This window comes from Triturus cristatus, chromosome 6, assembly GCF_964204655.1.
Source record: "Triturus cristatus chromosome 6, aTriCri1.1, whole genome shotgun sequence".
NCBI lineage: Eukaryota > Metazoa > Chordata > Amphibia > Caudata > Salamandridae > Triturus > Triturus cristatus.
Genome location: NC_140589.1, coordinates 1,009,729,123 through 1,009,801,211, shown reverse-complemented (window position 1 = coordinate 1,009,801,211; position 72,089 = coordinate 1,009,729,123).

Sequence of the window (72,089 nt, the reverse complement as noted above, 5' to 3'; positions counted from 1 at the left end):
AGTGAGTAGCAGAGAATGAGTAGTAGAGAGTAGTAGAGAGTGAGTAGTAGAGAGTGATTAGTGGAGAGTGAGTAGTAGAGAGTAGTAGAGAGTGAGTAATATAGAGTGAGTAGTAGAGAGTGAGTAGTAGAGTGAGTAGTAGAGAGGGAGTATTAGAGAGAGAGTAGTAGAGTAGTAGAGAGTGAGTAGTAGAGAGTGAGTAGTAGAGAGTAGTAATAGAAAGTAGTGGAGAGCAGTGGAGTAGTATAGAGTGAGTAGTAGAGAGTAGTAGAGAGTGAGTAGTAGAGTGAGTAGCAGAGAGTAGTAGAGGGAGTCCTAGAGAGTAGTATAGAGTGAGTAGTAGAGAGTAGTAGAGAGTGAGTAGTAGAGAGTGAGTAGTAGAGAGAGAGTAGTAGAGAGTAGTAGCGAGTGAGTAGTAGAGAGTGAGTAGTAGCGAGTGAGTAGTAGAGAGTGAGTAGTAGAGAGAGATTAGTAGAAAGTAGTAGAGAGTTAGTAGTAGAGAGTAGAAGAGAGTGAGTAGTAGAGTGAGTAGCAGAGAGTATTAGAGTGAGTACTAGAGAGTAGTAGAGTGAGTAGTAGAGAGCAAGTAGTAGAGAGTGTGTAGTAGGGAGTGAGTAGTAGAGAGTGAGTAGTAGAGAGAGTAGTAGAGAGTGAGTAGTAGAGAGAGTAGTAGAGTAGTAGAGAGTGAGCAGTAGAGAGTGTGTAGTAGAGAGTGAGTAGTAGAGAATAGGTGAGAGTGAGAAGTAGAGAGAGTAGTAGAGGTAGAGTAGTAGAGAGTGTGTAGTAGAGAGTAGTATAGAGCGAGTAGTAGAGAGTGAGTAGTGGAGAGTGAGTAGTAGAGAGTAGTAGAGAGTGAGTAGTAGAGAATGAGTAGTAGAGAGTAGTAGAGTGAGTAGTAGAGAGTGAGTAGTAGAGAGAGAGTAGTAGAGAGTGAGTAGTAGAGTAGTAGAGAGTGAGCGGTAGAGAGTAGTAGAGACTAGTAGACTGAGTAGTAGAGAGCAGTAGAGAGTGAGTAGTAGAGATAGTAGTAGAGTAGTAGAGAGTGAGTAGTAGATAGTGAGTAGTAGAAAGTGAGTAGTAGAGAGAGTAGTAGAGAGTAGTAGAGGAGTAGAGAGTGAGTCGTAGAGAGTGAGTAGTAGAGGGTGGTAGAGAGTGAGTAGTAGAGAGTGAGTAGTGGAGAGTGAGTAGTAGAGAGTAGTAGAGAGTACTAGAGAGTGAATAGTAGAGAGTGAGTAGTAGACAGTGAGTAGTTGAGTGAGTAGTAGAGAGGGAGTTGTAGAGAGAGAGTAGTAGAGAGTGAATAGTAGAGTGGTAGAGAGTAGTAGAGAGTAGTAGAGAGTGAGTAGTAGAGTGAGTAGTAGAGAGTAGTATAGAGTGAGTAGTAGAGAGTAGTAGAGAGTGAGTATTAGAAAGTGAGTAGTAGAGAGTAAGTAGTGGAGAGTGAGTAGCAGAGAGAGTAGTAGACAGTGGGTAGCAGAGTGAGTAGTAGAGAGTAGTGTAGAGAGAGTCGTAGAGAGTGAGTAGTAGAGAGTAGTAGAGAGTGAGAAGTAGAGAGTGAGTAGTAGAGTGAGTAGTAGAGAGTAGAAGAGATTAGTAGAGAGAAAGTAGTAGAGAGTGCATAGTAGAGAGTAGTAGAGAGTGAGTAGTAGAGAGTAGTAGAGAGTGAGTAGTAGAGAGTGAGTAGTAGAGAGAGAGTAGTAGGGAGTAGTAGAGTAGTAGAGAGTGAGTAGTAGAGTAATGGAGTAGTAGAGAGTGAGTAGTGGAGAGTAGTAGAGAGTGAGTAGTAGAGTGAGTAGTAGGGAGCAGTAGAGAGTAAGTAGTAGAGTGAGTATTAGAGTGAGTTGTAGAGAGCAAGTAGTAGAGAGTGTGTAGTAGAGAGTGAGTAGTAGAGAGTAGGAGAGAGTGAGTAGTAGAGAAAGTAGTAGAGAGTGAGTAGTAGAGAGAGTCGTAGAGTAGTAGATAGTGAGTAGTAGAGAGAGTAGTAGAGTAGTAGAGAGTGAGTAGTTGAGAATGTGTAGTAGAGAGTGAGTAGTAGAGAGTAGTAGAGAGTGAGTAGTAGAGAGAGTAGTAGAGAGTGAGTAGTAGAGAGAGTAGTAGAGAGTAGTAGAGTAGTAGAGAGTGAGTAGTAGAGTGAGTAGTAGAGAGCGAGTAGTAGAGAGTAAGTAGTGGAGAGTGATTAGTAGAGAGTAGTAGAGAGTGAGTAGTTGAGAATGTGTAGTAGAGAGTGAGTAGTAGAGAGTAGTAGAGAGTGAGTAGTAGAGAGAGTAGTAGAGAGAGAGTAGTAGAGAGAGTAGTAGAGAGTAGTAGAGTAGTAGAGAGTGAGTAGTAGAGTGAGTAGTAGAGAGAAGTAGAGAGTGAGTAATAGAGAGTGAGTAGTAGAGAGTGAGTAGTAGAGAGAGAGTAGTAGAGTGAGTAGTACAGTAGTAGATGGTGAGTGGTAGAGAGTAGTAGAGAGTGAGTAGTAGAGAGTGAGTAGTAGAGAGTAGTAATAGAAAGTAGTGGAGAGTAGTGGAGTAGTATAGAGTGAGTAGTAGAGAGTAGTAGAGAGTGAGTAGTGGAGTGAGTAGCAGAGAGTAGTAGAGGGAGTCCTAGAGAGTAGTAGAGAGTGAGTAGTAGAGAGTGAGTAGTAGAGAGTAGTAGAGAGTGAGTAGTAGAGAGTAGTAGAGAGTGAGTAGTAGAGAGAGTAGTAGTAGAGAGTAGTAGAGAGAGAGTAGTAGAGAGTGAGTAGTAGAGAGGAGTAGCGATTGAGTAGTAGAGAGTGAGTAGTAGAGAGAGAGTAGTAGAGAGTAGTAGAGAGTGAGTAGTGGAGAGTAGAAGAGAGTGAGTAGTAGAGTGAGTAGCAGAGAGTATTAGAGTGAGTACTAGAGAGTAGTAGAGTGAGTAGTAGAGAGCAAGTAGTAGAGAGTGTGTAGTAGGGAGTGAGTAGTACAGAGTAGTAGAGAGTGAGAAGTAGAGTGAGTAGTAGAGAGTGAGTAGTAGAGAGAGTAGTAGAGTAGTAGAGAGTGAGCAGTAGAGAGTGTGTAGTAGAGAGTGAGTAGTAGAGAGTAGTAGAGAGTGAGAAGTAGAGAGAGTATTAGAGAGTAGTAGAGGTAGAGTAGTAGAGAGTGTGTAGTAGAGAGTAGTATAGAGCGAGTAGTAGAGAGTGAGTAGTGGAGAGTGAGTAGTAGAGAGTAGTAGAGAGTGAGTAGTAGACAGAGAGTAGTAGAGAGTGAGTAGTAGAGAGTAGTAGAGTGAGTAGTAGAGAGTGAGTAGTAGAGAGAGAGTAGTAGAGAGTGAGTAGTAGAGTAGTAGAGAGTGAGCGGTAGAGAGTAGTAGAGACTACTAGAGTGAGTAGTAGAGAGCAGTAGAGAGTGAGTAGTAGAGATAGTAGTAGAGTAGTAGAGAGTGAGCAGTAGAGAGTGTGTAGTAGAGAGTGAGTAGTAGAGAGTAGTAGAGAGTGAGAAGTAGAGAGAGTATTAAAGAGTAGTAGAGGTAGAGTAGTAGAGAGTGTGTAGTAGAGAGTAGTATAGAGCGAGTAGTAGAGAGTGAGTAGTGGAGAGTGAGTAGTAGAGAGTAGTAGAGAGTGAGTAGTAGACAGAGAGTAGTAGAGAGTGAGTAGTAGAGAGTAGTAGAGTGAGTAGTAGAGAGTGAGTAGTAGAGAGAGAGTAGTAGAGAGTGAGTAGTAGAGTAGTAGAGAGTGAGCGGTAGAGAGTAGTAGAGACTACTAGAGTGAGTAGTAGAGAGCAGTAGAGAGTGAGTAGTAGAGATAGTAGTAGAGTAGTAGAGAGTGAGTAGTAGAGAGTGAGTAGTAGAGAGTGAGTAGTAGAGAGAGTAGTAGAGAGTAGTAGAGGAGTAGAGAGTGAGTCATAGAGAGTGAGTAGTAGAGAGTGGTAGAGAGTGAGTAGTAGAGAGTGAGTAGTGGAGAGTGAGTAGTAGAGAGTAGTAGAGAGTACTAGAGAGTGAGTAGTAGAGAGTGAGTAGTAGACAGTGAGTAGTTGAGTGAGTAGTAGAGAGGGAGTTGTAGAGAGAGAGTAGTAGAGAGTGAATAGTAGAGTAGTAGAGAGTGAGTGGTAGAGAGTAGTAGAGAGTAGTAGAGAGTGAGTAGTAGAGTGAGTAGTAGAGGGTAGTATAGAGTGAGTAGTAGAGAGTAGTAGAGAGTGAGTATTAGAAAGTGAGTAGTAGAGAGTAAGTAGTGGAGAGTGAGTAGCAGAGAGAGAGTAGTAGACAATGGGTAGCAGAGTGAGTAGTAGAGAGTAGTAGAGAGAGAGTAGTAGAGAGTGAGTAGTAGAGAGTAGTAGAGAGTGAGAAGTAAAGAGTGAGTAGTAGAGTGAGTAGTAGAGAGTAGAAGAGATTAGTAGAGAGAAAGTAGTAGAGAGTGCATAGTAGAGAGTAGTAGAGAGTGAGTAGTAGAGAGTAGTAGAGAATGAGTAGTAGAGAGTGAGTAGTAGAGAGAGAGTAGTAGGGAGTAGTAGAGTAGTAGAGAGTGAGTAGTAGAGTAATGGAGTAGTAGAGAGTGAGTAGTGGAGAGTAGTAGAGAGTGAGTAGTAGAGTGAGTAGTAGGGAGCAGTAGAGAGTAAGTAGTAGAGTGAGTATTAGAGTGAGTTGCAGAGAGCAAGTAGTAGAGAGTGTGTAGTAGAGAGTGAGTAGTAGAGAGTAGGAGAGAGTGAGTAGTAGAGAAAGTAGTAGAGAGTGAGTAGTAGAGAGAGTCGTAGAGTAGTAGATAGTGAGTAGTAGAGAGAGTAGTAGAGTAGTAGAGAGTGAGTAGTTGAGAATGTGTAGTAGAGAGTGAGTAGTAGAGAGTAGTAGAGTGAGTAGTAGAGAGAGTAGTAGAGAGTGAGTAGTAGAGAGAGTAGTAGAGAGTAGTAGAGTAGTAGAGAGTGAGTAGTAGAGTGAGTAGTAGAGAGTAGTAGAGAGCGAGAAGTAGAGAGTAAGTAGTGGAGAGTTGTTGGAGGGAGGACCACCGGGGAGTCGGGGGGACTACTCCGGGGCACCTTCCTACCGCAAAGTTATAGCCGAGCGCCGCTGAGAAGCCTCCTAGGAGAGGTCCTTCTCCTATGATCGTACTAGGCCCAGTAACACCACCACACAGGACTCTGTATCAGTTGCTTATCTTGGTTCTTTATATAAAAAGGAACACGTTCAATATTTACAGTGGGATCGAGTGATCCAGTAAGAGTCTCAATGTCCTTGGAGGGATAGGGTAGCGGGACAGTCTTAGTACCAGCAAGGTACGGGAAGGCTCTGCACCAGACCTTGGGTGCTGGTCTCAGAGCGGCTCGGACATGGAGAGCCGCGACGGCGTCAGCAGGGCTCGGGTGGTAGTTCCGCTAGGGTCGAGCCGCAGGAGAGGCGCCAGGCCCCAGAGAGCTGTGGGGCGATCGCATCTTGTTGTGGAAGGACGGTTGGGGGTCCCATCGATACTGTCCTCCGCCGGGAGTGGGAAGGGCTCACGTGGTATCCCCCGGGCCAGGGGTTGGCGCCTCGATGTCGGGCCTCGCTGGGACCGAGGCCGGGTAGAGCAGGGTCACGTAGGTGGTCACGTGGAGTGACGTATAATCCAAAATGGAGGAGCCCCGAGGTGCATGGGACCTCGTGCGGCTTAGCGAGGGGGAACAGGACCACGCCACGAGGCCGGCTCCAACAAGAGTGATTAGTAGAGAGTAGTAGAGAGCGAGTAGTAGAGGGAGAGTAGTAGAGAGTGAGTTGTAGAGAGTAGTAGAGTGAGTAGTAGAGAGTGAGTAGTAGAGAGAGTGTAGTAGAGACTAGGAGAGAGTGAGTAGTAGAGTAGTAGAGAGTGAGTGGTAGAGAGTAGTAGAGTGAGCAGTAGAGAGTAGTAGAGAGTGAGTAGTAGAGAGTGAGTAGTAGAGAGTGAGTAGTAGAGAGTGAGTAGTATAGAGAGTAGTAGAGAGTAGTAATCAGTGAGTAGTAGAGAGTGAGTAGTAGAGAGTGAGTAGTAGAGAGTAGTAGAGAGTGACTAGTAGAGAGTGAGTAGTAGAGAGCAGTAGTAGAGAGTAGTAGAGAGTGAGTAGTTTAATTTAAATGGAACACAATGAGGGGGTTCATTTTGCCATTGCAATTATGATTAGTACTGCAGAAAGAAAAATTAGGGCATATTTTAAGTGACTTCTCTAATGCTCTTCTATTTCATTAAAAAATTCTGACATGTAGACTCAAACATGCACTTTAAATACCAGCAGCAGACTTACCTGGTGAGCAGTAGCTTTACTACAGTGATCCAATGAGCAACTAGAGTGCTACCATTCAGAATTCATAGCAAATGTGTGACACATCTGAATGCCTTCTTGATGGAACCAAAGTAAACAAGCATTGAAAATGCAATAGGTCTCGCCCTCGTTTAAGTTAAAGCAATTCTGTTTGTAATTAGGTGGCTTTTTAGCTTTGCTGTTATTAGTGTTTTTCAAACTTTCACATACATAACATGCATAAATGTACGTGTATGCATGCATTTATATTTGTACTTATATAGATATGCAGATGATATATATGTTTATATATGTATGTATATATATACACATACATATATATAAATGCATATGCATATATATGCATATACATATATGCATATGTGTGCATATAGAGAGAGGTAGAGAGAGGTAGAAGTGTAGAGGTAGAGAGGTAGAGGTAGAGAGTACTAGAGAGAGGTAGATAGAGGTAGAGAGGTAGAAAGTAGTACAGAATAGTAGAGAGAGTAGAGAGAGTAGCAGAGAGTGAGTAGGAGAGAGTTGTAGAGTGAATAGTAGAGAGTGAGTAGTAGAGAGTATTAGAGAGTGAGTAGTAGAGAGTAGTAGAGAGTGGGTAATAGAGAGTGAGTAGCAGAGGGTAGTAGAGAGTGAGTAGTAGAGTGAGTAGTAGAGAGTAGTAGAGAGTGATTAGTAGAGAGTAGTAGAGAGTGAGTAGTAGAGAGTGAGTAGTAGAGAGAGAGTAGTAGGGAGTAGTAGAGTAGTAGAGAGTGAGTAGTAGAGTAATGGAGTAGTAGAGAGTGAGTAGTGGAGAGTAGTAGAGAGTGAGTAGTAGAGGGAGTAGTAGGGAGCAGTAGAGAGTAAGTAGTAGAGTGAGTATTAGAGTGAGTTGTAGAGAGCAAGTAGTAGAGAGTGTGTAGTAGAGAGTGAGTAGTAGAGAGTAGGAGAGAGTGAGTAGTAGAGAAAGTAGTAGAGAGTGAGTAGTAGAGAGAGTCGTAGAATAGTAGAGAGTGAGTAGTAGAGAAAGTAGTAGAGTAGTAGAGAGTGAGTAGTTGAGAATGTGTAGTAGAGAGTGAGTAGTAGAGAGTAGTAGAGAGTGAGAAGTAGAGAGAGTAGTAGAGAGTGAGTAGTAGAGAGAGTAGTAGAGAGTAGTAGAGTAGTAGAGAGTGAGTAGTAGAGTGAGTAGTAGAGAGTAGTAGAGAGCGAATAGTAGAGAGTAAGTAGTGGAGAGTGATTAGTAGAGAGTAGTAGAGAGCGAGTAGTAGAGGGAGAGTAGTAGAGAGTGAGTTGTAGAGAGTAGTAGAGTGAGTAGCAGAGAGTGAGTAGTAGAGAGAGAGTAGTGGAGACTAGGAGAGAGTGAGTAGTAGAGTAGTAGAGAGTGAGTGGTAGAGAGTAGTAGAGTGAGCAGTAGAGAGTAGTAGAGAATAAGTAGTAGAGAGTGAGTAGTAGAGAGTGAGTAGTATAGAGAGTAGTAGAGAGTAGTAATGAGTGAGTAGTAGAGAGTGAGTAGTAGAGAGTGAGTAGTAGAGAGTAGTAGAGAGTGAGTAGAAGAGAGTGAGTAGTAGAGAGTAGTAGTAGAGAGTAGTAGAGAGTGAGTAGTTTAATTTAAATGGAACACAATGAGGGGGTTCATTTTGCCATTGCAATTATGATTAGTGCTGCAGAAAGAAAAACTTAGGGCATATTTTGAGTGACTTCTCTAATCCTCTTCTATTTCATTAAAAAATTCTGACATGCAGACTGAAACATGTACTTTGAATACCAGCAGCAGACTTCCCTGGTGAGCAGTAGCTTTACTACAGTGATCTAATGAGCAACTAGAGTGCTACCATTCAGAATTCATCGCAAATGTGTGACACATATGAATGCCTTCTTGATGGAACCAAAGTAAACAAGCATTGAATATGCAATAGGTCTCCCCCTCGTTTAAGTTAAAGCAATTCTGTTTGTAATTAGGTGGCTTTTTAGCTTTGCTTTTATTAGTGTTTTTCAAACTTTCACATACATAACATGCATATTTGTATATGTATATGTATGCATGCATTTATATTTGTAGTTATCTAGATATGCAGATGATATATATATGTTTATATATGGTATGTATATATATATATAAATGCATATGCATATATATGCATATATGCATATATATATATATATATATATATATATATATATATATATATATATATGCATATGTGTGCATGTAGAGAGAGGTAGAGAGATAGAGGTGTAGAGGTAGAGAGGTAGAGGTAGAGAGTACTAGAGAGAGAGGTAGAGAGAGGTAGAGAGGTAGAGAGTAGAGGATGAGTAATAGAGAGAAGAGAGTGAGTAGTACAGAGTAGTAGAGAGTAGTAGTGAGAGTAGCAGAGAGTGAGGAGAGAGTTGTAGAATGAGTAGTAGAGAGTGAGTAGTAGAGAGTAGTAGAGAGTGAGTAGTAGAGAGTAGTAGAGAGTGGGTAATAGAGAGTGAGTAGCAGAGAGTAGTAGAGAGTGAGTAGTAGAGAGTAGTTGAGAGTGAGTAGTAGACAGTGAGTAGTAGACAGTGAGTAATAGAGAGTAGTAGAGAGTGAGTAGTGGAGAGTGAGTAGTAGAGAGAGAGAGAGTAGTAGAGTGAGTAGTAGAGAGTAGTAGAGAGAGAGTAGTAGAGAGTGAGTAGTAGAGAGAGTAGTAGAGAGTGAGTAGTAGAGAGAGCAGTAGAGTAGTAGAGAGTGCGTGGTAGAGAGTGTGTATTAGAGAGTGAGTAGTAGAGAGTAGTAGAGGGTGAGTAGTAGAGAGAGTAGTAGAGAGTGTGTAGAAGAGAGAGTAGTAGAGTAGTTGAGAGTGAGTAGTAGAGTGAGTAGTAGAGAGTTGTAGAGAGCGAGTGGTAGAGAGTGAGTAGTGGAGAGTGAGTAGTAGAGAGTAGTAGAGAGTGAGTAGTAGAGAGAGAGTAGTAGAGAATGAGTAGTAGAGAGTAGTAGAGAGTGAGTAGTAGAGTAGTAGCGAGTGTGGTAGAGAGTAGTAGACAGTATTAGAGTGAGTAAGAGAGAGTGAGTAGTAGAGAGAGTAGTAGAGTAGTAGAGAGTGAGTAGTAGAGAGTGAGTAGTAGAGAGAGTTGTAGAGAGTAGTAGAGGGTGAGTAGTAGAGAGTAGTAGAGAGTGAATAGTAGATAGTGAGTAGTGGAGAGTGAGTAGTAGAGAGTAGTAGAGAGTTAGTAATAGAGAGTGAGTAGTAGAGAGTGAGTAGTAGAGCGAGTAGTAGATAGGGAGTAGTAGAGAGAGATTAGTAGAGAGTAGTAGAGAGTGAGTAGTAGAGTAGTAGAGAGTGAGTGGTAGAGAGTAGTAGAGAGTAGTAGAGTGAGTAGTAGAGAGTAGTAGAGAGTGAGTAGTAGAGAGTAGTAGTAGAGAGTAGTGGAGTAGTAGAGAGTGAGTAGTAGAGTGAGTACTAGAGAGTAGTAGAGAGCGAGTAGTACAGAACAAGTAGCAGAGAGTGTGTAGTAGAGAGTGAATAGTAGAGATTAGTAGAGAGTGAGTAGTAGTAGAGAGTAGTAGAGAGATAGTAGTAGAGAGTGATTAGTAGAGAGTAGTAGCGAGTGAGTAGTAGAGAGTGAGTAGTAGAGAGAGAGTAGTAGAGAGTAGTAGAGAGTGAGTAGTAGAAAGTAGTAGAGAGTGAGTAGTAGAGTGAGTAGCAGAGAGTAGTAGAGTGAGTACTAGAGAGTAGTGGAGTGAGTAGTAGAGAGCAAGTAGTAGAGAATGTGTAGTAGAGAGTGAGTAGTAGAGAGTAGTAGAGAGTGAGTAGTAGAGAGAGTAGTAGAGAGTGAGTAGTAGAGAGTTGTAGTAGAGAGTGAGTAGTAGAGAGTAGTAGAGAGTTAGTAGTAGAGAGAGTAGTAGAAAGTGAGTAGTAGAGGGAGTAGTAGAGAGTAGTAGAGTAGTAGAGAGTGAGTAGTAGACTGAGTAGTAGAGAGTAGTAGACAGTTAGTAGTAGAGTGAGTAGTAGAGAGTAGTAGAGAGTGAGCAGTGGAGAGTGAGTAGTAGAGAGTGAGTAGTAGAGAGTGAGTAGTAGAGAGAGAGTAGTAGAGAGTAGTAAAGAGTCTGTGGTAGAGTAGTAGAGAGTGAGTGGTAGAGAATAGTAGAGAGTAGTAGAGTGAGTAGTAGATAGTAGTAGAAAGTGAGTAGTAGAGCGAGTAGTAGAGTAGTAGAGAGTGAGTAGTATAGTAGCAGAGAGTGAGTAGTAGAGAGTGAATAGTAGAGATTAGTAGAGAGTGAGTAGTAGAGAGTGCGTCGTAGAGAGTGCGTAGTAGAGAGTAAGTTGTAGAGAGTGAGTAGTAGAGAGTGAGTAGTAGAGACTAGTAGAGTAGTAGAGAATGAGTAATAGAGAGTAGTAGAGAGTGAGTAGTAGAGATAGAGTAGTAGAGAGTAGTAGAGAGTGAGTAGTAGAGAGTGAGTAGTAGAGAGAGAGTAGTAGAGAGTAGTAGAGAGTGAGTAGTAGAGTAGTCAGTCAGTGTCAGTCAGTCAGTGTCAGTCAGTCAGTCAGTGTCAGTCAGATAGTGTCAGTCAATCAGTGTCAGTCAGTCAGTTTCAGTCAATCAGTGTCAGTCAATGTCAGTGTCAGTCAATCAGTGCCAGTCAGTGTCAGTCAATCAGTGTCAGTCAATCAGTGTCAGTCAGTGTCAGTCAGTCAGTCAGTGTCAGTCAGATAGTGTCAGTCAATCAGTGTCAGTCAGTCAGTTTCAGTCAATCAGTGTCAGTCAGTGTCAGTCAATCAGTGCCAGTCAGAGTCAATCAGTCAGTGTCAGTCAGCCATTGTCAGTCAGTCAGTGTCAGTCAGTCAGTGTCAGCTAGAGCAGCTCTGCTGACCTGGTTCTCCGGCTCTAAAGCAGCTCTGCTGACCTGGTTCTCTCTCTCTAAAGCAGCTCTGCCGACCTGGTCAATGTCAGTCAATGTCAGTCAGTCAGTGTCAGTCAGTCTGTCAGTGACAGTCAATCAGTGTCAGTCAGTGTCAGTCAATCAGTGTCAGTCAGTCAGTGTCAGTCAATCAGTGTCAGTCAGTCAGTGTCAGTCAGTGTCAATCAGTGTCAGTCAGTGTCAATCAGTCAGTGTCAGTCAGTCAGTGTCAGTCAGTCAGTGTCAGCTAGAGCAGCTCTGCTGACCTGGTTCTCTGGCTCTAAAGCAGCTCTGCTGACCTGGTTCTCTCTCTCTAAAGCAGCTCTGCTGACCTGGTTTCTCTGGCTCCACAGCAGGTCTGCTGATCTGGTTCTCTGGCTCTACAACAGCTCTGCTGACCTGCTTCTCTGGCTCTAAAGCAGCTCTACTGACCCGGTTCTATGGCTCTAAAGCAGTTCTGCTGACATGGTTCCCTGGCTCTAGAGCAGCTCTGCTGACCTGGTTCTCTCCCTCTAGAGCAGCTCTGCTGACCTGGTTCTCTCCCTCTAAAGCAGCTCTACTGACCTGGTTTCTCTGGCTCTACAGCAGCTCAGTGTCAATCAGTCAGTGTCAGTCAGCCATTGTCAGTCAGTCAGTGTCAGACAGTCAGTGTCAGCTAGAGCAGCTCTGCTGACCTGGTTCTCTGGCGCTAGAGCAGCTCTGCTGACCTGGTTCTTAGGCTCTAGAGCAGCTCTGCCGACCTGGTTTTCTGGCTCTAAAGCAGCTCAGCTGACCTGGTTCTATGGCTCTAAAGCAGCTCTGCTGGCTTGGTTCTCTGGCTGTAGAGCAGCTCTGCTCACCTGGTGTTCTGGCTCTAAAGCAGCTCTGCTGACCTGGTTCTCTGGCTCTAAAGCAGCTCTGCTGGCCTGGTTCTCTGGCTCTAAAGCAGCTCTGCTGACCTGATTCTCTCCTTCTAAAGCAGCTCTGCTGACCTGGTTTCTCTGGCTCTACAGCAGCTCTGCTGACCGGGCTCTGTGGCTCTAGAGCAGCTCTGCTGACCTAGTTCTTATGCTTTAGAGCAGCTCTGCTGACCTGGTTGTCTGGCTCTACAGCAACTCTGCTGACCTGGTTTTGTGCACTCACGATGCACGCACCCGACTTCGCGAAACTATATTTAAAAATAATATAAATGTATTATAAGTACAAATATATTATTTTTCTGAATAACTTACATAATCTCTTGCCCTAATATGTATATTAAAGACACATACATATTATTTTGGAACATAAACATTTTTTGCGGGAGTCGCGCACCTAGCGCGCGCCAGCATGTATATGACGTCACGCGGGACCCGCAACCGCACAAACATCTTGTACCATAATGCGCATGTGTCGCGAATGCGCAGGAGCAGGAGTCACGGATTGGTTGCATACCAATCGCGCACATCACGTGATATTAAATGTATATGATGTAACTGAAAAACACGCAGCCGTCGCACACCATACGCGGATCCTTCATGACTTTTCTAAAATGGCGGCTAGAATGCGTGCACCCACCGTGATGTGTACGCTTTGAGTTTTTTTTTTAAAGAAAATAATATAAATATATTAAAATAAAAAATGAAAACAAGAAAATTAATCAATATTTCAGTTTTAATAAAAAAAAAATTGTGTGCAATTTTCAGAAAACGATATCATGTTATTTAATGAATAAATTATTTATAAATAAACAGTTAAAAAACTGTAGAAAATCAGTGCAAAAAAATAGGTATAACTACTATCACACTTAAAAATTAGCATTTAAAAAACCTTTGAAATTCACTGAAAAAAACATAGGTTTCAAAGACGTTATAGTTAGTAATTAGCATTTAAAAAACCTTAGAAATTCACAGCAAAAACCATAGGTTTCAGGGGTGTTATAGTTAGCTGGCAATTTCACTCGTATAAAACGTTAGAAATTCCTCCGTTATAGTTAGTTCTGCTAACTATAACTCGCACGCCCGCAATGCACTGCTGATGATGTCACTTATTGCATCATTCATGACATGATCAGTGACATCACTGATGACATCACTGATGACATCTCAAATGACATCACTGATGACATCATCCACGTGACAATCTGATACACCACATCATACACTAGTATAACCTTTCAATACTCACTGTAAAATACAGAGTACCATATTTGAAACCATTGACACACCAATACCAGTTACTAAATACCCACTCATTGATTCCTAAGTCTACACACACAACTACCCATTCAACAACAGAATCATTTATATATGCAGTCACTAATTAATAGAACTATATCAAATGCACTTATACACATATATAGACATTGACACATCAGCAGTCATCTTAGTCGGTTATGCAGTCATCCTACTCACTCATGAAACAAAATTATCACACTTACATTTACTCACTTACACAATTATCCAACGACACCTCATTTATTCAAACACATAGTAACTCATAGTTAATATGTTAAAAAGGCACCATTACAATTATACACCTATTCATATAGTTACTCTCACAATCACTGACTCTTACAGATACTTATTTATATACACCAACTCTCACATACAATGCCTTTTATTTTTTTACTTTGTTGAAGATGTACAACTAAAACATATATTCGCACACCAACACACAAATAAATACTCTCAGTCACCCAAACAACTGTTTCCACATGCACTCTTGAACCTATACACCTAGTCAATCAACCATTCACACATCTACGCTTAGAGTTACACACACCCCATCCAACCACACACAAACTCAGTGTCCCATACAAATACTCACCCAACTAATGAATAACTAATATACACACTCATGTAGTTAGTGACCAACTGATGCAGCATGTTATACAACAACAGAGACAGTGCTGCACACATTCACATAGTTTAGTTACTAATCCATGTATTAAGTGAGACACTTTTAATTACTCAAACAGACAGTCAGACAGTCACTAAATCCTCCATCCAGACAGTTATATATTCACTCAATCTTCAATACAGATCGGTATATATATAATACATATTTAAATTTCAAACTAAACCACATTCACTGGATGATGTCATCAGTGATGTCATCAGTGATGTCATTTGAGATGTCATCAGTGATGTCATCTGTGATGTCACTGACCATGTCATGAATGATGCAATATCTGACATCATCAGCAGGGCATTGCGGGCGCACGAGTTATAGTTAGCAGAACTAACTATAACGGAGGAATATCTAAGGTTTTCTACGAGTGAAATTGCCAGCTAACTATAGCACCCCTGAAACCTATGTTTTTTTCTGTGAATATATATATATATATATATATATATATATATATATATATATATATATATATATATATATATATATATATATATATATATATATATATATATATATATATATATATATATGTTACCTCCTGGCGGTCGCCAGTAGGTAGTTATAGTTACAACCTAGTTTCCATAGGAAAGCATTTTTTAATTTGCAAATAACTTTGGCGTTGTTTAAAGAATCTTTATGAAATTTTCCAAAAAGTTGTACTTTTCAGGTCAGCTCCTATCGTAAAGGTTTGGTGGTGATTGGTCAAGCGTGGGCTGAGATAAAAGGGGGGTCCCAAAACTCGTTTTCCCCATGTTAATTTCCATAGGAAATTTTGCAACGAGCTACAGAATTACCCCAAATTTGGCAGAAAGGTAGACCTTGGTTCAGAAAGAAACCTTTTTTTTTAAATGGTGTAAATCTGTTTAGTAGTTTTTGAGAAATTCAAAAAATAAGAGTGAAAAAATCTATTTCCCATAGGAAACTTTGTGCAAGGCTACAGCTAAAACTACTGAACGGAATTACCCCACATTTGGCCCAAAGGTAGCACGTGGGTCAGAAAGCGACCTTTTTTCAATGGTGTAAATCCATTCAGTAGTTGCTGAAAAATTAGAAAAATAAAAGTTTCGATATCTGGGCGGAGCCTAAGTCCCGTGCATGAGCTTCACTGTGATTGGCTGCCAACACTCCAAACCAGGAAGTGTTGGCAGCAATCTTGTGGCTCGGTACCAGCGAGTCACTAGAAAACAGAGAAACAAAGGTAGAAAACAAGAGAAGGGGGCAGAGTAGAAACACCCTGACCCCCTATGCCTGGTCAGGGTGTCCCAGAAGGATCCCCAGGGCCCCCCAAATATATATATATTTTTTTTAAAAATCAGCGTAATTTGCGCTGGGGTCGCAGGTTCCCGTGTTTTATTTTAATGAAACCCCGGGGTGGGTAGGTCCCGGGGGCTCGCTGGAGCTGCGGGTGCCCACTGGGGTCCCCATAGACTCTGGGCTTCACTCATGTTGGGATGGGGGTTGCCCAGCCCCCCTCCTGGAGCTCTCCATCTGCTTATAACTTTGGCATCGTTTGACGATTCTTTACGATATTTTCCAAAAAGTTTCTCTTTTTTGATCAGCTTTTATCTTGAAAGTTTAGGGGTGATTGGATAAGGGGGGGCTGAGAAAAAAGGGGGTTGTGAAAACGTGTTTTCTCAATGGATTTTCCATAGGAAACTTTAGACAAGGTTACAGGTTAAACTGCTGAAAGGAATTACGCCAAATTTGGCAGGGAGAATGGTCTTGGTCCAGAAAGCACTGTTTTGTTGAAATGGTGTAAATCCGTTCAGTAGTTTTTGAGATATTAAAGGTAAAATAAATATATATATCTGGTCGGTGCCTTACTCCCAAGCACAAGCTTGCCTCTGATTGGCTGCTAACTCTTCAATGCAGGAAAAGTCCTCTGATTGGCTGCCTCGCATCGAGTGAAACTATAAAAGAAAGGTTCCAGGGCAATTTAATATAGCGGAGCTTTGTGTAATGATGATTTGGATGCAGTGAAGGTTTAAAATGTATTAACAATAAAGGAGAAACAGGTGAGCGCCAGGCAGCATGACTTCCACTCCAGGACACTAGTAGGAAGATAACCTTTTCACGCTCCCTGTGCCCAACATCACCACTTCGGAGGTATGCCTTTAGAAGCCAGTCCGTTGGCTCGCAGCTGTCTACCTTTGCGAGCTAGTACGCTGCTGTGCCTGTACGTCTGTGAGCTACTTCGCTGCTGTTCCTTTGGGAGCGGACGGCTCATAATTCTGCCTCTGTGAGTCGAGCGGACGGGCTGCAGTTGTCCCTCAGCGAGCCTGGGTACGAACTGTTCATAAGTCTTACTATATGAGGATTGAAAAGCCATTTTTTGATTCAGTCCATCAGCTGGCATCTGTCCGAGGCATTTCTGAAAACATACCAGAGCTCTGTTTGTGAGAGATACCCCTTTCACGCTGCCTCTCCATACATCAGCAGGTAATGCACCCTCTTTCCACATCACTAGCATACCGTCAACAACCTTTTTGGGCCTGCAGGTCTCCCTCTGCGAACCACTGGTGGGCTCGCAGCTCTTCCGGTGCGACTTCTTGGGCCCGCACTTTTACGAGCCAGGCCGCCGGTTTGCAGGTCAGACACCCAACAGTACTCCGACATCCCCCAGCAGCAGCAGCTTTTCCGCCATCCCCGCTCACCCCCCACAAACAAATGTGACAGAAACTTTTTTAAATGTGGAGCCTAACAAATCGGCTGGTGTTGCAGTTTTAATAAAAAAGATGCTTGTGAGGTTGGACAAATAAGAATCTTAGTCATGTATGGCTTTACATATAAAACATTTTATTAAAGCAAAACAACAACAAATAAAACTATGTGTGTAAAATATTTTATTAAAAGAAAACAACAACAAATAAAACTATGTACAGCAATGGCATGTCATCCCTCGACAATTTGTAAATCACAGCCTGCAAGACAAAAAGAAAAATAAGATGGTGCGTTATGCATCCAGCAAAGGGAAGAGAGGAAGAGTGAGATACAAGGAAGATCGAAAGAGAGAAACAGTGTGAGAGAGAGGAAGAGAGAGAAAGAGTGAGAGAGAGGAAGAGAGAGAGCGAAAGGGAAAGAGAGTGAGGAAGACAGAAAGAAAGAGGAAGACAGAGAGGAAGACAGAGAAAGAGAGAGAGTGAGAGAGAGAAAAAGAGAGATGCAAGGAGGAGAGAAAGAGAGAAACAGTGTGAGAGAGAAGAGAGAGAGGAAGACAGAGAGAGAAAGAGTCGAGAGAGAGAAAGAGTGAGAGAGAGGAAGAGAGAAAGAGTGAAACAGTGTGAGAGAGAGAAAAGAGAGAGAGGAAGAGAGAGGGAGAAAGAGTGAGAGAGAGGAAGAGAGAGATACAAAGAGTGAGAGAGAGGAAGAGAGAAATATTAAGAAAGAAAGAAAGAAAGAAAGAAAAAAGAAAGAAAGAAAGAAAGAAAGAAAGAAAGAAAGAAAGAAAGAAAGAAAGAAAGAAAGAAAGAAAGAGATACAAGGAAGAGAGAAAGAAACAGTGTGAGAGAGAGGAAAAGAGAGACAAACTGTGTGGGAGAGAGGAAGAGAGAGAGAGAGAGAGAGAGAGGAAGTGAAAGAAAGAAAGAATGAGAGAGAGGAAGAGACAGAGAAAGAGAGAACGTGTGTGAGAGAGAGAGAGAAAGGAAGAGATGGAGAGGGTGTTTTGACACAGGAGAAAATCTTTGCCTCTCACCTTTGTGTCACCGGTGTGTCTCCAACCACTTGCCGGGACATACTGCACCCTCAAGTTTAGTTATCTGAAAGATAGTATATAATTAGTGATTGCAGACTATATACAACTGCACACGCGTAATTCTCTGTTTCGGCTCTGCGCACCCAGGCTGCTGCATCTCATCCACTTCCACTGCCCAGAGGTGTCTAACTGCCGCTGCGCACCCAGGGCCATATTATCAAGAACAACAATAACATTATCGCCGCTTTAGCGGCAAGACACTGCCGCAAAAGCGGCAATAAGGGGCTTGATAATATGCCCTTGTAAATTTCCATAGAAGCCCAGGTTTGATGTCCTTCACACCAGAACCTGGGATCTATGGGAATTCTCAAGGGCATATTATCAAGCCACTTATCGCCGCTTTAGCGGCAGTTTCCTGTCGCTAAAGCGGTGATAATGTTATCGCCGTTCTTGATATTATGGTCCCCAGTCTGCTGTAGCCCATACACTTGCCATGCCCAGAGGTGTATAACAGTTGCTGCGCACCTAGGCTGCTCCACCCCATGCACTCCCACTATCCGGAGCTGACTGCCTGCTGCTGCACATCCAGGCTGCTGCACCCCATCCACTCCCACTGGCCAGAGGTGAGTGCCCGCTGCTGCGCAAACAAGCTTTTCTGCTCACCTTCCGCCACCGGCGTGTGTCGGAAGAGAGTCGACCACATGCCGAAGGAACCTCCTCAGCCTCAGTACAGGCGGTCAACGGAGCTCACAATTCAAAATGGGTGTTGCCAGGATGGCCACGCATCATCGCAGGTTCTACACGTGTTCAGCTCTGGTGGTGTTGGTGGGGGACACTTCAATTTGTGAATCAGAGTCTGTTAGATAAAAAGCAAGATAAGATTGTGCATTATGTGTCCATCAAGGGAGAGAGGAAGAGATAGAGAGAGAGGGAGAGAGAGAGAGAGAGAGAAAGAGTGAGAGAGTGACACTGGAGAAAATCTTCGCAGCTCACCTTTGTGTCACCAGTGTGTCTCCAACCCCGTGCCAGGACATAGTGCACCCTCAAGCTCCCACATCTGAAAGATAGTACAGAATTAGTAATTGTAGGAAATACCAGTATGCAGGAATGAAAAGACAGAGACGGTAATTCTCTTTATGTGGTTTAATCCTCAGAACATGTTTTGTAAGCAGCAAGTATAAAGCAAGAATGACTGAACCCCCGTTAACTTCTACCTCCCAACCTTCTCACATTCAAAACATAACATTCCCAAAGCGACGCGAGGCAGCCACGAGCTGTGAGAGGAATGTCACGCTTGTGTCTGCATGCTTCGATGCTCCCAACACACCTTACCTCTTTAAAAAAAAAAACAGAGAAAGGAAATTTCGTCAAAATTTGATGGTAAATATAAGGATACAAAGTATGAAAAAAGAAATACTCAACTACTTTGCTACAGATGTGGAAGCGACGGACATTTAGCCGACTGTAATAACTGTCCTGCTATTGGAAAACTTGTTCAAAATGCAATAAGAAAGGGTAATGGCAAGGTATATACGACTGCGTACGCCTAAATTGCTGTGCAGTCTTTGAAATGAAATGAAATGAAATGAAAACAATATTTAATAAAGCGCACTGCTGCCAAGCGGCTTCCTGGCGCTGGGGGACCTGGGTCAGAGCTCACAGAGGGAGACACAGGGGACCTAAGAGGGGAAAGCCAAAGAGAAAAGAAAAGTTTTTAAGGCTTTACGGAAATGGCTGAAAATAGGAATGGAGCGAAGATGAAGTGGGAGACTATTCCAGAACTGGGGAGCCAAGACGGAAAGACGAGTGCCCCCGGATCTGGATTTGCGGAAGCGGGGAATGTGAAGAAGAGAGAGAGAAGAAGAACGGAGAGTGCGACTGGGAACATAGGAAGAAATGAGGGAAGTGATATAGGCAGGGGCCGAACGGGAGTGGGCGCGAAAGGCAAAGCAAGCAAGTTTGAAAAGGGATCTGAAGCGGATGGGGAGCCAGTGAAGGGATTTCAAGACCGGGGTGATGTGAGAGGATTTGGGAAGCGAGAGAATGAGACGGGCAGCCTGGTTTTGAATGGTCTTTCTGCATCCAGGCTGCTGCACCCCATCCACTCCCGCCGCCCAGAGGTATCTGCCCGCCGCTGCGCACCCAGGCCTCACTGTTCACCTTTTCGTGGTCACGGTACCCTCCACATCATGCAGCTTTGTTCTGGAAGGTAATAGGTCTCACACTGGGTACTGAGTCTTGATATGGCCATGGCAGAGGACATACTAGTACATCTATCATCATCGCAGGTTGTACACCCGCTCAGTGCTTGCGGTGCTACTAACTCAGTGAGAAGTGAGGCCATGTACTCTAAACTCTAAAATGGCATAGTGCACGTGCACCTGGTCTTTTATATTAGCAGGGTCACGTGTCCTGTGACACCTGTGCTGGATGGGTGTGGTGTGGGTGTATATCAGCCGTGAGGGAGTGTCTTTGGCATCAGTGTTGCCAGATTGGGCTAGATCACGCACAATCGGGCTATATTTTTCTGGTTGTGTGGTAAAATTTTGGTTTGTGCTAGTTGCCAGATTATAAATATATATACAACGCTCCAGCAAAGTAGTATGTTAAAGCGTTTTATTAGATAAATATTTACTTGGCACGCTGCTGCAACATCAATTCCAATGCATTCACCACCTGATTGACGCTGTCCCTGCCCCTCCTTTCCCAAAGTTGCAATATTGGGCTAGTTTGGGCTACTTTTTAGTTGGCCTTGGGCATAGAAAGCTTAAAAAATCTGACAACACTGGATTTGGGTGTCTGCGTTGGAGTGCTAGTGTCACCCGGGTTGCAAAAGCCAAAGTGTCACTCTGTGAGCCAAGTCCCAAAATTTGGCCAACATGGAAGGTACATGGAATTACTGACCCTATATTCATCCATAGTTCCACACAAGAGAGATGGTGGACATGAGATATCTATGTAGATATGAATGTTTATTGCACATTCAGTGGAGTGTTGCAGCTGTAGCAATACAGGGCAATGGAAAGTTGAAGTTTCAGTTTTTGGCACATGGAGGGCAGCCAAATAGAGACAAGGTCGTTGTTGGAGTTAGGCTGCGCCAACATATGTACTTATACATTCACTCCGATGATCCTCACGCACTTATAAATTCAGTATACCCTCTCCTTGCAGTACTCTAATGATGCAGTCTCTATGTACGTACTTTTACAATGACCGAGACAAAGTTACATAACTAAAGTTTTCCCCCACTGTCAAAGGTAAGATGGTTGCATACGCTGTCCAGAGCACTATGTAATGTGGTAGGGCCTAGGGGCAGCATGTCGCATACATAATGAACACACGGACACAGATAGATAGTGGAACTGGGTACGGGCACGTGCGCTCGACTCCTTTTTATTAACAGGGTCACGTGTCCTGTGACGTCTGTGGTGGATGCGTGTGGGGTAATTGTAAGCCAACCCTCCGTGAATGGTTGGTGGTGGCAAGTGATGTAATTTGAGATGTCATCAGTGATGTCATCAGTGATGTCACTGACCATGTCATGAATGATGTAATATGTGACGTCAACAGCAGTAAATTGTGGGGGCGCAAGTTATAGTTAGCTCAACTAACTATAACGGCAGAATTTTTATGGTTTTGTATGAGTGAAATGTCCAGCTAACTATAACGTCTCTGAAACCTATGGTTTTTTCAGTTGATTTCAAAGGTTTTTTAAATGCTAATTTGCAACTATAAGGTCCCTTAAACCTATGGTTGCACGTCTCTTAGTGAATGCATGGGTGAATGACTAATATGTGTGAATGTCTGTATCAGTCTGTCAGTTGGTGTGTAAGTGGCTGCTTGGGTTGTTGAGTAGCTACATGAGTGTCTATATGGGTTAATGGTTGGTTGTCTGAGTACCTGTATGGATGGGTGGGGGGGTGTGACTCCCTGCATGGATATGTGAGTGGATGATTTACTGTGTGTATGGGTTCATGAGTGTGTTTGTTAGGGGCTGTATGGCTGAGTTAGTGGCATATAGCTGTGTTGGTGAGTGAATGGATGTCTCAGTGGTATATGTGTAAGTAACTACATATGTGAAAAGGCAGTATATGTGAGTGATGGACTAAATGTGAGAGTGAGTGATTGCCACAGTGGCTGCATGTGTGTGCTTATGTCAGTGATTGTAGAGGAGACTAAGTATATGGTACTTTCTGTATGAATAAATTAGGTGGTGTGTGTGTATAACTATAGGTGAGTAAAAGGCAATGTTATTGATTCTTTGGTTGACTGACTAGGTGGTTGAGTAACAATTTGGGTGAATGGCAGTGTGTGAGTGTCTATATGGGTGGATATATCAGTGGCTGTATTGATGAATGACTGCGTGTTTGAATGACTGTATGGGTTAGTGAATGGCTGTGTGTGTAGACCTATGAGTCAGTGAGCTCATATGTACTAACTGGTATTGATCTGTCTATGGTTTCTAGATTGGTAGTCTGTACTTTAGAGTGGGTGTATCAAAGGTTATATTAGGGTGTTAGGAGGTGCATCAGATGATCACGTGGATGATGTCATCATTGATGTCATTTGAGATGTCATCAGAGATGTCATCTGTGATGTAATATGTGACGTCATCAGCAGTGCATTGCGGGGGCGCGAGTTATAGTTAGCTCAGATAACTATACCGGCCCAATTTCTCTGTTTTTTTATGAGTGAAATGTCCAACTAACTATAACGTCTCGGAAACCTGTAATTTTTTCAGTAAATTTCTAAGGTTTTTTAAATGCTAATTACTAACTATAACGTCCCTGAAACCTATGTTTACTTTTTTTCTGTGAATTTCCAAGGTTTTTTAAATGCTAATTTCTAACTATGCCTACAGAGGTAGGACATGCACAGAAAGAGGAAGAAATACGCAGAAAGAAGCAAGTGAAATGCAGAAAGAGGCAACAGAAGTCCAGAAAGAGGAAGAAAGGTGCAGAAAGAAACAAGAGGTATGCAGAAAGAACCAACAGAGGTGGCGAAAGAGGCCTTGTTGCAAAGTTGTCCTGTGCCCTGGGCACTCTCTAACGTTTTGCTGACTGGTGCAGTTGGTAACTGACTCTGACTGACCCTGGGCTCTGCCTAACCAGGCCTGGAGCCAGTGCTATGCTGAAAGGCACTTAGAATACAGTGAATACACTTACATACACTAGGGTACACTATGGGTTGAGGTACCCCTGTGATTGGCATGACCTTCCCTGTATTGCTCTAGTACATAATAAGGCATGGGGATTAAAACTACCTCTAAGTCCCTAGCATATAATAGGGCATGGCTGTTTGGAGGCCAGCAGCCCTTTTCTGCACTTGCAGGTGTACATGAGCCTGAGGTCAGTTTAAAAGTAGCCCTGTGTGTGCAGAAAGTGGCAAGAGAGGTGCAGAAAGAGGCAAAATAGGTACAGAAAGAGGGAAGAAGGGTGCAGAAAGAGACAAGAGAGATGCAGAAAGAAGCAAGAGAGGTGTAGAAAGAAGCAAGAGAAGTACAGAAAGAAGCAACAGAGATGCAGAAAGAGTGAAGAGGGGTGTAGAAAGTGTCAAGAGAAGTGCAAAAAGAAGCAACAGAGGTGCAGAAAGAGGCAAGAGAAGTTCAGAAAGAGGCAGCAGAGGTGCAGAAACAGGCAGAAGATGTGCAGAAAGAGGGAACAGGGGTGCAGAAAGAGAGAAGAGAGGTACGGAAAGAGGCAAGAGGGGTGCAGAAATATGCTAGATAGAGGCAGAAAGAAGCAAGAGCAGAGTTGTAAGAAACAAAAGTGGTGTAGAAGGAGGCGAGTGGGGTACAGAAAGAGGCAAAAGAAGAGCAGCAACAAGCAAAAGAGATGCAGAAAAAGGTTAGAGAGGTGCAGAAAGAGGCAAGAGAGTTGCTGATTGAGATAAGAGGGGTGCACAAAAAGGTAAGAAGGGTGCAGAAAGAGGCAAGTGGGTTGCAGAAAGAAGCAAGACAGGTGCAGAAATAAGAAAGAGAAGTGCAGAAAGAATAAACAGAGGTGCAGAAAGAAGCAAGAGCAGTGCAGAAAGAGGCCAGAGCGGTGCAGAAAGAGGCAAGAACAGTGCAGAAAGAGGCAAGAACAGTGTAGAAAGAACCAAGAGATATGCAGGAAAAAGGAAGAGGGGTGCAAAAAGAGGCACAAGGGGTGCAGAAAGAAGCAACAGAGGAGTAGAAAGAGGCAAGAGGGGGGCAGAAAGAGGCAAAAGAGGTGCAAAAAGAGGGAACAGGGGTGCACACTGAGGCAAAAGATGTACAGAAAGAACCAACAGAGGTACAGGAAGATGCAAGAGGGGTGCAGAAATTTGCAAGAGAGTAGCAGATAGAAGCAAGAGCAGTGCAGAAAGAACCAACAGAGGTGCAGAATGAGGCATGAGGGGTGCAGAAATAGGCAAGAGATGTGCAGAAAAAATCAAAAGTGGTACAGAAAGAGGCAAGAGGGGGCAGAAATATAAAAGAGAGGTACGGAAAGAAGCAATAGTATTACAGAAAGAAGCAACAGCGGTGCAGAAAGAGGCAAGACAGGTGCAGAAAGAATCAAGAGCAGTACAGAAGCAACCAAGAGAGGTGCAGAAAGAGGCAAGATGGGTGCAGAAAGAGGCAAAAGAAGTGCAGAAAGAAGCAACAGAGGTGCAGAAAGAGACAAGAGAACTGTTAGAACCGGCGGTCTCTAGTTGGCAGAGGTATACACTTCTGACAAATAGGGACCCACCAACTCTAGTCAGGGCACGGGGATTACACACTCAGATAACCCCTGATACCCCCTTGGTAGCTTGGCAGAGCAGACAGGCTTATCTCAGAGGCAGTGTGTTAAGCATTTATGACCACATACAGTAATAAAGTGAATACACTACAAATGGACACAACACAGGAGTTATTATAAAAATAGTATTTTTATATAAGGCTTAGCACAAGACCAAATAACGACAAACATATACCACAATCTTAATAAATACTCTTTGGAAGGAAAAATAATAGTTCAGGTAAAGTTTCTTCTTAGGAAATAGTTCTTTAGCAACAAAAGTAAGTATTCTTCTGAAAACACAGTTCTTGGCAACAATGTGACCTCCACAGGAGTCACACGATGTCGAGTTTACGATATTCCCAAGGTTCGGCGTCGACCGCGAGGAGCTCTACGTCGAGCCTGGAGTTGCAACAGACCCCACAAACATAGTACCTTTGGAATGAAGAAAACGATGATCCACGGCGTCGAGGGGTCGGCGTTGAAGGTTCGGCGTCGATCGTGCCTCGGATTCGGGGTGATCCGCAGCAGCGTTGAGAGGTGTCGGGCCGGAGCAGCGCTCACGGCGTCGAGAAGGGCGTCGCGTCGATGCGATCAGCAGCGGCGTCGAGTCGGGGTCGCTTGGAGCAGGAGCCGAACTCACTACTCACTGGCGTCGATACCGGCGTCAAAACGGGGTCACTTGGAGCTGGAGCCGAACTCACTACTCACTGGCGTCGCTACTGGCGTCGATCGGGCCCGGCGGCCTGCGTCGAAGACTCGGAACACTGGAGCCGTTACTCACGATGTCGAGCTGGATTCGGCGGCGTCGGCGACGTCGAGTCTGCAGATTTCCCCTGTGCACTGGAAATAACACTTTCCAGCAACCAGCAATTCAGCAGAGGGTGAAGTCCTTTGGCCCTGTGACTTCAACAGGAGGCTGGCACTCTTCCAGCCCTTGGAGATTTTCTAGCAAGCTTTTGAGAGTACACACCAAGTTCCTCTCTCCTTCTTCCTTGGCAAAAATAAAGAAGCAGCTTCAGGTTCCCCCCAGCAAACAGCACACTGGCAGAAGGGGGAGGCAAGTCCTTAGATAAGCAGGCTTCTTGTCCTTGGTAGAGGTTTCCTTGTCAGAAGTGATCTGAGTTCTTGGTTCAGGGGTCCTTCTCTTATACCCCTTTTCTGCTTTGTTCCCTTTGTCCAAGCAGGGAAATTCCCCCCATCCTGGGTTTGTTGTGGGTGTTGCCAGGCAGAGGCACCTGGCCTATTCCCTGAGCAGGGCAGGGTCCTCAGCCGCCCAGCAGGAGGCGGAGCCAGTATTGTCACTGGCAGGAGCAGGGCTATCAGTCGCCCGGCAGGAGGTGGAGCCAGCATTGTGTCAGGCAGGGCAGGCTATCAGGGACTACTCTTCCCCCACTCTAATTGTAGATGCCTCATTCACCCCACACTGACTCATTCAGACCTCTGGAGCCACCCAGCCCCTGACACACACACCAAACCAGCAGAGACCGGTGGATAGTTGAACAAGAAAATAGCCACTTTCTAAAAGGGCTATTTTCAAACACAGAATTTAAAAACCATCCATCCTAAAGGGTGTGTTATTAAATTCTGAGTTCAGGGATACTACACTCGACCTGCTACCATGCTCCCTGAGTCATTTAGATTATAATGGAGTTAATAATCAGTCTGCCCAGTCTGGCCTATTGGAGGCAGGTAGCCCTTCAATAGTGAAAAACGAAAATGGCTGTAATTCACTATTAGGTCATGCCACACACATCAGGGCATGACCTACCTTTTACCCACAATGCACCCAACCCTAGGGCCTACCATAGAGGTGTCTGAAATGTGGAAAAGTGAAGGTTTTAGAGACTGGCAAGTAGGTTTCCTTGCCAAGTCGACATGGCAGTCAGGGACTGCACACAGGCTCTGCGATGGCAGGCCTGAGACACATTTTACACGCTGCTTCTGTGGGTGGCACAACCAGTGCTGCAAGCCCACCAGCAGCAGTTAACTTACACGCCCTTGGCACGCGCAGTGCACTAGACTAGGGTCTGAACAGTATGTCAACCAAGCCAATCATGGTAACATCAATCAATGTAATAATTTAACATAGGGAGCACTTGCACTGTGGCACTGATCCGCAGTGGCACAGTGCCCAAAGCAATATTCCAGAAAAAACATCATAAACAGAGGAGGCACACGGAAAAAATGGAGGAGAGACTCATGCCAATGATGCCAGGTCTAACAAGAACTGTAGAAAGAGACAAGAGAGTTGCAGAAACAGGCAAGAGATGTGCAGAAAGAGGGAACAGGGGTGCAGAAAGAGGCAAAAGAGGTGCAGAAAGAGGGAAGAGAGATATAGAAAGACGTAGAAGGAGTGCAGAAAGGCAAAAAAATGCAGAAGGAAGCAACACAGGTGCAGAAAGAGGCAAGAAGAGTACAGAAAGAGGCAACAGAGGTGCACAAATAGGGAAACGGGGTGCACACAGAGGCAAAAGAGCTACAGAAAAAAACAACAGAAGTGCGGAAAGAGGCAAGAGGGGTGCAGATATATGCTAGAGAGTAGCAGAAAGAAGCAAGAGCAGTGCTGAAAGAACCAACAGAGGTGTAGAAAGAAGCAAGAGGTGTGCAGAAATTTGCAAGAGAGGTGCAGAAAGAAGCAATAGAAGTGTAGAAAGAAGCGATAGTGGTGCAGAAAGAGGCAAGACAGGTGTAGGAAGAAACGAGAGCAGTACAGACACAACCAAGAGAGGTGCAGTAAGAGGCAAGAGGGGTGCAGAAACATGCAAGTGAAGTGCTGAAAGAAGCAACTGAGGTGCAGAAAGAGCCAAGAGAACTGTAGAAAGAGGGAAGAGAGGTGTAGAAAGAGGCAGGATGGGTGCAGAAAGAAGCAACAGAAGTGCAGAAAGAAGAAAGAGAAGTGCAGAAAGAAGCAACGGAGTTGCAAACAGAGACAAGAGAAGTGCAGAAAGAGAGAAGAGGGATGCATAAAGAGGCAAGAGGGGTGTAGAAATGTGCAAGAGATGTGCAGAAGGAAGCAAGAGAGGTGCAGAGAGAAGCAAGAGAGGTGAAGAAAGAGAAGTGCAGAAAGACCCAACAGAGGTGCAGAAAGAGGCAAGAGGGGTGAAGAAAGAGGCACAAGAAGTGCAGAAAGAAGTAAAAGAGGTGCAGAGAGGCAAGACGGGTGCAGAAAGAGGCAAGAGCAGTGCAGAAAGAAGAAAGAGACGTGCACGAAAAGGGAAGAAGGGTGCAGAAAGAGGCATGAGGGGTGCAGAAAGAAGCAAGAGAGGTGTCGAAAGAAGGAAGAGAAGTGCAGGAAGAAACAACAGAGGAGCATAAAGAGGCAGGAGTGGTGCAGAAAGAGACAAGAGAAGTGCAGAAGGAAGCATCAGAGGTGCAGAAAGAGGCAGGAAAAGTGCAGAAAGAGGCAAATGAGGTGCACAAAGAGGGAACAGGGGTGCACACAGAGGCAAAAGATGTACAGAAAGAACCAACAGAGGGGCCGAAAGAGGCAAGAGGGGTGCAGAACAATGCAAGAGAGTAGCAGATAGAAGCAAGGGCAGTGTAGAAAGAACCAACACAGGTGCAGAAAGAGGCAAGATGGGTGCAGAAAGAGGCAAGATGGGTGCAGAAAGAGGCAAGAGAAGTGCAGAAAATAGCAAAAGTGGTGTTGAAAGAGGCAAGAGGGGTGCAGAAAGAAACAAGAGCAGTACCGAAACAACCGAGAAAGGTGCAGAAAGAGGCATGAGGGGTACAGAAAGAGGCAAGAGAAGTGCTGAAAGAAGCAACAGAGGTGAGGAAAGAGACAAGAGAACTGTAGAGAGAGACAAGAGAGTTGCAGAAACAGGCAAGATATGTGCAGAAGGAGGGAACAAGGGTGCAGAAAGAGGCAACAAGGGTGCAGAAAGAAGCAAAAGGGGTGCAGAAAGAGGAAGAAAAGTACAAAAAATAAGCAACAGAGGGGTCAGAAGGAGGCAAGAGAAGTGCAGAAAGAGGCAAATGAGCTGCAGAAACAGGCAAAAGAGGTGCAGAAAGAAGCAAGAGCAGTAAAGAAAGAACCAACAGAGGTGCATAAGGAGGCAATAGCGGTGCAGAAAGAGGCAAGAGGGGTGCAGCAATTTACAAGAGAGGTGCAGAACAAAGCAAGAACAGTGCAGTAAGAAACAATAGAGGTACAGAACGAGGTAAGAGGGGTGCAGAAAGAGGCAAAAGCAGTGCAGAAAGAACCAAGAGATGTGCAGGAAAAGGGAAGAAGGGTGCAGAAAGAGGCCTGGCGGGTGCAGAAAGAAGGAAGAGAAGTGCAGAAAGCATGGGAAGTGCAGAATGAAGCAACAGGGGTGCAGAAAGAGGCAAGAGAAGTGCAGAAAATAGCAACAGAGTTGCAGAAGGAGGCAAGAGAACTGTAGAAAGAGTCAAGAGAGTTACAGAAACAGGCAAAAGAGGTACCGAAAGAGGGAACAGGGATGCATACAGAGGCAAGAGAGGTACAGAAACAGGTAAGAGGGGTGCAGAGAGAGGCAAGAGAGGTGCCAAAATTTGCAAGAGAGGTACAGTAAGAAGCAAGAGCAGTGCAAAAAAATCAGCAGAGGTGCAAACAGAGGCAAGTGAGGTGCAGAAGGAGGCAAGAGAACTGCAGAAAGAGGCAAGAGGGTTGCAATAACAAGGCAAAGGGGTGCAGAAAGAGGGAAAAGGTGGGTAGACTGAGGCAAGAGATGTGCCGAAAGAGGGAAGAGGGGTGCATAAAAAAGGCAAGAGGGATGCAGAAATTTGGAACAGAGGTGCAGAAAGAAGCAAGAACAGTGCAGAAAGAACCAACAGAGGTGCAGAAAGAGGCAGGAGGGATACAGAAAGAGGCAAGTAAGGTGCAGAACGAAACAAAAGAGGTGGAGAAAGAACGGACAGAGGTGCAAAAAGAAGCAAGAGGGGCCCAGAAAGGGTTAGGAGAGGTGCGCAAACAGGGAAGAAGAGTAGAGAAAGAGGCAGGGGTTGCAGAAAGAAGGAATAGAACTGCAGAAAGAAGCAACAGAGGTGCTGAAAGAGGCATGAAGGGTGCAGAAAGAGACAAGAAAGGTACACAACAAAGCAACAGAGGTACAGAAAGAGGCAATAGTGGTGCAGAAAGAGGGAAGAGAGGTATAGAAAGCAGCAAGAGAGTTGCACAAAGAGGGAAGAGGGGTGCAGAAACAGGTAAAAGGGGTGTAGAGAGATGCAAGAGAGGTGAAGAAAGAGGCAAGAGAGGTGCAGAAAGAGGCAAGAGAGGTGCAGAAACAGGCAAAAGAAGTGTTGAAATAGGCAATAGAGGTGCAGAAGGAGGCTAGATAACTGCAGAAAGAGGCAAGAGAGTTGCAGAAGGAGGCAAGTGAGGTGCAGAAGGAGGCAAGAGAACTGCAGAAAGAGGCAAGAGAGTTGCAGAAACAGGCAAAAGGGGTGCAGAAGGAAGGAACAGGTGGGCAGACTAATGCACGAGAGGTGCAGAAAGAGGGAAGAGGGTTGCAGAAAGAGGTAAGAGGGGTACAGAAAGAAGCAACAGAGGAGCAGAAAGAAGCAAGTGAAGTGCAGAAAGAAGCAATAGAGGAGCAGAAAGAGGCAAGAGAAGTGTAGAAAGAGGCAAGAGAGGTGCAAAGCAAGGCAAGAGATGAGCAGAAAGAGGCAAAAGAAGTGCATAAAAAAGAAAGTTGCAGAAAGAAGCAACAGAAATGCAGAAAGTGGCAAGAGAGGTGCAGAAAGAAGCAAGAGTGGTTTGCACACCATTAGTACCAATTTAACATCCACTTTTAGCAACAGGTGACCATTGTAGGTTTGCAAAGGGCCTCCCACTGTAACACTTGTTGCTGCATTTTTGTCAGCGTTTCAGCAGTTTGAGCTAGAAACAAGGTTATTTTGTTCAACTCTGCCGATTATGTAGCAGCTGATGGATTACGTGGCAAATGGGGAAAATGTATAACTGATGTAAAGTTGGTGCAGCCAAACAGTCGCATAATTCCAGTGGCCCTGCTCATACCTCTGATTAGGTCCAGAAGTGCTCCTCAGTGGTTCCTTCTTTTTTTGTCTCATTGAGTTTAAAGTTTAGCTTCTATTGAAACAAGGAAGACTAAACCAGGGGGACACAGACCAGCCCCTTTTTCCACCACTCTGCAAACGCGTCTCCTGGTGCACTCTTGGTCAGGGAATGAAGTCCCCTTGCCTCATGAGGGTCCCTGGGGCCAACTAGCCCACCAGGTACCTCTAGTAAGCCCCACACAGCTGGATTGCTAAAAGTGCGCAGAGGCCACACACCCTTTTTACACCACTCTGCAAACGCGCCTCCTGGCACACTGCTGCTTGGGGAATTTAATCCCCCAACCCACAATGAGCCAGGAGGCACGTTTGAAGAGTGCTGCAGGGAGGGGGCGGATCCTATGGCTAGATGCCAGTTTTCCCCCCCTTTTTTGGGGGGTTGGAAAGGAGGTTGTGTGGCCCCCCTTCTCTCAATATTTTTTGGGCCCTGAGGACTCCATTCCCCAGGGCCTGCCACTATTCATAAACAAAATGGGTAGGGGGCCATGCGGCCCCCCTCCCAAGGCTGATATCGGCCCGGGGACCCCATCCCTCGGGGCATGGCGATATATATATATATATTTTTATCTTATTTTTAAGGAGGGGGGCCGTGTGGTCCCCCTCCTGAGGCCAATATTGGGGACCCTATCCCCTGGGACCTTGCCTATTATTTTTTTTTTATTATTATGGGAGGCAGGGCTGCTTGACCTCCTTTCTCTTGGTCACTTCTGGACCTGGGGACCCCATGCTCCAGGGCCTGGCCCCAGCGTTGGGGACCGTGGGGGAAGACTCAAAGCCCGATGGTCCCTGCTGGCTCCCCGCCTACTGCGGGAGCCGGCATTGCTTCTGGATAAGGGGAGCTGCTAACATGCAGCTCCCCTTGTCCAAAAGCAATTCTGCTTTGCTTTGTGAATGCAAGAGCAGTTTTCCTGCTCTTACTTCCACAAAACAAAGCAGAAGTTTGCAATGACAGGGCAGGAGCAATGCTCCCCGGGGTGGGCACCCTGGACATTGCAGCAGTGGGCCCTGGGGGTGGTGGTCCCCAGGGCCATATAGGGCTCCAGGTGGGGGGGCTCGGCCACCCTCCCTTTGTATGAAAAGCACTGGGGAGGTGGTGGTCCCCATGGCTGGGGGTCTGCAACAGACCACCACCTGTAATTAAAGTTGGCCCCGGAAAGGTGGTGGTCCCCGTGGCAGTGTGGGGAGGGGCAGGATCCCCTCCCACCCTTTCTACATGTATATTTAAGATCTGGGAGGTTGGGCCTGCACATAATTACAGATGCCCCGGGGAGGTGGTGGTCCCCGGGGCAGTGTGGGGAGGGGCAGGAGCCCCCCCACACTTTCTTTATTACTATTTAAGCCCCGGGAGGTGGCGGACCCTGGGGCTTGGGGGGTCCCACAAGGCCCCCTGCACATAATTATGGATGCCCAGGGGAGGTGTCGGTCCCCAGGGCAGTGGGGGGATGCATGCTCCCATACATTATGAGCTAAGCCCCAGGGAGGTGATGGTCCCCTATCTATTGTGGAAGATCTCCTTCTGTATCTATTACCACCATTCATGTAGGTAACATGGCCACCTACCTAACTTCGTTCTCAATAACTTTAACACACCCACTAAATATCCCCCTTTTTACTTGTGCAGGCTGTCCTTGGTTCCTTTGTCCTGAGGAAGACCCACCGTTACCACCCTCCATTTACACACTCTTCTGGGTCAAAACGTCGACATGCTTGTCTAAATCCAAACCCTACTCTCTCCACTACATGTGAAAGGCGGACTGGAGATTCATCTACTTAGGGATGGATTACTTTTGAATAATCATTTTAAACCAGTTCAACAGAGCTGTATATATTGTACTCACATTCAGCACTTTTTTTCACTTCTGTCACTTATTCACCCTTGCGCCGTTTTAGGAATGTGCTTGTCTATTGCCTGTGACAGCCTTACTATGTCATTTCTATACCAAAAAAAATTTAAAAAGGAAAAAAATTATAAATTGTTTAATACATTCTTATGATTTATTCATGATTGATGTGTTTGTCATGTGTTTTCTTTTCTCTTTCGCATTGATTAAGTGTTTGGAGCAATCGATTTTTCTCTTCACTCTCTGTTATTTAATAAGTGGTAAAGCATTACTGTACCTGACAGATCCAACATTACTTTACATTTTGACATTTAATAGGCATTTCCAATTAATTTCCACATCAAATGTAAAACATTCCTTGTTTTAGACTTTTTTGGTCCACATTTCATTATGAATCCTGGATTTAGAGCAATTAACCTTTAGTCCCAAATCATTCCTAAAAACATTAAAGGAATCAAGCAACATTTGTAAGCCATTGGCTGTCCTCGCTATCAGGACAGCGTTGTCTGCATATAGTAGTACTGGGATTCTGCAGGAGTTAGACCTCTCGGTTTCCTGTCCCACCTTACATAATTGTTCTCCTAGCTCATTAATATATATGAGGAAAAGAAATGGGGTCAGAACACACCCCTGCCTGACCTCCATGTCAGAGGGGAATTCTTCTGTTAGATCCCCCTTACTATTATACCAAACTGAGGTTGATGTATATTCGTGGAGCCTACTAAGCAAGGTAATAATTGCTCCATCGATCCCTAACTGTGCAATTATGGACCATAATTTAGAACTCTCCACTATATGGAAGGCACATGTGAAGTCCATAAAGGCTAAGTGTACACAACTCTTCTATGCCTTTGTATATGTTTGAACAATTAGTGCCAGATTTAGTGTATGCTCTACGGTTCCAAGCCCTGGCAGAAACGCAAACTGATAGAGCGAGTGCGCTTGGGATTCAAGCGCCCATAGTGCTAATTTAGCCAGAATAACCCTACCCAAGATTTTAACTGAGCCATCCAGCAGTGAAATTGGGAGGTAACACATGGTTGACTTTTATCCCCTTTTTAAAGATCGGAACTATAATGTCTTTCTTCCATGTCTTAATTAAGGGTCCCAATATGACAGCTTTTAAATCCTTGGTTATGAACGGGACCCAAAAATCGTTTTTTTATTTTTTTAAGTGGCATTTTTAAACAAGATGACAAACAGTAGCATTTCTTATCAATGATGCGTTACACACAGATCTATTGGAGAGAATTTGGGAAGTGACAGCGTATGTGGCATATCAATAGTACACCTCTTTCAGGGTCGTTGAGCATTGTACAGTTCTAAAGTGGAGTTCGTTGGCAGCTCATTTATACATCTAGTTGTAACAAAACATGGAATAGTCTACAGGCATGGTCATCATGTGTACATCGTGATCAAAGGTTGCCCCATGCAACCCAGTTCAGTCTGGAGCATTCAGCACTGTTATGTGTTTGTGCTAGCTGTCGTCTATGTCTGCAGAGCTCAACCAGCTCACAAACGGGTCCCATATATCTCTAGGGTGCGACCTTACCGGCATTAGCTCCCAGTATTCTGCCAGCTGGGTCCTACAATAGGCCACATCTCGAACCCATTTTGTCACCCGTGGGGGGTGAGCATCTCCCCAATGAAGGGCCACCTGTCTCCTAGCCATCAGTAACAATATGGCTGGCAGTTTCCTCTACTTCGTTGGTATGTCGGGGAGGATTCCCAGTAATGCCACTAGTGGCGTGCAGGGCAAGGTTTGTCCCGTTATTTTTCCAACATAATGTAGGACTTTGGACCAGAAATTGGCTATTTTCCTGCACTGCCATGCTAAGTGTAGGAAGGATGCTGGGGATGCCCCGCACATCCAACAGCTATCGTTTGAGTGCAGTCCCATGTGCCACAGTTGCATGGGGGCTCTTTAGAGTCGGTGGACATACTTAAAATGCATTAGTCTGAGCCGGTAGTTGGGAGTCATCTGTTCCAATTGTCTACAGCTAAAGTCCCATTGCTCATCAGTTATGTACTAAACCAGATCCACGTCCCACTCCGCACGAGCTGTCGACACGGTAATCGGGTGATCTTTTTTTGTGGTGGTGTAAAGTCGTGTTATCAATTTGTGTCCAGTTTCTACGGTGAGTACAATTACAAGGGCAGACAGCAGCGGGGGGGGGGGGGGGCTTCGGAACTGTTCCAAATTTACCATTACAAGCCGCACGCAGTTGATAATAGAGCAGCATATCTAGCACTGATGGGGGTGTGGGCCAGCACATCTGTTGCACACTTTGTGTGAGAAAGTGATCCCCAGGGTATAAGTCCTGTCCAGTCAGTATATGGTGTACCTGGGCTCGCTCCTGCGCCTTCTTGTCCATTAATGGTGGAAGTGGCGGGTTATCTGCCAAGGGCATCAAGGGAGCATAGGGCATGTCTATATTGGCGCATTTGCAGAGGCCTCCCCAGGCCCATCGCAGCGCCTCCACAGTGTCCACTTCATTGCGTGGGTGCTTGAATGGTTTATAGATAGCGGTGCGAAGCGGGAGGGGGCAGCCCTGTCGAGTTTGACAGCGACATGGGGTTGAAATGGGGTGGGGTGTACCCAATGGTGCAACAAGTGAGCCTGCGCGCAATATGCATACAGGATGAAGTCTGGGGCTGCTAGCACACCCTGTGCCTGAGGCAGCGTGAGTACCTCCCATTAAATTCTTGGTTGTTTCCCCACCCAGACCAGCTCAATCATTAAGGAGCAGAGTTTTTTTTTAAAGTGCATTGTGAGGGGGATAGGGACATTTACAAATAAGTATAGCAGTTTTGGCAGGATAATCATTTTGGCCACCGCTATGCGACCTATGAGAGAAAGAAGCTTCCATCTGCGCACTCTGTCTTCCACCCAATTCATCACCCATCCATAATTTGTCATTCACAGCTCTTGCAAGTCATTGCTTATCCAGATATCTTGTTGGCCCAGTTGCCCAGTCTATGGGGTAATCTGTGTCAAAGGGCTGTGTCCCAGATGTCAGAGGGAGTATGACAGATTTGCTCCAATTCACCTCTATTTCCGACAGTCCCCGTAGCGCACCACCTCACGTGTCATGTGCGAGAAGTTGTCTTTTGGATTTACCATATACAGGGCGATATCATCTGCGTACATTGACACAGTGAATGCCTGCGTGGTGAACCCGATTCCTCTATTAGTGTGGTTCTGCCTGATTCTGGCCGCCAAGGATTCAGTGGCTATTGCAAACAATAATGGCGACAAGGGGCATCCTTGCCTGGTGCCCCTTGTAATTAATATTGCACTGGAGACCAGACCATTGACCCGCAAGCGCGCCGTAGACATGGTATAGAGCATCTGTATTTGTTTAATAAACAACAGACTCATGCCCAGTCTGTGTAGAAGTGGGAAGAGAAACCCCCATTCCAAGGAATCAAACCCCTTAGTGGTGTTCAAAAGCGCAGTGATCGCAGGCACATGGGGAGCGAGGTAGTGGAGAAGCGTGAACAGTGTTCTCAGATTGTGAGATGTGGATCTCCCCAGTATGAAACCGGACTGATCCGGTCTGACTATCAGGGGCAGCAGCAGCTGGAGCCGGACAGCCAGCAATTTAGCAAAAATCTTTGCAGTCAGGTTTATCAATGAAAGTGGGCGATAAGAGTCGCACTGAGCGGGGTTTTTATCGGGTTTTAATATGAAGATAATTATAGCCTCACACATGGAGCCAGGTAAAATGCCAGATTCTGCGGCTTCTTGGTAAACCTCCAAGAGTCAGGAGCCATGAGGTTGGAGTACTCTTTGTAGAATTTTGCCGTTAGGCCGTCTGCCCCGGGTGCTTTGTCTGTTGGCAGGCCACCTATAACTCGGTGCATGTCTTCAACAGTAAAGTGAACATCCATGTATTCCCGGATATTCTGCTAAACCAGAGTAGTTCCACCGAGTTGAAATAGCCCTGCAGGACCACGTTCAAAGGATTGGATTGGGAGGTATACACCTGTCCATAAAAGTCTTTTATTGTGGCAAGAATGTCGGGCGGGGAGTGCACTGTGGTTTCTTCCGGGGTTATCAGTTCAGTCATAAATGTGGACCCACGGGGGTTCCGGAGCATGTTGCGAGGGTCTTCCCCGGTCTGTCCCTCTTCCCATATCGAAGTGCCTGTGTATGTTTGTGCAGATATTTGGTCTCTTGGACCGCTTCCTCCTGAAACTCAGTCAGTTTGACGCAGATGTCAGCAAGGGTTATGGGAGTGGGCGAATTAAAGTACTGTGCCTCTAGTGTTCCTATCTCTGCTTCCAATCTACCCGAGTCCCCGAATGTCACGGGGTACTCCAGACTGTCCGGCTATGCAAAACCCCGGTATCACTACTTTGAACGCCTCCCACAATGTTCCCATTGTGTCTACCGAGCCCGTGTTGTGCTCTAAATTGTCTGTTATTTGTGTTCTGAGGTTCTCCCTAAATGCTGTGTCTGAGAGTGCAATGGGAGGGAGCTGCCACGGGAATGGCTGTATATAGGGTTGTGGTACCGAGAGAGTCAGCATCACCGGGGCGTGATCTGATAGTGTGCAGGCTTGTTGTTTTGCATGGATAACCCATGTGTGCAAGTCTTCAGTCGCTAACCAGAAGTCTAATCTGGACCACGCTTGGTGCTGCTGTGTTATGCACGTGCCTTCACGAGCCATGGGCGGAGCGTGAGCCACGAGTCAACCAAGTGATGATCTTGTAGTATTCCATGCAACACCGCAGTAGCCTGTGGGTGGTGAGTATGAGATGTACCCTCTCTGTCTCTTTAGAGTGACAGAACAATATTAAAGTCACCCCCCAACAGTAGTGCCGCGTTTCACCGGTGTTAGGCCCATATGTGTTAGCTATGATAACCGGTTGGTTGTATAACCGCCCCCATAGTATAAGGTATCGGCCTTCATTGAGTGTTTTGTTTGTCTGCCATGGTACACCTTTTCTGATCAGTATAGCCACCCCACGTGAATAGCGAAACATCGGTGACAGGTCAGTGTTGAACAGATCTTGCAGGAGGCCCTCCACATATTTTTCCATGTTGGTTATATTTTTGGACTCCGGTATTCCTGTAATTCCTGTAATTCGGACGTTGTTCCTTCTCGACCTGCCTTCAAGGTCTTCGTTGCGTGCCTTGATAACCTCTAGCACTTTATCTATGTGGAGCAGCTGCTCCTGTGTCTTCGCTTGGCGATCGTCCGAATCTGATACTCTGGTTTCCAAGGTGTCTATTCGGGCCTCGTGCTTGTCCACTCTTTGTGAGACCTGGTCCATTCGCAGCACCAGGGAGTGCAGTTTGGCGTTGATCGCTCTGAAGCTAACCTTCACCTCACGGAGCATAGTTTTTATATCATTCTCTTGCTCCGGTTCCAATTGCGTTTCAGGCACCACAGTTTTCTGCGTTGAGTCAATGTCGGGCATTCTAGAGGAACATTTCTTGAAGGTGATTTTAGCCTGTTTGTTATCCGATTTCTAGAAAAACAATGAGAGAGAAAGGGTGTTCTGCGTGGGAATACTCCTGGTCCCCTTAATCAATCTAATCAAACACTAGGAGGAGTACACCCTGGAGGTACCTCAGTGCCTCCGTAATGAAGAGAGGGGTACCGAAAGGACAGGATCGTCTTTTTTAGAAGACCCCTCACTCACCAACCTAGTTGGTGACATGCTTCATCATCGGGGTCCCACCCGGATAGCCGAATGCCATCCGGGTGTGCTGCGACACCTGGTTACAGTGGAGCTGGTATTTTCTTTTGTTGAGTGCAAGTGAAAAGAAGTGATTTAAAAATTGGCCAGTTTTGACTCTCTATGGATACAAACTCTTTATTCTGGAGCAACTGGACAAAGTCAAAAATTCAGGGGATACCATACGAGGTTAGATTGGCCTGAGGTATCTTAGAAGTGAAGTGAAAAAATAAAAGTGGTCTACATGTTTCAACCTCGTGGAGGAATCTCCAGGTTTTCGTCAGGACCAGTGTTAATAACCAGGGCGGTCTACACACGCTAAGGTGTACCCTACCCTTGGTTGATGTGAAACCCCATTATGTACTCACAGTGGGGATAGATCCTTACTTGAAATTCTAGAAAGGAAAAACGCTTGCGGCGCTAAGTTAGTGTGCCTCATGAGTGCCGGGGTCAAGGAGCTCGTTCCTACCACGATTGGAACAATATCCGCTGTTGTGCCTAATCCAGGACCCGCATCGGCGCCCCGAGGAAACCATCACTGCTCTTCTCCTGTATCACCTATCTACAGAGTGTAGAGACACGAAATCTAACCCTGTCATGGGGTCGCGCACCAGAGTTCTTCAGGGTAGTTATTCTACGCCTCCAGGGAGAGGCTCTGCACCTGCGGGTCAACTGTTTTTTTTTTTTACAAGCAGTGTCCTAATCGTACACCATAGAAGCACCGCATCACCCGGGGGATCAGACGCAGGCCACCGTGCTGCGCTATACTGGTGCGCGTCCAGGTTGGCCTATGTCTGCCCCCGTGCTCTACACCGCCACTGGTCTTCTCAACATGGGTAGGCTTTAAGGCCCTCTCCACGGGGTCACAGGTTCAAGTGAGCGGCGATAGTGCAGACTCTGCCCCCCATTGCCCCAACTTTGGGGGGTGTATGATTTATAGAGTTCAGCGCGCACGCAGTGCACAGGTGTTGTGTCGGGGGGGGGTGCTGTTGCTGCGATAACAGGAGGCCTTCTCCGCACAGCGTCACGCTGCTTACTGTGTCCCGACCATGAAGTCAGGAAGACTCCCTCGCTTGGTGGCCCTTCAATCAGTGCTTAGCGCGGTGCCAGGTTCATACTCCATCCCGGCGGGACTCTGCTACTGCCAGATCTTTGATAATGCATTTGTTCCCACTATGGTGTATAGCTATGGCCCATACAGTTCATTCCACACGTTGTCCGCATTCATACTATCTCATGGGCATCAGTCGCTAACTCTGCCCGCTGCTGCGCCCGCACTTGGGCACTGCCTGGCCCCCCACTGTCCCTCTTGTTCGTTGTGGTGCCCTGTTAGCGTTCCACTCATGCCTGCTTATCTCACCTCTGTGGGAGGTCTGCCTCACGGGCTCCTGCTGTTCGTTCTTCATTGCGGGTGTTATTGCTATTTGAGCCCGTCTCTCCCTCACTGTTTAGTGCTGCCGCAAGCCTCCTAGGCTCTCAGGCTTGGGGGAGGGGCAGAAGGGGGTCACTCACATCTCTGCTATGGGTGCTCATGTTTGCGCTCCACTGCGGGCCGCTGCAGCTGTCCCAATGATCGTCAGGGGGTCCAGGCAGGCCTCTCAGAAGACGCGCACTCACCCGATCCCAATCTGTAGGAGTTGTACACTGCTCCGGTCTCCAGCCGATCAGATAGGTGTTCTCGCCCGCTGTCGCCGGTGTGTGGAGTTTGCCCCGTGATCAGCGGGGGATGTCCGCCCCGCCAGTCACAGTGAGTACACTTATATTCTGCCTTTACGTAGACTGTGCCATTTTGACTGTACCGACCGGGGGCCCGCGTATCAGCTCCGTCTCAGTTTTCTCCGGGTGTCTTGGTTCCTCGCAGCTGAAATTCCAGCTGCCTGCTCCGCGTCTAGTTGTGCATTTATCAGGGTGCTTTTGAGCTGCAGGCGAGTGGATGAGTCCCAGATATTTGGCGGATATTTTGCATGGCGTGCAGAGCCACAGTATCGAGCGGCCATCTTGCAGCTCGGCCACGCCTCCAACGGGACCCAAAGATCTGGTAGATATTTATACATATCAACTGTAATTCTATCCGGTCCTGGGGCTTTCTCTGGACGACTATTCTCTATTGCTAGGAGTACATCACGTACTTCAACTGAGTTACTTAGGGCCTGGGCTGCTCTTATATCAAAGGGAGTTTTTGGGGCAGAAACCGTGTTTACTATCTGAGGTTTGCGAGAAAATAGTTTCGAAAAGCGTTCTACCCAGTTGTTAGCTAATACTGTGGTATCTAGTTTGGGCATTTCATCACTAAGCATGGGAGTAGAATTTACAACCTCACAGAAAGCATGTGAGTTTTATAGTATAAAGGCAGTTTTTAAATCTTCCCAGGCCTTGTTCTTCAAACATAATTTTCTTTTCCTAATTACCTCTTTATAGCCTTTTCTATCTTTTGCTATTACATCCTTATTCCTCTGGATATATTTCAAAGCACACCTTATTGTCCAATGGGCTTCTGAGCAGGCACTATCAAACCCTCTTGGGGTATCAGATGATCTGTTGCTACATTTACTTAATTTATCTGCCATAAAGCCATTAAGGGTTGTAAAGTAAAAGCCAGTATGACGTCCTCTGGGGTATCAGAATCTGAGAGGACTATCTCAATTTGTGCCTGATTGTTTGCCATAAAATATCTGAGGGAGGCCGCCATGTCGATTTTCATCCATTTAATATTCACACCCTTACTTTTATTATATGCAGTCCTGTGTTGAAATTTCCCATCCCTCCTATTATTCAGTAATACATTTAAAGTTAATATAATGGGATTGTGGTCGCGTATACAGCTGGCCATTACCACCTATCCTTTAAGAAACTGTGATAGATCTTCACTGATTAAAATATAGTCGATAGTTGAGTTAAATGTAGCACCCATATATGTTGGGATTTGGGGTAAGATGGTTGTGCCAGATCTTGAGTAAATATCAGGTTCTTAACAAAAACAACTCTATTCAGTGAGTCCTCATATGGTGTATGTTTAAAATGCATCAGAGGTTGATCCCTCTCATCACAGATACCACATAACGCCTGATCTCTAGGGTCAAAAATTCCTATATTAAAATCCCCGGCCCAGATTATTTGGAGATCCTTTGAGTTATCAAGGAGGGCTTGAGATATTTCATCCTCTAGGTCATCTATAATCCTGGACACGGTTTGATCAAAAACACTATAGTGATAGTTAATTAAAAGCAAATCAAATGACTTTTGCAAAGTGATTAGAAGCAACTGAAAATATGGGGACGTACAAACTTCTCTAACCATAATGTCTGTCAAAGTCACTGATATAAAAGTAGCCAGGCCTCCTTTAGCTCAGCCTGCTCTTGATGGAGTTGCTGGGACACAATAAGAGGCATATCCATCTATATAAGGTGAGTCTATTTGCCGGGTCTCTTGGCAGAAGATGACTGTGTGTTGCTCTACCAGCATTTTCCAGTCCCAGTTGTCAATCTTGGAGGGAAGACCCGCAATGTTCCATGAGATCATACTAAATCCCTTGTCCCGGGTGATAACCAGATTAGACACAGAGTGGAGTGACAAAGCAATATTACACAGTGTTCTTTTGTAATTATGCTCTCCGATACCAGTGACTGTCAATCTTGTAATTCCAGTGTAGGCAGAACCTCAAATCTATTTGACAGGGCAGCTCATTTTGTGATGTTGAAAAAATGGATTTATCTGTTTTGGGACTTGGCTATGGTGGTCTGTTTGAGCGTTCTATCGATGCACATACTCTCAGCTGAAAGAAATATCCTAGGGGTTGTGCTCTAACACCCTCAGTGAAAGAATGTTTATTTGAGAGACAATGTAAAAGAGTTTAAATCAAGCACGGATTCCTGAAGTTTACAATTATACAATCCCAAGGGGGTAACATTGGAGCTAGACCCACCCAGTTAACTCTTCTTGTGGTAATAATTTCCCTGGAGAGGTCACTTGGGAAGTTAGAGTTTCTCTTCCACCCCTACGAAAATGTATTCACTAGTTTAGCATGAGTTCCATACTCTGCCTTTCGGAGCAAGGGAACATTCTCCAATACTATTATATAGGGTGTACATGCCGGTGGAATATAGGGTTGTATGACCTGTGAGTCAGGTTGAACGACATTATCTAATACATGAGGCACCCTATGATCAGTGTCCCAAGATTCTCTTACCACTTATTTAAGTGAGGTCTGCACAGATAGCAATGGGGTTGCAGAGCTTGAGACTTGCATATGCCTTGGTTCTTCTCTTTTTCGAGTGACGTTCTTTATTTGTAGGCCCAATGATTCCCCTTCAAGTTCCTTGAGAGTTCACCTGCTCTTCCAGGGCAGCTACTCTACTTATTAGCCTTTCTTGAGCGAATATTACTTTCTCAATATTTCCCTCAAGGAGGGTTAATTTTTCAACTGTCCCAGAAAATAATTTGACTATAGAATTTAGCTGTTCACCCAGTTGATCAAAACAGACTGAATAATTAATGTCAGGCTTCTTTATATCAAAGTCTCCCTTGTATGTCTTTCTTGTGTGTTTTCCCCTGGATTTTTCTTTTACTTTGTCTCTTGTAAGAGCAGAGAGTTTCAATTAGGTTTAGGGTGGATGAGGTTTTGTGGTTCATCTTTATTCAGGTCTTGTCTACTTTTCTTGCATGAGGGACTGTCCAGCGGAGATGTGACTTCAAGTGCAGATAACGATTGCGTATCTGTGACCGCACAGGGATTAGGAGTCAGGCGAGGAGTGCGCTCGTGGATCTCTCAGAGAGATAGTGATTCCGCGGTCTTTATAGACTTGGACGTGGTCTGACTAGCAGAACCTTTCTGTGTGGATCCCATATGGTCGACCAGTGTAGTTTTGGAGATAATAGAACCAGACATAGTTATTGCTGAGTCCATCCTTGCTTTCAATGGCTCTCATAACAGAAGTCAAATAGCTTTTAATTGAATTGGATTGGGCCTCACCCTTTTCCCTTGTTGGGTCTAAGTGACTTCCCTTTCTATTTCCCATCTTGGGGTCACAACAGATTTACCTTTTAGAAACGTTTGCCGAGTCTTGGAGCACTTCTTCACAGATGATTGGACCAAGTCCAGTAGCAAGGATGTAGAAATGGGAAACCAAGAGACTGGACCCATCCCAGCCACCTCCAAATACTGACAGGCGCAGACGGGCACTCCCTTGGCCTGGGCATGGCCCGGCCATGCCCACTCCCCGTGCGTCCCGCACTGCAGGAGACCGGTGTCTGTTTTAAAGGGGAGTGAGGCTCCTCCCATTCGCAGAAGCCCAGGTGCAAGCTGGGGGACTGAGTTCCACCCCAGCAAAGGACTGCAGATTCGGTGTTGCAGGCTATACACAGCCCAATTTAGTCCACTTTAAAGAAACTTCATTAGAACTGAAGATGTGTATGGGAGTTTGATAAAAAAGAGAACCACAGTGATGTGAAAAAATATATAAGATGAATAGTATCTATTAGAGGGTTTGTGTTTAAGAGGTTAGTGGTGAATGTTTTTGGAAGTAAGAGAAAAATGAATTAGTGCCTCTTTATTAAATTGTGCACTTTATTGCAAACTAATAGCGTAGTCTTGTGGAAAGTTGGAATGAGGAACTAAGAATGTTTCAAATGTCTAAACATTATATGCATTCTGGAAGTTGCCGTACTTTTGGTAGCATTAATGAATGGGGTAGTGTAGTCATACACAAAAGGTGAGAAGATGTTGTCTTTCAGTATATGAATTGTACAGAAGTATTGTTTGTTAGGTATTTACTGGGAAATGTTTGTCAATGTGGTTTTTAACTTTTATGGCCACTTTGCATCTGCTTAGATGTTGAGATATGGTTCTTGTGCTTGCACATAGCAGTATATACGGTGGGAGTTTTGAGTTTACTTAAATATGCAGAGTGGTATACATTTTTAGAAAGATGGCTTCAAGGTATACATCTTTTAAGACATTTAATGTATGTTTACAAAGTGATCTATGTTCAGTAAGCTGATGAAAATGTCATGTATGTGGTGAGGGTGGTGTTTTTTCTTTAAACATTGTTTATTTAAAATTGAGGAGGATTAATAGTGCAGAATACCTTGAGAGTTCTTGTGCTAGCTTATTTTCGAGTATAACTTTTGTTTGAAATATGCTGAATGTATGTTTTAGAAGCAGAAGATGTATTTGAGAAATGATGTAAATATGCCATTCGCAACAAGTGTTGTGCTTTGAAAAATTACTGATGCATGTGCACTCTCAGTAACAAAGCAATGTATGTTTCTAGAGAGCCATGTGTGGAATTATATATTAAATGTGATACCTAGATTTCACTTACCCATAGCTCAGAAGAAAAGCATACACCCAGTAAAACAGGTAGTTTGATACTGACAGAGGGTGATAACCAATGAGTCAGAGATATAGGGCCATATGTAGGTAGCTAAATACCGGTCGGTAACGGCTGGAATTCGGTAAATATCCTGTTACCGACCGGTATTTAGGCATTTGAGATGTAGGAGGCATGATTTAAGGATTCGGTAATTTACCGAATCGGTAAGGGATCGGTAAAATACCGAATCGTTAAAATACAGATTCGGTAAATTACCAAATCCTTAAATCATATGTAGGGAGCACTGAAGTGAGTGAATTTCAGTAGTAAGGATTCGGTATTTAACACCAACTACAGGTTGATGTTAAATACCGAATACTTTTCAAAAAGCTAAATTTGGCTGCTTTAAAAGTGCCGTGTGGCAGACATACATGCCCTTAGGGCATGTATGTGCGCCACATGTGCACACATGCACGAATCAGGGGTGCAACAGGGTGTCAATGTGACACCCTGCCACCCATGATTATGCTTCCACTATTACCGATTCGGTATTTACCGAATCGGTAATAGTAAATGGCTTCCCATTCATTCCTATGGGCCTCCAGGCCCATAGGAATGAATGGGAAGGGATGCATTATTACCGATTCGGTAAATACCTATTCATAAATACCGATATTTACCGAATCGGTAATAATTACCCATTGTTTACCTACATACTATTTACCGATTCATAAATACCAAATCGGTAACATTCGGTATTTATGAATCAGTAAATATAATTTATCTACATATGGCCCATTGTGACAACAGTTATGAATCTAACAGAAAGAATGAAGGTACTTTCACAGTCAGTCAATCAGTATTCAGGCACACATGCAATCACCCAGCCACTACCTAGCCAGTCATTAAATCAGTCATTCACTATCCATGGATTTATTCAATTATCCAGACACTACACATGTACTCTTGCAATCAGGCAGGCAGAAATTATGTAGTTATTGAACTGTGAAGGCACTACCCATACATTCATCTAATCACCTAAGTCCTAATTATTGAGTTATGCAATTAACAAGGCTGTAACTATGCAATCATTATAACATTTGTGCAGAACCTATGCAGCCATCTAAGCACCCACTTACAACCCATGCAGTCATTGAAATACTGAGGCACACTCGTACACTACTCATGCAGTCATCTAATTACGTAGGGGCCGATTCACAGAACTGATCTGTGAAAAAATCCTAAATTTACTACTTTTGGTATTCACAGAAGGCACTTACGATTTATGGTATTTACAAAAATCACTTACGACTTCTTACTTTACGTCTGCACTCGGGCCAGAATTTCCGCACTCGGGCTGGAATATCTGCACCCAGAGTGGAATTTCCGCACCCGGTGCATAATTCCCGCTCTTGTGCCGGAAGTTCGGCATCCGGGCCGGAACCTCAGCTATCGGGTCGTAAAACCCGCATTTTGGTCGTTTGAGCATTACCCTCAATGCTAAACACCTGTCCAAGTGCCTACCATCCCCCACCATGCATCAGCTGACACATGGCAGACCAACAGCCAATCTCAGCCCTGCAGCACATATGAAAGCAGAGCAGACACACACAAACTCTTTTAACATGTCCCTGAACGTGTTTGTTGCTCTGCCCCTTGCCATGTGGCAAGAAGACTTGATGAGGAGGAGGAGGAGAGTAGAGAGGATCTTCAGACAAAGGATCAACCTATTTGGGATGTTCAGCCAAGATGTCAGGGCCAGATACCGTTTCTCTCCAGAAGTCATCTTGGAGATGGTATGTGATAGGGAGGAGGAACTTGACTCTATGACTTGCTACTCCCATGTCATTCCAGCCTATGTCATGGTCCTTTCTGCTCTCTATTTCTTTGCGACAGGGTCATTCCAAAGGGTTACTAGTGACGTTGTGGGCATCTCCCAGGCAAGCCAGTCACGGTGCTTGCATCAGGTACTGAGCTGCCTAAATTCCAGAGCCCACCTCCACATACGACTGCCCCATACACTGGCCAGCAAACAAAGGGCAGCTAGGGATTTTTATCTCATCTCTCGCTTCCCATGTGTGCTGGGTGCAATTGATTGTACCCATATGGCCCTTCAGCCACACAGCTGTATTGCACACATATTCTGCAACAGACACCGATGGTATTCCATCAATGTGCAGGCTGTCTGTGGTGCCAGTGGGAGATTCATAGATGTGCATGCATCGTTTCCAGGCAGTACCCATGACAGCTTCGTATTCGGCATGTCACCTCTTGCCCGGCGGATGGCTGCGGGAGAATTTGGAAACATGTGGCTACTGGGTAATGACCAAGCACTAAAAATGAATGATATGTGCAAATGAAAGGGCTTATTTACAAGTCTCTTGCACTGCCAGTACGTCCCTTTTTTCCCATATGAAAAGTGACGCACCGGCGGCTCAGTGGGCTTGTCAATAAGCCCCGAAATGTATGAATGCCACCTTAGATGAACAACCATTGTACAGTAAGAATCACCAAGCCACATACACAGTCTCAACAGACACTGCATGTACCAAAGTATAGATCATGTTCTGTTCAAATTTAAGATGGAAATGTAACCTATTGCCCTATCTTCCCTTTTCAGGCAATGCTGGGTATGCACTCTCCCCTCAATTCCTAACACCTTACAGACATCCAACCACTGTACCTCAGTGTAGGTACAAACGGGCACACATACGAACTTGGGCCATCATAGGGTGAACTTTTGGTCTGCTGAAGTCCCGTTTCAGATGTCTTGACCTTACAGGGGGTTTGCTGATGAGCTCCCCTGAGTTGTATCATATTAGCCTATTATGTTTTGCACAATATACCTTTAATGCATGGCTTACACACACCTCTTGTACCTCGGATACCTCTGAATCCGGTCAACCAGGCAATTGCATATAACAGAGGTCAGGGTATGCAAATCTGTGATCAGCTGGTTGCCATTTTTTCGCATGAGCAACCTGTTGTGTCATGGACAAATTGTGGTTTGCTGTCTATTGTCCAAAAATTCCATCCTGAGACTACTTTGCAAACCACACTAACTGTATGTAAACCACAGCTGTTGACAGGAGTCAAAAGATTGACCTGCATCAGGTCATGTACCGATGTCAGCAACCAGTGTAGTGGATGTCCTTAAGGAATCTATTGACTCAGAGGATGAGATGTATATGTTCTGAGAGACCCTCCCATACCTTTTGATAATGGGTGTCTGTATCAAAAAAAGTGCATAACTATAGCATTGTTGAGTTTTTGCCCTCAACTGATTTCAATCCACCCCAAATGTTGGGCCCACAACATGAGTGATGATGCTCTGGCTGAATCCCACTATGTGTCTGGGATACACAGCACTGCTTCCCCCTAATTTACTGTAACAACAGACAAATCTTGTGTTGAGCACTAAATATGGACTACATGTACCATAATTCAAAGGAGGAGAAAAGTAAACTGGAGTGTCATGTTTTGCCAGCCCCCCTTGTCCCAGCCCAAATCTCATTACATGGTCTGTTCTCCCTTTTTTTTCATGCCTATGATTTTCTCGTACACTGTCATTTCAGGTCTCTCCGCTACAGATTAACAGGATGGCAGTGGATTTGATCTGTGAACGTGGATGAATCAGAAGGAACAGAAAATGGCTGCCAACTACTCCCTGTGATGTATTTCCTGTCTCCCACTTCCTGTCTGTCATTTCCTCTATGAAAGAAAGGGTTCCGGCTCGATTTTGCATCTTCCGGCACAACTGCGCACTCTCCGTATGCAGAGCGTGCGCCGCGTATGCGGACCCTATGCTCTGGAACTGGAAATTACGTTTTTGGGCCGTATATTCTGAAATTAAACCGGAACCCATTATTTCATACAGGAAATGACATGCAGGAAGTGGGAGACAGGAAATACATCACAGGAAGTTGTTGACAGCTATTTTGTGTTCATTCTGAGTCATCCTCTCTCACAGATAGGATCCTCAGCCATCCTGCTGCTCTTTTCAACCTTATTTCCCCCAAAATGGCTGAAGGTTATGAAGAGAAAGCACTGAGGAGGTGATACTCAACTATCCTCAGCTATATGGGGGGCCAGCTGAGTAATGCAGCACGGGCCAGATTTTGGGCCGACATTGGTTAGCGCTGCAGTACAGTGTGCGTTCACACCTGGAAGGCGAGGGCATGACGCAAGCGTTGCGAGGACCTCAAACGCTAGGCGGGGCACAAGGCCGAGGAGCTCCTGGGCCAGTCTTCCCAGCACCATGTGCATTGTCCCCGCCTCTCGCCACTGTACAGGAGGGTCCTGCGTGCAGCTCATCTGACCCTCCATGCTCAGCTGGCGGAGCATGAGCAGCAGAGACCTGGTAAGTGTATTATATGCAATATGTGTCTAGAAGTATGATGTGAGTGAAGACAGAGATGTACCATCGTGTGTCCCATGCCTCCATTCACCTATTCTGGGTCTAGGTAGCAGTCATCATGAAGTAAAAGGCTCACTGTAGTGCATTGGCTGTACAGGGCAGAGTGCATTCTGGGAGTTGTAGTTTCATCATGACAACTGGGGAATTTAGCCACACAGTTGCATTTGTACAGAAATTTGCACTGCCAGCACCACTAACAGTGAACCAAGGGATTCGTAACAGATGCGTGCATTGGATGAGGAATGGTACAAACACTGTCCAGTGTGTTTATGAGAGACCAATGGGTATTGGATGCTGTGACTTGCATGCTTTTGGTGAGTTTGGATTCTGATTGAGACAGATCATCATGTGCCATGAAGTCAAGACAGACTTTGAGATCATTGCCTCACTCTTAAGTGTTTCCAATTTTGCCAAGTGTGTCCACAGACATATGTCTTACACCCAGTGGCTTGTACGTCATTTTTCATGTACAGGTAGCTGTAACAACGAGCCACTACTGTTCACTAGTGCATAGCACTACCTGATCAATGGCAGGGCATCACAGGCGTTCATTTTGTATACTTGTTCTTGTCATCCGATTTACCTGGTACCACTTTGCAAACATCACTCACAGGCAGCACATGGAGCATGTGGGGGTGGATTGTAGTGAGGATATCCTCCTCAAGTGGGGTGAGACGTAGGTGCGTTCCAGATTGTGGGACCTGGAGTACTTCTCCTTCACCCTCTTCTTTTTGTCCTGCCACTTCTTCTTGATATCCCGGACTGTGTGCCTATCCTCCCCAAATGCTGTGACAGCAGTGGCTAAATGCTGTCATAGAGCTGCCTTCTGTGTGCCAGTGGTGCAGTGAGGTGGGTGACCATATAGGCATTTGTGGTGCCTCACAATGAACTCCACAATTATGGTGCTGTCCTCAGTTGTGAAGTTCTTATCCCTCCTCATTTTGTACATTTTCCAGTAGAGATGAACAGCAAATGAAAACAGGAACTCTCTGTGGCCAAACTTGTTCCTTGAATGTGGTCTGCTTTTTATGTGGCTTGTGGTGCTGGTCTTGCAGTAAGTGTTAATTGAATTCAGCTGGAGCATGGTGGGGGATGGTAGGCACTTGAAATGATCATTAAACCCAAATGCCGGTATTTCGCATTCGGAGCAGAGATTCCGGCCCGGGTGCGGAAATTCCGTGACAAGTGCTGGAATTCTGGACCGGGTGTGGAAATTCCACTCAGGGTGTGGCAATTCCGGCCCGAGTGCAGAAATTTTGGTCCGAGTGCGGACGTAAAGTTAGTACTCGTAAGTGATTTCTGTGAATTCCATAAATTGTAAGTGCCTTTTGTGAATACCATAAGTAGTAAGTATAGGATTTTTTCTCAGATTAGTTCTGTGAATCGGCCCTGTAGAGAGTACCATTGTAATAAACCTATCACACATCCAGCACCTATTCACTCATTTAATTACTGAGGCAATAGTTTTGCACTAATACAATCACCTCAGCAGTACACTTATTTTCAATCAATCTCTCAAGCTTTAACAATGGACTCATGCAGGCACTCAGACACTAGTCATGCCCCCATCTAATTAGCCAGGCACTACTGATGCACTTATTCAATTATTCAGGCACTACCCATGTAGTATCGTCGAAACATCCACGCACTACCTGTTCACTTAACCAAAAACAAATGAACAGCATCCAATCGCTGAAACACTATTCATGCACTCATCCAATAGGTGCCAGCAAGGACCTAAACAATCATGTATGCACTATCCATGCACTCTGTAAATCACCTACATACTATGTATACACTCTTGCAATCATCCAGGCACTAGAGTTGCACTCATTTAATTATCCCACCAGGATCTATGCATGTATTGAATTATTGAAGCATTAATCGCGCACTTGTCTAATCATTCAGGCTCTACTCATGCACTTATCCAAACACCCAGATACAAGTGGTATACTCATGCAAACACGCAGGCAGTAAGTATGCAGATATGGAATGACCCATGGAGTTATGCCATAGTCATGGAATCATCTAGGCACTACTTGTGTCCTTAAGGAGGCACTACCTATGCACTCATTTATTCATCCAGGGAGTATTGATGTATTCAACCACAAACCCATGCATTTGCAAGTTTAACTGAGGAATATGTAGAATTTTAGAACCATGTGGGGAATTATATATGCAATCTGTCACACACTCTTTGCAAGTACTTGTAAGAATTAGGAAGCTATATGTTTGGATATAGATTAATGAGCAGATTTTTATATGCAGCATTTCCCAAACTTTAAGTCTGATACATTTAAGTAGAAATGTGCTGAGATTCTAAATGCACCAGTGACACAGTGGTAGAGGGGCACGCAAATAGCTTTTATGGTGTATTTTTGGATTTACAGTGTTGAAACACTGCATGTACTTCTACACAAAGGTAATGCGGCACAGAGCCACAAGCCATTTGGCTGCGCTGTGCTACATTACTTTCAAAGCACAGGGATGTGTGATATTTACAACAATTTGATGGATCCCATTGCTCTCCCCTGTGCTGGCGCATAACTGGCTGTAATGGAGGCACACTTGCACCATGGTGCAAGGGTGCCTGTGTTTCCGGGATGATTGTTTTTGTGCAGGAAGGCACACCTTCCTGCACAAAAACAATCACGAGAAGTGTTTTCTGATTTCTATGCAGCACCCATAGAAAGAGGAAAAAACGAGGAGAAATAAAAATATTTCCCCTTGTTGTGCCTCCCTACACCTCCACGGGGGAGGCGTGAAAGCTGACGCATTCCCAGGTTTACGAAACGTTGTAAATCTGGGTATGTGGCAAAATGCATGGGTGTTGGACATTTCTAGAGGGAAAACATGGCGGCCGCAGGTTAGGCGGCTCGCGCGTCAGATCTGACCTTCCTGAGCCTCCGTTGGGCGCCGCAATTACCGGCGTCTCTCTTGCGGAATGGAGGTGTTTGTGGTTTCGGAAATCTGTCCGTGCTGAGCCCGCGAGTGGTTTTGCTCTTCGTGCTGCCCAGTGTTTGGAATCGTCCGATGGTTTTTTGCTTCATATGGTAAGGAGGGGCGCACCGATGCAGTTCTGCGCGGAGCACCTTTGATATAATCGGAGCTGCAGTCCCGGGATCTCCGGAGTGGGGAAAGCACGGAGGCGGATACGTCTGGGTAAGACAAAGGCTGACTTTCTCGGGCTCTGAATGTGACAGTCTTTTGGCTCCTTTTCCTCGTGGATCAACCTGGTATTTTTTTTGAGCTGCGGGTAATTTAACAACTAAATCGCTGAGGGGAAGTATAGCCACTGCAGATTAAGCAGATTAAGCGGTTCTGTGTGTTAATTCCCTGTGTCTGCTTCGGCTTCTGAAAATTCTCCGCGTCACGGTGGAGTGAAGCCATAAGTATTGTATACTTGCGAACAACATGATTCGCTTGAATGCCATTTTCTTTATTCTATAATTTCCCCTATAGTACAATTTGATGGAAAAAAGATTATAAGGGGGAAACATGGCCTCTGAAGTTTTTCCGTGTTAAATTAAGCTCCAGTCTTTTGGTCTTTTGGACGGTGCTCTCTCTTCTTCAGTGTAAGGAGCAGTAACGCCAGCATCTGACTGGCGCTGATATTTGACAGTTCCAGCCTGAAGCTCTCCCCCGCCTCCTCCTTGCGGTGGAAGCAGGCAGCCGTGGAGCTCAGGCGGGGACGCAGGGCGGCGGCTCGCGGGCTCCTGAGGGGGAGTTGCCGGGGTCAGCAAAGGTGAAGGGCACCTTCGGGATCCGGAAGAAGAAGACACGGTGGGCACAGAAGCAAAGGCCGGAGAGTTGGATGGTGCTGCCGACGTCCCTTGTTTCCCCACGGACTACAAAGGAGTGAGCAGTAAGGAGGAGGGACGGGTGGTGGGAATGGGGACGCCAAGGCCCAAGAAACCTATTGGTGGTGTATCATCAACCAGGGGGTCAAAACCAGAAGGAGGGGGAGAGGCCCCACGTGTAGCGCCCTGGGGGGTAAGCAAGGCGGTATTCTTAAGACCCCCCCAACAAGCTACTTCTTCAGCTTCAAAGACATTAGAAGTACCCGTAGAAAAAAGAGGCAAAGCAACTATATTCCTTAAAATCAACACCACCTCCCAGTCAGTCGGAAGGGAAGGAAAAAGGGAGATACGTAAAAGTACCATCCGTATAACCCCTTCGCTGCTTTCATATTTCAGGGTGCGGCCTCAAATTTTGGACATTCAACTTGGCCCAGAGGCTGTCAGCGATATTGCGGGAAATTTGGAAGGACCCATGAGCGATAAAAATAAGGCAGATTTCTCTCACAGTGAAGATATATCTGGCTTGACCGAGCCTCTCGGGGCTAGACCAGCAATGGATGTTCTAGTTGAGGGCACGAAGTCCTTACCGGACCCCGGGAAATTTGGCCCCCCTGTGGTCCACAATGTGGAAGTTATGGGGACTACTAATGCCACCAACGGCGTCTCCTCTGTGGAGGGGGCCGAATGTGGTGGTGCTCTGGAGATGCTCTTGAACACTATGAGGGAGGAGATAAGGTGTGGATTTGCGGAATCAAAAAACAATCAAAATGAGATTAGGGACGTTTGTGAGACTCTCGAGAAGAAGGTTGACGGTCTCTCTGAAAGAACAGAGCATTTGGAAAACTCAGTAGTCAGCAGAATCAGCAGAATCTAAGATTCAATCTCTGTTAAAGGAAAGTGAGGTTATGAAGGAGAGAGTGGAGTCTCTAGAAAACTACTCTAGAAGGAATAACATCCGCCTATTAAAAGTACCAGAGGGGAAGGAGGGTAATGACATCAAGGCATTTGTGGTGACCCTAATAAAAAACTCATTCAACCTTGATGAAACGGCAGAGAGTCTCGGGAGGGACATTCAGAGGATCCACAGAGATCCTTTCCGCCTAAACCCCGGGGAGAGTGAAACCTAGAAAGATTCTGGTGAATTTCCTCACCTATTCCCTCAAGGAAAAAAATCTTAATTTAGCACTAAAAGCGAAGTCAGCGACGGCTTCTGGCTTCTCTTTTGAGATCCAGTCAGATCTGTCTAAAACCACCTTAGACAGACAGTGGGAGCTAGGCCAAAAAATGGATAAGTTTAGAGCAGTAGGGGCAACTGTGCAGATGAGATTTCCTGCCTTCCTGAGGGTGATGCATAACAACAAAATGTATAATATACGATGCCCTCAGGAGGCAGACGACCTAATAGCCTCCATAAGCCAGCACCCCTGAGAAGGGAAACTGATTGGGCTTCCAAGTTGAGTTGCTCTCTTTCTTTTTTTTCCTTTTCTCCTTTTCCTTTAATAGGCTCCCTCAGGTTTTGTCCTCGCGACAAAAACTCTTAAAATGTCCCAGTTGGACAGTGTCACCTAGTTAATTGTGGGTTTTGCTCTGGGGAATATAATAATTTGATTATGAGATATTCAAGAATAAAGGGTGTTGTGACCAGAGAAGATAACTTAAATAAGGGGTTGGGGAGAGATAGGGGGGAATGGATTACAGCAAGATAAGAAGGAGGTGAGAATAGGGGAGAAAAGATAAAAAGAATATTTATAAAAATTAACTGACAAAAAAATAAAAAATAAAAAATATATATTTCACAAAGGTTGGGATAAGAGGGAAAAGGGGATAATAAAGATGAAAAAAGGTTAAAAAAGAAGAGAATAAGGAGGGAGGGAAAAAAGAAAGAAGAAAAAAAAATATCGATATAAAAGGGGGTCATGAATATGACAAGTTCATTTGGGTAGCAATAGCTGAGGGGCCCCTTCCCTTTCTTCCGATTCCAGCTCGTCATTATGTCTTCCCCTGTGCCCTCCCCGCAAATATTTTTGCCTTGGTAGCCAATTAGATTTTGAGGTGGAGGTAAGCCGGTTCCTTTTCGTATTGGGTGCTGTGGGGGCTTAGGGAGGGTCTTTTTCTGACGTTAAACTGGCATTACATTACGCCAGTAGCAATAAGGGAGGGTTTTCCAGGGGGGGGGGGAGGGAGGGGGGGGAAGTTAAAAAGTCCTCATAAGTTTGTCTCATTTTTCCCTGTAGTCTATAATTCAGTTTTTGGTGAAGCTCTGGTCAGGAGTTGTCGTAGGGACCGTTTTAGAGAGATTGGTTCTATAGGTAGAGGGATAGGCGCGATGGGAAAGGCTAAGGCGCTATGACTGGGTTGTCATTTATATCTTGGAATGTGAACAGCCTGCGGGTGAAGGCTAGAAGACATAGAATCTTACAGTATCTGAAAGACTCCCCCGCACAGGTCATTGTCATCCAGGAGACACACTTACTAAAACACGAGGTCAGGGATATGCTAAAGAATTCGAAGTGGGTGGACAAATTTATATGCACGGACCACAATGCCAACATACGAGGGATCCTTATAATATTTAAAAAACAGATTAGCGTTCAGATTTTGGATCAAAAGGAAGATCTTAGTGGTAGATGGCTATTGATAAAAGTGCAGTTAGAAAGGTTAGTGTACACCCTAGTGGGTTATTATGGCCCGAATCAAGACAATCCGTCTTTTCTGAACAAAATTCAGAATTATCTGATTTCTTGCCAAGACCCCATTATTTGGGTGGGAGACTTTAATATAGTTTTAAACCCTAAGCTGGACAAATCATCTAACTCAAGAGCAATAACACTTTCTAAATCTAGGCAAACTCTTATAGGTATAATGTCGAATCTGGGGCTGGTGGATGAATGGAGGCAGAGATCGGGCAGTATACCAGGGGTTTCCTTTCATAACTACAAATATAAACACAAGTCAAGAATTGATTACGCCTTTTTCAGTCATAAGTTGACAGACGGCTTGAAAGAGATATCATATATCCCCTCCCACCTCTCCGACCATTCGGCCATTTTTTTCATCCTGCTACACCATCAGCAGACCAGGCAAACCTCTTGGTCCTTTGATCGGACGATTCTGCTTGAAGAGGACGAAATTTGCTTCCTCGTTGCTGAAGTAAGCATATTTCTGGACATTAATACAAATTCAGCCTCAATAGCTACTGTTTGGGAAGCACTGAAAGCTTTCATAAGAGGCTGTATAACAAACAGAGCCTCGTATAGACGCAAGGTCTATAGAATCGCAATCACTAATATAGAGCAGGAGCTTAGGCAGATAGAGCTGAAAAGCGCCCCACTCTTGGCAGAGGACCTGGAGAAGCGGGCTACGGTGAAAGCAAAGCTTCAAAATTTACTTCAGGAAAGGGTGGCCAAGAGATGGGAGGCAAGTAAGTTGTCACATTTTGAGTACCGAGAGTCGGCGGGTAAAATCCTGGCGTGGAAAATAAAAGCAGACCAGGCCAAAAAACATATTAAGGAAATAAAACGGGTAGGGGAAGCCAAGGCTAGATCTACTACTGCAGAAATAGGGACCACCTTTCAGGAGTTCTTTCAAAATATCTACAAGGAAGACATCGTAGATGACCTCTCGGCTAAGGAGGCCAGGGAGGCATGGTTAGAGGAGGCTCACCTCCTCACATTTTCATCAGACCAGCGCGAACATTTGGACGCCAAAATAACAGAGGGCGAAGTCAGCACTGCCATCAAGCAATTGAAGCGAGCCAAAGCCGCAGGTCCGGATGGCCTTCCAGGGGAAGTGTACAGTGCACTGGGTTCGGTAATAGTTCCATCTTTGACCGCCCTTTTTAATGCCATATTCATGGAAGGCATGGCCCCGCCAGACTCGTGGAATGAGGCAACTATTGTGCTGATCCCTAAATCTGGCAAGGACCCGGCTGACTGCGGGTCTTATAGACCAATCTCACTCCTAAACAATGACTATAAGATCTTTGCGGCCATTCTCGCAAGAAGGTTAGGGAGTGAGATTGGGTCAATAATCCATCATGACCAGAAGGGATTTATAAGAGGGCGACAGCTGACAGATCTCACTCATGATTTGGCTGGAGCAATTGATATTGCTACATCATTTTGTCTCCAATTGGCTACCTTTACCCTGGACGCCACCAAAGCCTTTGATAGGGTCAACTGGCCCTCTCAGGCCGCGGTTCTGAAAAGGGTTAACTTAGGAGAAAATTTCCGTCGAGCTATCGTACTCCTTTATAAGGACCCAAGGGCTAGACTTCTGGTTAATGGGGCCCTTACTGAGCATTTTAAAATCACGAGGGGTACCAGGCAGGGTTGCCTGCTTTCTCCCCTCCTATTCAATTTATACATTGAACCCTTTGCTCAAATTCTGAGAGACGATGCCAGTATCCCCTCTTTTGAGTTTGGAGGATGGGTTAAGCGGATAGGACTGTATGCGGACGATATAATTGTTTATACAAACAACCCTGTGCAGGCTTTCCCCGTTGTTACCAATAGAGCGAAGGAATTTGGGCGGATTTCTGGGTATGAAATCAACGAAGGAAAGATGGAGGTGATGACCTGGAATATTCCAAATCCGAATTCGGTCGTCGTTCCATCCATGCGCTATTTGGGAATTAAGATTACTCAGGAGATTGGTAAAATGGCATAAATTAATCTGGATCAGGTTTTTCGAGAATATCGGGCACTATTAAATCCTGGGCCTTTCTTCCACTGACAATACTTGGGAGAGTCAGTTTAGTAAAAATGTCCATCCTCCCCAAGTATACGTTTATTTTTAACACCATCCCTCTAGCCTTTGACCATAAGCAAATTAAAAAATGTCAGCAAGACATAAACTCATTTGTTTGGAATTACAAAACAACGAGACTGACCTGGAAAAAACTGAGAAGGAGGAGGGAGAAGGGGGGGCTTACACTCCCGGACCTACAATATTATGCCTGGGCGTTTCAGTTATCATACTCCAGGATGCTGCTGAAATCTCCATCAAGCGCACCAATTGGTAGAATGTTTAAGGCTATGTTGAATGGGGCAGATTTGCCTCTTGATGGTTTTCTTTTTAAATTCGGAGACCGGAAGTTCTTCAAGAAGGTGAGGTTAGAGACCTTACTATCATTGGCTAAAGCTTGGAAATTGATTAGAGAAAGGGTGGGGTTGTCATACGTTTCTAGGCTTGCCTCGATTTGGGACTCCCTGGGGCTCCATCCATGTTTAAGGGATAGTCTTGCAACACCTATCAGGGAGGCAGGGATAGTAAGTTGGGGACAGCTGCTAGTGGATGGGGCGCTGGTGGGGTGGGAGGAGTTATATGAGAAGGTTGGCCCCACTCTATCTAGATTTAAATACATGCAGCTTGCTAGCTGGTCCCGGGAATTAACTAGGAAAAAGATACACTTGGGGAGGAGCAGTCTCTTGGAGGAACAGTTGATAGAGAGACAAGAGGGGGGGAAAGAGGTTGCCTTTTGGTACTGGGCCATCCAGGAGGAGGTGGACGGGGAATTCACTCTACCCGATGAACAGTGGGGAGGGCTCATGGGTATGCAGTGTGAAGCTATATGGATAAGATCTTTCACTCTCCTGTATAAAGTGGTTAAGCCGGCTTGGTTGAGGCGAAACCATCTGTTTACCCTCCACCGAGCCTATTTATCCCCTCAAAGGTTATCTAAATTCCAGCCGGCTAAAGCATGTAATAAGTGTAATCTCCCTGCAGCCTCCGATGTTCATATGTTTATGGACTGTCCACTTATTAACACCTTTTGGGAGGAAGTAAAGATTACTTTGGACGCCATCCTGAAGAAATCCATATCTCTTACTTTGCCGTTAATTATATTTGGGGTGGATGATAGTATCACGGGGCAGGCAAAGAGTTTCCTGTTTTATGCAATTCTGTTGGCTAGACGGCAGATTTGTAAATATTGGGTAGACCAGAAGGCACCTTCACACGCAGGCTGGTTAGAGTCCATATACGATACATCTAAGATGGACATGGCCAGACCATGTAGCCAACGTAACCTCTCTTTTTGGAACTTGCTGGTTCAGTGGAAATAAGGCTCTGTTGAGTCCCCGGGGTTTTTTTTTTTTTTTTCCCCGGGTCCAATGATTATGCTATCATACTCCAGGTGCCTTGGTGGTTCCTTCTAAAAGGCTTATTAAATCTGGATGGAGTAGCGAGGGGTCGATGTGTCCTCTCATTCTTCTCTCTCTTCCCACAATAACATCCCGGAGAGCGTCTTTCGCCGGTCTATACTTCTTTGGTGTCCAGGTCTGGGATAAGAACAGTACCTAGTTTCAGACGACATCTAAGGTGACTGGCGCTTCTCTTGTGGGATTGTGGGACAGGCAAATGAGGACAAAAAAAAAAAAATAATGCATGGATGTTGTGTGTAAACACCCACAGCAACACCTATGGCACGCTCCTTTCACAAAAAGTGCTGTGTAAAATGGGCCCTGTTTACAAGGCCATGAAAAGCCACCCAGAGTGGCTTTACGTGGCCTTTTCAATCAATCAATGAATCAGGGGATTTTAAGTGCGCTACTCACCCGTGATGGTCTCAAGGCGCAGTAAATATGGATCATCAAACTATGCCAACGGTGTATCAAAAAAAGTGAGGCTTTGGCTCATGGGCTTGTAAATATGCTCCCTTGGCTTGATGTTAATTTTAAAATTTACTACAGAAGGGATAAATTGGTCTTTCACCATTCATAAGTTAGAAGTGAGATATGGTACAGCTGTGCTGTAGGACAGGGTGCTAGAATGTAAAACGTTACTAATAAATGGTTTTGTGTTTTGCTTTGGGTTTGCTATATTGAAATAAGTTCATGTAGTAATATAGCTGTAGATTTTGTACTGCAACATATCATAAAAATTGTTTTCGTTTTACGTGTAAGTCAGCAGTAAAGTAGTTTGTACGTTGGCTAGGATAAAAATTTAAATATACTTATTTTTTTCACAGAACAAGATATACATATCTACACACAGTTAGAATGCCTACAAAAGCTCAGGCGAAAAAGCAACAGAAGCAACCACTGTATCTCTGCAGAAATGAGTTACAAAAGGGGCAAAATGCAGAAAAAGTGCTGGGAGAAGAAAGAGCTACTTGTAAGAGGACAAAGTCATTTCTTAAAAATAAATGTGGACATTTGCAAAGATTACCAAATAAAGAAAAAACAATTATGACAATGAAAAACAACAAGAGTGGACAAAGTGTAAATTGGAAGAAGAGAATAGATTGTAACAAACATGGACACAACAGAACCAGGAGACAAAAGCAGTTTAAGGAAATCAGTGTCAGGATGTTTCATAGTGGAGTGGTTGTAAATTTAGGGAGAAATTAAAAAAAGTGTGGAAGATGGAGAGATGCAGTGGAACAGAAAGAACAAGTTGAGAGAGTAGTTGATAAGGCCTTTGCTTTGAAAAGGAAGCTTTTCATTTTGTTTCTAAATAGAATGAAGACTCTTCACAAAATAGCGCTGTGCATGAGAAAACAAAATGAAAAGAAAAGAACAATGAATAGAAATTACTTTTGTACAGTTTTTGGTGGAGAATCGATACATACTTCTAGTGCAGAGCCTTTCTTTAATTAAGAAAGCTATCTTCAGGATAACAGATTAGTTCATACAATTAATGAAAGAAAACGATGTTATGAAATGAAGAATGGTAGCCCTATAGCAAAAAAGGTGATGGTACCTAGAAATGTAGAAGAAGTTATTGCACAAGAGGTACAAGGAAGGGGTAGTCAGGGTCCTGTATACAATTGGAATTGTAGTCGTTTTTGTAGTATTTGACAGCAATCCATTGATATATTAAGAAAATGACTACTTATCTTTCCAAGGCGAATTTTAAAACACTATGGGGCATATTAACAAATGGTAGCGATAATTATTGCTGGCCACTCTTAGCAAGAAAAATGTTATCGCTGGCTATCGCAGAAAATTATCGCCATGCTAGCATTGTATAAACAATGCATAGCGCAATGGCGATAATTTCCCAGCGATAGCGATGTTTTCCATGGAACATGGCTGGTTTTCCAGCGATGTTCCATGGAAAACAGCGATACCCTTGCTGATACGACCCTGTGGTCATACCAGCATAATCCACCCCCAATGGTAAGTATAGCTAAGTCTGCATTTTAGCAGACGTTAGTTTTTGGAGAAAACAGCTGTTTTCTCCAAAACCTAACGTCTGCTAAAATGCGTGGGCAGCCTTGTAAATATCGCGATATGTACATCAGCGATATTTACATGGTTCTACTGCCCTGTGATGCCCACTTTGCATCTCATTAGAGATGCAAAGGAAGGCGTCGGGTAAAAGGGTGCTAACATGCGCTAAAACATGTTATCACCCTTTTGTAAATAGGATATTTTATCTTCCCGTTTTTGGCTTGAAAAGCCAAAAAAGCGGAGATATGGCCCTTGTAAATAAGCCCCAAAATAAGTTATACCACTGAACAATGCAAACTTTAGTCCGGCGACTGTATTATATGAAAGGTCCTGCTTTATGTTTAGGAGAAATGAATAGAGCACTTTTGCATGGTAATCTGGCAGACATAGAGAAGGTTTGTGGTGATGTGCAGTTTTGTTTCTTTGATCCTGAGTACCATTCTAGGGAAAACAAAGAATTGTTAAGAGGAGGAGTTGCAGAACAGGACACATATATTGCAGTTGATAGTTTTAAAGAAGAGGTTACACAGTTTAACACTGTGTTGTCTAAACACCAGAGTATGATTGTATATGTTGTCGATGCACTTACTCAAAGATTTAAACACAGACTGTTGACATATTTAAAAAGTTAAAAAGTAAGTAATGATAACTGGAAAAAGTTAGCTGTGCATTTATTTGTAGAGGGACGGTTTGACTTGTCTATACAGCAAGATATATGTAAGTAGTGTTACAATAAATTATGTGTAGTTTGATGGGTGTTTGGTAGTTATGCTGTACTTGTGAGTTCAGATGTTGACACATTTTTTGTAACTGTTCTTTTTTATAACTATGTTTCTAAAATAAAGTTAAACCAATATGTTACTAAACAGCTAGAATCAAACTTTGTGTAAAATATGTGTTTATATCTGTTTTGCACTTTGTCAGTTGTATTTGTGACTACTGATATCATTGCGACATCTGGTTTTGCTGTGAAGAAGGAAAATGCATTTTTGATTTAGATATTTTGACAAATGAATATGAAGGGGAAAGGTAAATTAGTATTTTACTAAATTGCTACATTGAAACCCCAAGTAAAATATGTCTATATATGCGTTTTGCACTTTGTTAAAAACACCCAGTATTCGTAGTGTGTTCTTGGCAATGGCACTCATAGAAACATACTGGCACTACCTGTGCCATCATCAAGGAACGTTCTTTCTCAACCACTCGGCAAACGCCCCTCCTGGCATAGTACTAGTTGGGGGATAAAGTCCCCTTGGCTATTGAGTGTATTTGGGGGCCAACTGTCTCTCCTGTTACGCCCATCAAGTTACACGCTGTCAGTTTGCTAAGAGGTCTTTGGATGCCACGCCCCTATCTGCGCCACTCTGCAAACGCATCTCCTGGCACACTACTGGTTGGGGAATAAAGTTTTCTTGGATGCTAAAGGACCTTGGGGACCAAGGAGCTCTCCTGGTACTTTCTATAAGTCCTATACAGGGGGATTCCTGAGAGCTGGTCAGAGGCCCCACCCCCTTTCCACACCATTTTCCAAACACCATTGATACTTAAAAAACCATGGAAATTCACTGAAAAAAAGAAAGGTTACAGGTAAGTTTTAGTTAGGAATTAGCATTTAAAAAACCTTAGCAATTCACTGAAAAAAACAAAGGTTACATGGCTGTTATAGCTCTGAAATAGGATCAAAAAACCTTAGATATTCACTAAAAAAGCAAAGGTTACAGTGACATTATAGTTAGGCTCAGATTTCACATGCACAAAACCAGAGAAATTCAGCATCTTATAGTTAGCTGAGCTAACTATAACTTGCTCCCCCACAATCAACGGCTTATGACCTCACATTTAACATCACTCATGAAATGGTCATTGACATCACTCATGATATCACTGATGACATCATCTAGTGACACTGAGTGTTTTGTAAATGTTTATGAGTGTTAAATATCTATACCAAGGTGTATTGGTGAATCATTGTGTGTATGAGTGCCTGTATGGATGATTCAGTGGATGCATCACTGACTGTATAAGTGAGTGATTAGGTGTCTCAGTGGATGTATGGGTGAGTGGCTTGTTGTGTGAATGTCTGAATTGGTCTATCAGTTGTTGTCGAAAAGGTTGTATAGGTGTGTGAGTGGATATGTATGGGTGAATGATTGGTTGCCTGAGCACATGTATGGGTGCATCAATGTCTGTGTGGCTGGGCATGTAACTGCTTGTATAGATGCGTGAGGGGTGAGTCAGTGTCTCTATGGGTTAGTGAGTGTATATGTAGAGACTGTATGGGTAAGTGAGTGTGTGTATGGCTGTGTCTGTGAGTGAATGGATGTGTCAGTAGTAATTGGGTGAGTAACTGCATATGTGACAGGCAATATAGGTGAGTGAGTGCATGTGTGACTGAGTGAATGCGATAGTGGCCATATAGGTGAGTGTGTGCTTGTGTCAGTGACTGTATAGGTGAGCAAGAATATGTTAGTATATGTGTGAATAAATGAATGGGTGTGTGTATAACTGTATATGTGAGTAAAAGCCTGTGTGATTGACTCTATAGATGAGTGAGTAGGTGTTTGAGTAGCTCTAAGAGTGACTGACTGTGTGTGAGTGGCTGTATGGGAGTATGAGTAGATATGTCAGTGGCTGCATTAGTGAGTGAGTTGATGTATGTGTCACTGTATGGTTGACTGAGTGGATGTGTGTGTAGTCCTATGAATCAGTGAGTGGGTGTGTAAGTATGGGTATGGGTACATCAAGTTTTGAGAATGCTATTGTAGAAGTTGGAGTGGGGGCTATGACAGGTTATATTGGGGTATAAGTGAGTACATCAGAGATTTTGTGGATGATGTCATCAGTGATGTCATTTGAGATGTCATAAGTGATGTCACTGACCATGTCATGAGTGATGTAATGTGTGAGGTCCTAAGCAGTGCATTGCGCGGGCGTGAGTAATAGTTAGCTCAGCAAACTATAACTTATGAATTCCTCTGGTTTTATGTGTGTGAAATCTGAGCCTGACTATAACGTCCCTGTAACCTTTGTTTATTAACGAATATATATATATATATATATATTTATATATATATTCACTGAAAAAACATAGGTTTCAGGCACGTTATAGTTAGGAATTAGCATTTAAAAAACCTTAGAAATTCACTGAAAAAACCATAGGTTTCAGGGGCGTTATAGTTAGCTGGACTTTTCACTCGCACAAAACCATTGAAATTCCCCCGTTATAGTTAGTTCAGCTAACTATAACTCGCGAGCCCGCAATGCACTGCTGATGACGTCACATATTACATCACTCATGACATGGTCAGTGACATCACTCATGACATCACTGATGACATCTCAAATGACATCACTGATGAGATCATCCAGTGAATGTGTGTTTTTCTGAAAATGGGTTTTATATATGTATATCTCTAGGTCAATGGAAGAATAAATGGGTATATAAGTGTCTAAATGGATGATTTGTTTTTGAAAAATTGATTGTATAACTGACTGATTAAGTGTATCTTAGTGAATACATGGCTTAGTGAGTAATGTTTAAATGTGTAAATATCTGTATCAGTCTCTCACTTTGTGTATAAGTGGCTGCATGGGTTGGTGAGTAGCTACATGAGCGTCTATATAGGTTGTTAGTTGTTTTATTGAGTATCAGTATGAGTGTCTGAGTGTCTGTATGGTTTGGTGGGGGGTATTACGTAGTGCATAGGTGCATGAATGAGTGACTCACTGTTTGTATGTGTTGAAGACAGCATGTGTGCAGGACTGTATGGGTGGATGAGTGTGTGCATGGGTGTGTTAGTGAGTGATAGACTGTCTCAATAGAGTCTTTATGAGTAACTACATATGTTTTAAACTAGTATATGTGACTATTGGTGTATATAAGTGAGTATATATGAGAGTGAGAGATTGAAAGAGTTCCTGTATGAATAAGTATGTGTTTTTATAAGTGATTGTTTAAAAGACTAAGTATGTGTAAGTTTCTGTAGAAGTAAGTGTGGTGGTGTGTGTATAACTGTATATGCAAGTAAATGGATGTTTGATTCTTTATTAGCATGAGTGACTATGTGTGTGAGTAACTCTATGGATGAGTGGCGTTGTGTAACAGGATGTATAGGTGTGTGAGTACATATGATGAGTGAGTACATGTATGAGTGACTGTATAGGACTGTTGGTGAATGAGTGGATGTGTATGTGGATCTTAGAATTACTGAATAGGTTGTTGTAACTGGTATTGGTATGTCCATTGTTTTGAACATTGTAGTTTCTATTTTTGAATATGTGTATCAAAGGTTATATTAGGGGAAGAGGAGGTCTGCCACTCTATCACAAGGATGATGTCATCAGTGATGTCATTAGTGATGTCATTTGAGATGTCATGAGTGATGTCATGAGTGATGTCACTGACCATGTTATGAGGGATGTAATATGTGACGTCATCAGCAGTGCATTGCGGGCGCACGAGTTATAGTTAGCTGAACTAACTATAACGGGGGAATTTCAATGGTTTTCTACGAGTGAAAAGTCCAGCTAACTATAACGCCCCTGAAACCTATGGTTTTTTCAGTGAATTTCTAAGGTTTTTTAAATGCTAATTCCTAACTATAACGTGCCTGAAACCTATGGTTTTTTCAGTGAATTTCAAAGGTTTTTTAAATGCTAATTTCTAACTATGCCTACAGAGATAGGACATGTGAAGAAAGAAGAAAAAACGCACAGAAAGAAAAAAAAGAAATGCAGAAAGAAGCAACAGAAGTCCTCAAAGACGAAGAAAAGTGCAGGAAGGATAACGTGCAGAAAGAACAAACAGTAGAGCTGAAAGAAGCCTTGTTGCAAATTATCCTGTACCCTCAACTTTTTCAGACGGATACTGGTGGTAACTGAGTCTGACTAACCAGTCCTAGAGCCAGTGCTATGTTAAAAGACAATCAGAATACAGTGGAAACACCTACATACACTAGGGAACACTATGCATTGGGGTTCCCCTGTGATCAGCACGACCTCCTCTGTAAGCCCCTGGTATATAATAGGGCAGGGGATTAAAACTACCTCTTAAAACGCGCCACAGGGCGTGTTTGCACACATCACCTCAGGCCCCTTCCCCTCACTTCCCCACTGTGTAAACACACCCTGTGGCCGTTTTAAGTTGGGAGATTAAGTCCCCTTGAATCCTGAGGGTCCCTAGGGTCCAACTAGACCACTAGGTACCTCCAGTAAGTGCCACAGAGCTGCGTTGCAGAGAGATGTAAAAAGGGGCACGGCCTAGACCACCTCTCTGCAACGCAGCGGAGTGGTGCTTACTGGAAGCACCTGGTGGGCTAGTTGGCCCCCAGGGTCCCTCAGGATTGAAGGGGAATTATTTCCCCAACTTAAAACGCGCCACAGGGCTTGTTTGCACACGTTAACTCAGGCCCCGTCTCCTTCCTTCACCACTGTGTAAACACGTCCTGTGGCCGTTTTTAGTTGGGAGATTAAGTTCATTTGAATCCTGAGGGTCCCTAGGGTCCAACTAGCCCACTAGGTACCTCCAGTATGTGCCACAGAGCTGCATTGCAGAGAGGCGTAAAAAGGGGCACGGCCTGGACCACCTCTCTGCAACGCAGCTCAGTGGCGCTTACTGGAAGCACCTGGTGGGCTAGTTAGACCCAGGGGCCCTCAGGATTGAAGGGGAATTATTTCTCCAACTTAAAACGCGCCACAGGGCTTGTTTGCACACATTAACTCAGGCCCCGTCCCCTCCCTTCACCACTGTGTAAACACGCCCTGTGGCCGTTTTTAGTTGGGAGATTAAGTTAATTTGAATCCTGAGGGTCCCTAGGGTCCAACTAGCCCACTAGGTACCTCCTGTATGCGCCACAGAGCTGCGTTGCAGAGAGGTGTAAAAAGTGGCACGGCCTGGACCACCTCTCTGCAACGCAGCTCAGTGGCGCTTACTGGAAGCACCTGGTGGGCTAGTTAGCCCCCAGGGGCCCTCAGGCTTGAAGGGGAATTATTTCCCCAACTTAAAATGCGCCATAGGGCGTGTTTGCACACGTCACCCAGGCCCCGTCCCCTTCCTTCCCCACTGTGTAAACATGTCCTGTGGCCGTTCTTTAAGTTGGGAGACTAAGTCCCCTTGAATCCTGAGGATGCCTAGGGGCAAAATAGCCCACTAGGTACATCCAGTAAGCGCCATTGCAGAGAGGTATAAAAAGGGGCACGGCCTGCACCACCTCTCTGCAACGCATAGCAGTGGCACTTACTGGAAGAACCTGGTGGGCTAGTTGGCCCCCAGGGTCCCTCAGGATTGAAAGGGAATTATTTTCCCAACTTAAAACGCTCCACAGGGCGTGTTTGCACCCGTCACCTCAGGCCCCGTACCCTCCCTTCACCACTGTGTAAACGCGCCCTGTGGCCGTTCTAAGTTGAGAGATTAAGTCCCCTTGAATCCTAAGGGTCCCTAGGGTCAAACTAGCCCACTAGGTACCTCCAGTAAGCGCCACATAGCTGCGTTGCATGGAGGTGTAAAAAGTGGCGTGGCCTCAGAACACCTGTCTGCAACGCAGCTCCCTGGTGCACACTGGAGATACCTGTTGGGCTAGTTGGCCCTCAGGGACCCACAGTATTGAAGGGGAATTAATTCCCCAACTTACAACTGGCCAGGGAGCGCGTTTGCAGAGTGATGCAAGGCGGGGGCGTGACCTCCAGAGCGATGCCGGTCTTTTATTTATTTTATTTTTTTAAGAAGGATGGCTGTGTGGCCCCCCTTCTTTTTCTAATTTACTGGCCCTGGGGACCCCATCCCCCAGGGCCTGCACCCTATTTTTTTTTTGTTGAAAAAAATATATTTGGCCCTCCCAAGGCCTTTATCGGCCCCGGGGACCCCAACCCCCGGGTCATGGCCTTTTTTTTATTTAATTTCTTTAGGAGGGGGCTGCGTTGCCCCCCTCCTCAGGCCACTTATGGCTCCGGGGAGCCCATCCCCCGGGGCCGGCCTTTGTTTTTTAATATTTTAAAAATATATATATTTATAGAAACACCTAGGACATGCTGGACAAACCGTATGTACCTATCACCATGACGATTTGCGTGATATTCATTAAAAGGCGACTATGCATAGAATTAATCCACATGGAATGTATTTACACCGCTAGTGAAGCTCTGACGTGTCTGACGCCCTACCGTGCCTAATCCCGGCGCCCCCACTGGTGGGTACTCTCCAAGTAGACACCCTTGTCGTTTATTGATACAAACATGGGTAGCTATTGACGGGTACATTTAATATACACGCACACCAAGCCATTCATAGGGGATTCGACATATATTCTACCAAATTATGCAAGAAACCCCCCTCACGGTTAATTAAAAACACATCCACCGCCGGATGTGTAATACTTTTTATTTTACTCTCTGGAAAGGAGACGAACCTCACTTGAGAGTCACAGCGTGCTAGTGGCTGAGCCCAATGCTGTGTTACACCCACCAGTGCCCGCCGATTGCCTCACACCTCTGTGTTGTATTCCACCAGCTAGTGCGTATGCTATGACACTCTCTAGCCCATGTGCACTGTAACACCACCCCGTGAATATGTCATGCCACACTTTCCTTCGCACGGGTTATATTGCCCCATCTAACGTGCCTTCCTCGATGTGTATGTTATAACGCACAGCGCTATGCCATACATATTACAATCTGGGATCCATATCTTTGTCACAGTGCATATGCAACGTTACGCTCCCCAGCAAATATTTTATATTACAACTTTAGAGACTAGTTATGTTACACAACACTGCCCTGTGCATATTACACTCCAAGGCGCATATCGCATAGCACTCGCTAGTGCCTGTGCTATCTCGCGCTCTCCAATGAATCTGTCATTGCGCACAATGTATTGCATATTATATTTCACGCCCCGGTTCATCTTATATCACACTTTTTGGTGCATAGTTTATACCATATACTACATCTAGTTTTCATTTTCAATCGTGCTCTCAGGACTATGTTCTATATAACACTGCGTCCACCTACCCTTTTCACGGACATTACATTTTGCGATGGGGTGGAGGGTCAGGGGGTGTTTCTGCCAAGTGAGCCCGGAGTCACAGTCACAAACGTCCTCTTCTTCCTGAATAAAAGTGAGATTATGCTGCATACTTGTTCATATTTTAAGTAGTTCGCACAGACACACATGTTAAAAACAATAAAGTTCCTAATACCCACCTTCTCTGAACAGTTAGCTTGCTGCCCCATTCACCTCCTCCCTATCCTCTGTTGTCTGAATCCATGGACTAGCCTCCTCCCTCCTGCCATGCATGGTCTGATGTGCTGCCACTGCCCTCCATTTAGCATGATGTACCAGTCCACTCCTCCTGCCCTCCATTGCCCAATTCTACGGCCCATCATTGACCTCCTGCTTAGCCTCTGTACTTAGCTTGCTGCCCCTATTATCCTTCCCCCTGCCCTCCGATGTCTTTGCGCATGCCCCTGCTCCATCCTTTTTGCCCACCATGTTCCATGGACCTGCCAGTCCTATCTACTCTGGGTGTTCTGTTGAGCTGCCACTCCCCTCCCACCTGCCTAGCATTGTCAGATGACTGTAACCTGTCCCTGCCACCTCCACCCGGCCTGTCCACATGCCATGCCCCTATCCCCTTCCTCCTGTCCTCCATGGTCCATTTTACTGCCACACCCTTCAGCCCTCCCTGATCTGTTGTGCTGCAACTACTCCTCCTGCCTGCCCCGCGCAGTCTGTTATGAAGCCCCTTCCCCTGAACTCTCTTGTCTGTGCCCAGGACCTGACCCTCCCTTCTATCCTCCATGATCCTTTGTGCATGCCCCTGCACCCTCCTTCTTGCCCATCATAGCCATTGTGCTGCCACTAACCCTCCCGCTTGCCATGCATGGTCTTCTGTGCTGTCATGGCCCCTCCCACCTTCCCTGTGTGGTCAGCTAGCTGCCCCTGACCCCCTCCCACCTTCCCTCCATGGTCTGTGTGTATGCCACCATAGTCTCATTGTTGCTCTCCATGGTGTGTCTTGTTTCTAGTGCCCATCCTGCCTGACCTCCATGGTCATCTTGCTGCTCCTGCCCTGCCACCTTGCCCCCAGCCCTCTGTTTCCATGTGCAGACCCCCTATTCCCTCCCTCCTGGATTGTCTGTTCCATTGTAATGCCCCTGATCCGTCCCTCCTGCCCCTTATGGTCTGTTATGCTGCAGCTTTCTCTCCTGTCTGTCCATTATGGTCAGCTAGCTACCATTGCCTCTTTCCCATCTGTTCTCTGTTGTCCATGTGCATGGTCCTGTCCCATCCCTATTGCTTTCTATGGATTGTTGTGCTGCACTATCGTCCTGCATGCGCTGTGTGGTGTATTGTGCTGCTGCAAACCCTGATGCCTGCCCTGTAGGGTCAGTTTGGTCCATCTCTCCATGTCCCTCCTGTCCTCTGGTATCCGAGTCCATGTCCCTGCCCCAATTCCTCCTGCCTACCATGATTCAATGTACCATACTTGCAAACATTTTGAACTTGGTAAGAGGGAGATTTTGAAAAAAAACTGGGGTATTGATTTTCCCCTTTGAGTTACATTGAAAAAGAGGAGATTGTAGACAAGAGACAGATCAAATAAAGCCCATTTGAGCTTAAAAACATTGGACGTTTCCTGGCTGAAACGGGTCTGTTGGCATGTATGGTTGTACTACCACTGCCTCTTCCTTCTGCCCACAATGGTCTATTATATTGCCACAGCCTCTATTGCCAGTCCTGTATTGTTGGTTTGTTGCCCCTGCCCCCCTTTCCGCTGCCCTCCATAGTCTGTTGTGCTGCCACTGCCCTTCCTGCCTGCCCAGTGTGGTCAAATTGTTGCCTCTGCACTCTCCTACTTGCTTATTTTTCAGAGTCTGTGCCCCTGGCCTCTGCCTCTCAACAGTATCCCAATGAACAACTAGATTGCTAACATTCTATATTTATTACAAAAGTGTGGCACGCCTGACGTCATCTTGATGTAATCAAAACTGTAATACCTAGAGTATTTCCTTTAGAAATTACATATACGAGAGGGTCTTATTTGCATCAAAATTATGGTTAGTGCTCTAAAAAACTAAAATGAGGACATATTTTCTGAGTTTTCAAATAGCGACAAAGAATTATTTGTAATCTTTATGTTTTTTTATCCAGTTGACCACTTGATTAAATGTTGCACCTTGGCGAGAGGATGTGGTGTTACTTCCAGAGCTGCAGACTTTGCAACTGGGGAACCAGGTTGGAGTTTCTGCTTCAGCTCAACATTCTGGGATTGTGGTCAAATCACTTAATCTCCCCATGTCTACAACCAAAATGAATTTGATCTTGTGTGATGTAACCAATGCTCATGTAAAGCATTCCAATACCTGACAAGTCTGCACTATATAAAACTGCAAATACACAAATAATAAGGGTTTTGCACGCTTCTGTCATTGGGCTACATGTGGGCTACATCTGGGTGATATTTGTGCTGCATTTAGGCTCTTTTGTGTCTGGTGGCCATCTTCAGAGATTTATTTGTTATGAAGTTTCCTATTTTCCTCATTTACTGCAGTCTCCTCAGTAGGAAATGCTTTCAGTTTTTTACTTTGATTCCATCAAGAATGTATTCAGATATGTCACACATTTGCCATACATTCTGAATGTTAGCACTCTAGTTGCTCATTAGATCACTGTAGTAAAGCTACTGCTCACCACGGAAGTCTGCTGATGGTATTAAAAGTGCATGTTTCAGTCTGCATATCAGAATTTTTTAATGAAATAGAAGAGGATTTGAGAAGTCACTCAAAATGTGCCCTAATGTTTCTTTTTTTCAGAAATAATCAATTTCTGTGGCAAAATGAACCCCCTCACTGTGTTCCCTTTTAAATTAAATGTTTTAAGTGTTACCAGTTTATTCCAATCAAGATGGCTTCAGGTGTGCCATACTTTTGTCATAAGTAAGACAGTAAGCACTCTAGTTGTTCTTAAGAACACTCTGGGACATTCTGTCATTAGGCTATACTTGGGCCACTTCTGGGTGATATTTGGGCTACATTTGGGCTCTTTTGTCTCTGGTGGCCATCTTGGGAGATTTATTTGTTATGAAGTTTCCTAATTTCCTCATTTACTGCAGTCTCCTCAGTGGGAATACTTTCAGTTTTTTATTTTGGTTCCATCAAGAAGGCATTCAGATGTGTCACACATTTGCCATGAATTCTGAATGTTAGCACTCTAGTTGCTCATTAGATCACTGTAGTAAAGCTACAGCTCACCAGGGAAGTCTGCTGCTGGTATGCAAAGTGCATGTTTCAGTCTGCATGTCAGAATTTTTTTATGACATAGAAGAGGATTTGAGAAGTCAAAATGTGCCCTAATTTTTCTTTCTGCAGCACTAATCATACTTTCTATGGCAAAATGAACCCCCACATGTTGTTCCTTTTTAAATTAAATGTTTTAAGAATTACCACTTTATTCCAACCAAGATGGCTTC